The 72,089-nt window shown below is 36.4% G+C and overlaps 3 protein-coding genes across 3 annotated transcripts; 2 read left to right on the top strand and 1 right to left on the bottom strand.

Moving 5' to 3' along the window:
• Positions 1 to 45,360: 45,360 nt before the first annotated feature.
• On the bottom strand, positions 45,361 to 52,080 carry LOC134797181 (inositol-tetrakisphosphate 1-kinase-like). The gene is made up of 5 exons (XM_063769437.1): positions 51,800 to 52,080; positions 50,860 to 50,958; positions 49,611 to 49,708; positions 48,937 to 49,236; positions 45,361 to 47,937 (listed from the first exon to the last, which is right to left on the bottom strand). Exons 1-5 carry the CDS (start codon positions 51,920 to 51,922, stop codon positions 47,463 to 47,465), a joined length of 1,095 nt encoding a protein of 364 aa, XP_063625507.1. The 5' UTR covers positions 51,923 to 52,080; the 3' UTR covers positions 45,361 to 47,462.
• A 597-nt stretch (positions 52,081 to 52,677) lies between these two features.
• LOC134796895 (uncharacterized) lies at positions 52,678 to 54,229 on the top strand. Its single transcript, XM_063769098.1, has 4 exons — positions 52,678 to 52,879; positions 53,132 to 53,397; positions 53,590 to 53,721; positions 53,808 to 54,229. The coding sequence occupies exons 1-4, from the start codon at positions 52,753 to 52,755 to the stop codon at positions 54,225 to 54,227; spliced, it is 945 nt and encodes a 314-aa protein (XP_063625168.1). The 5' UTR covers positions 52,678 to 52,752; the 3' UTR covers positions 54,228 to 54,229.
• Positions 54,230 to 59,881: 5,652 nt separating this feature from the next.
• LOC134796950 (CLK4-associating serine/arginine rich protein) lies at positions 59,882 to 71,430 on the top strand. The gene is made up of 16 exons (XM_063769144.1): positions 59,882 to 60,121; positions 60,463 to 60,560; positions 61,191 to 61,369; positions 61,783 to 61,950; positions 62,077 to 62,186; positions 62,683 to 62,855; positions 63,343 to 63,512; positions 64,269 to 64,362; positions 64,607 to 64,867; positions 65,242 to 65,283; positions 66,115 to 66,240; positions 66,919 to 66,979; positions 68,311 to 68,383; positions 69,530 to 69,635; positions 70,652 to 70,729; positions 70,881 to 71,430. The coding sequence occupies exons 1-16, from the start codon at positions 60,023 to 60,025 to the stop codon at positions 71,428 to 71,430; spliced, it is 2,388 nt and encodes a 795-aa protein (XP_063625214.1). The 5' UTR covers positions 59,882 to 60,022.
• The last annotated feature ends 659 nt before the right edge of the window (positions 71,431 to 72,089 follow it).

Raw genomic sequence — 72,089 nt, 5'->3', positions numbered from 1 at the left:
ATTTCACCATTTTATTGCCGCGAACAGTTTGTTACGGGCGCGCGTGCCACCAAATTGATTTGCCGCATCGGCACGTCCACGGCAAACTGCCGACTGCCGACGCCGTGCATACTCGTAGGGCTGACGGGTCACGTGAAGGCACAGAGGGTCTACCGAGAACATCGAAAATATAAATTTCGTTATATCTGCCTCTATAACGCTCAAATGGGCATCGAAATTTCGATATTTGATGTTCGCGGTAAGCCCCTAGGGAACAGGGAACAGTGGAAACGAAAGGAACCGTCTGACTCGTACCATATTTTAAAATCTCCGTACCATGTCTCGAGCCTCCGTATAATGTAAGAAAAGAATATTTTAATTTCTCATGCTCTGAAAGAGGGTCATTGTTGTTTTAAAAGGTGTGCAGAAAATGATACGTTTCTGCACTAGAGCATTTTAAGTTCCAAGTACGATTTTTGTTTTACGATAAGCAATTGAAGTTTGGGTATAAATGGATTTGTTATACAATTTCCATTCTGGTATTTGATTCCCCATTCCATAAATAACGATACTTTTGCCTAAATTGTTAATTGAAAGTACCCTCTAAAAATACTATAATAGTACATTTCGATGCTAGTGCGGAAGTACGTACGTTTTTTAATACAATTGCGAAAAAATAAGTAAAACATTGTTAATCGTACACTAAACAAAAGTGGTAACAGTGACAGCTCGCTTAGACGTCGTCTTTAAGTATATTATATCTATGGCCGTTTGGCAGCTATTCCGTTCCATTCAGACAATATTAAAAATAAACGTGTTATAATGATGAAGAGGTAAGTATTAAAATATGAAATATGTATATTTTTCACATTCTTACATTAACAGTAGGTTTTTATGCTGATTACGACGTTTAAAGGAAACTAATATTAACACTCATCAATGAGTAGTCGTGAATTGGAACAAGAATAAATTTAAAAAAATTGGAAAAGTAAAAAGCACTAGTTCGAGATAACCAACTTTCCGCACGCTAAACAGCTACGTAAAGTAGCACTTTTTGAGCAACTGTATTAAAAAAAATTATACTTAGTCATGTTTTTAAAAAAACATGCATTTTACTCTCCTCATATTCGAAATGAAAAGTAGAGTGTTTAACTCGGGTGAAAGGCATCATTTCAGCCTCGGACTATTGGCGCTCTCACTGCATTCGTGCACCAAACTACCTCGGCAGAAATGCATGCGGCAGAGTGCCTTTCATCCCTTGGTTAACAATCTACTATTTCAATGATAGTTACCTATACTTTGATTACTGTAATTTTGTTAACCGGGTGAAATAACTACTATGTTGGCGTGACTTTGTCAGGTGTATAGCGTATTCATATGCATAACCAGTTTTCAAAAAGGCGATGCAAAAATTATATCATTTCATTATAGTTACAATGAAAAATACAATTCTTTAACTAGATAGTTCATAAGTTTCTATTCAGGTACGCCCGTACGTACGTAGCACTGCAGAAATATTGTCATTTTCCATTTTCTTTCACGATCCTTTTTGTGATCAACGTTTAAGAAGAAGGTTCGTCTTATAGTACGTAATAGTATACTTAGCATATAGATCGGCATAGTGTTTCAATAGGCAATCAATATTCAAGTCTCCCGCTTGAAACTTCGCTCGAGTTCTCGAGTTAGAATTGAGCGTGGCGGTACCTTAAATTGGTATCCGTATCGTTTTCCTTAACTTGGGATTAAGAGTTTTATAACTAACTGTCACCGCAGTAATGTTGCAATGTTCTATTCTGCTGCTAGTCACAAAATATTCTATTAAACTTTTTCTTTTAAGTCGTCGTTCATGGAGCATCGCCCAAGTTTTCAATATCACAGTTCTCGAGTCCTTGACATAAGTATTAGATAGCATTAGGTATAACGCGACCCCTTCTGCGTCGAATTGAAACGAAGCCGTACAAGAAGCCCTCGCATATAATCTCCACGTTGAAGAAGTATTACTGTATCACTTACTAATAAGCTTACATAGTGCTTGGTTACGCTTGGGTTGAGTAAAGAGCTGCACTAAGTTTAACCAAGTAAATATAGCAATGCAAACGTATCTTATTGTTGATATGGAATTTTCTGTAGTACCTATACTTACCTAATTGTTGGTACATATATGAATTAAACTTTCACTTTTATTTTTTATAGATTAGTCAGCTGTCCGTCTCAGCATGTCACAGATACAATAGTAGGTAGGATTTATGAACAAATTAACCTAGTTTATAAAAAAAAAATATTAAATTACTCAGAAATTATTGGAAATGAAGTTTAATTTATTGCTTTTGGCCATTAATGAATAAATATAAATTGTTTAAGTATACATCAGTTAAATGTCCTATCAATACATTTTTGTGTTTTAAGCTTATACTAATAAAATGTACCCAAACTATGTGAAAATTATGATAACATTAGTAGAATAATCAATATAATCATAAGCCTTTACTAAAACAATGTTTACATAAGCACATAAATAAGCTTCGTAATCGCGAAATTAACATAAACCAATGTGTACTAAGTTATGGCTGGCTAATGAGGGTTAGCCTAGAATGCTAATAGTGACTTAGCCTTATGCACGATTAACTCGTGTCTGTTTCTGACTTTTGACGTAGGTAAACTTGCTTTGTAAAGTCGCCGTCGAAAATACCGGAGCGGCCAGCATCGGTATCATGATCGCATTTTTATCACCTGTCACGTCATTCATCACTTTCTCACCTACATATTTGTTTGAACGTGACAGGCGTGGTGACAAATGATAAAGAGCCGACCATATTAGCCCTACATGATGCTCGCAAATATCAGCATGGTTCCATTTTTACCGCCTATCACTTTGCCCGTCACTTTCGCACTTACTTGTTAGAACGTGACAGGTATGGGGACAAGCGATAAAAATGGGACCGCCGCTGAACACGCCTCTATTGTCAAGGCGTTAGTGTGCGTGTTCGGATATTTTTGAGCACCTCGGCCGCTCCGATATATCTGTTGACGACCGTAGATGTATATGTCGCAGTCAAAAGTGTGAACTGGTCAAAAGAACTTGTAGTAGTTTTACCTGAAAATCATTGGTTAATACTCGTAGTAATTGTGACTGTTACTATCAGTCAAAAGTACTCGCAGAGATAGGTAGGTTAGGGTTAATTTTTTTTTGCTACGCCCAATAAACGAAACTGTTCCCAGAGATAGGTAGGTTAGGGTTATTTTTTTTTGCTACGCCCTAAAAACGAAACTGCTGCCAGAAATAGGTATGATTTTCAGGTAAAACTACTTTTGACCAACATGCTCAGTCAAACGCAGTTTTGCCTGTTTTTGGCGGTTAAAAGTTCTTTTGACCAGTTCACACTTTTGACTGCAACATATACACCGTTAAATGACAATTCCATGTACCTAAGTAGATACCTTAGTTGTTAGTTTTAGGTTTTGTGTGAGTATTGTTTTAAAATGACCTGGTAAAGTTAACTAATAAATACTGAGAGTAGATACCTTAATATAAAGATATAAGGACCAACTATGAATACTATGATCAGTTAAGTGATGTTATTAGTACAGTCACCATTCGGGATTGTTATGCCATTTAGGGTTCTTGCTAAATTGGAAATTCTAAACCGTATGTATTGAACAACCAATTTAGCTAGGGCCCTAAATGGTGCAACAATCGTGAAGCGTGATGGTACAATAAGTTGTGAAATTAAATAATATTTAACTATAATATTACGATAGTAACTAATTATGATAATGATAATCACGATACTCAATGTAACTCTTTTTTTATCGAAAGTCTAATAAAATACAGTTTTAGCGAAGTCCAGATAAAGATCAAACGCTCCTATTCTCGGATACCGACAAATTGTTAATGACATTTATATTTACTGTGAGAATGAAACATACGCGAGAAACAATAGGATCGTTGAGAATACCGTTCCGTACTAATCATAGATCGCTTTCCATAGACAACGCATTCTGTTTGAAGCATATCTATAACTACTTATAATTTAATTATTTATTTTCGAGGACTCGAATTATCTAAGCTACATCCACTTTTAAACCCGTAAATAATGTAATATAAAATTTATATGGCCTTATTCATAAACGCGATATTGGTCTGAATTTGCTATGAATCGTCTGTCTTTATCTGTCATTTTGACTTATGTAGTTGTAAGAAAGGGATAAAACATAATTTATGCACAAAAGTTATTAAACTTTATCATAGTCCGCAACTTGAATCGAAGCACTTTTATTACTATAAGAACTTCCAAGAGACAATGACACGAGTCGTCTTTTTATATTAAGTATGTTCCATCTAGTTAGAAGAGATCTGTGCAAATCGCCGAGCAAAGTGAGTGTTATACCCACAACTTATCACTTCGAGCTAGTATTTCATTTACCCGCAAAACGGGAAAACAACCTTAATTCTAGAACATAAAGCTCACAATTAAATTACAATGCAACATAGATACGATGATGTAAAGGTTAGTGAGGATATTAAATGCGGGGCACTTGGTTCAGCAGGGTCAAACTTGCTCAAATAATAGCGCGATGTTATTTCTTTACCTTTGCTTAATCGACTAACAGATTATGGATGGTGTCCATAAGTAAGTATTATAAAACTCCAGGATGAATTGAATGTAAGTATAATCAAGCTATTAGTAAGGTTGCCAAAATACTTTGCCGTCCACTTTTGTGTTGTTTTTAGCTGAGTATGATAGCCAGTTTTTTTCTGACGATCAAGCAAATTTATATGCTTACGCTTGAAATTATGCTGACTTTGAGACACGACACGACCATTTATACTCGTACATGTATAACTAATATTTATTCTTTATTCAATTAGGGTCTTAGGTTAGGATTTTACAATGTGAGTATAAAAGTAAAATATAAAAACACTTACAAAACATAACATAAATATATAAACACATTATAAAAAACCTAACCTAGGGTGCCGCCGGCAGCGGGGCTTGGCCCAAGCTGCCGGTGGTCAGGGCCGCAGAGTGAGGAACCGACGTACTATACGCGCCGTGTCCAAAATTACCGCCTTCTGCATCTGACCCTTGATCCAACCACCCAGCGAGAGTCTCTCTAGGTGTTGGTCGAGACTCTTCGCTATGAGACCGTTCGCTGACACAACTATCGGAACAATGATCGTCGAGTCAACATCCCACATGGCGGTAATCTCGTGAGCTAAGTCTTAACTAATATTTTATTTTTAATTATATAAAAAAATATATAAACCTTGAATAGTTGCTGATTTTGTCACTGAAGTTACAAGCAGCTAGAAAATCCAAACGCTTCGAAAGTATTCGGCAATTTTAACAAGCCATGTCAATAACATGCTGATAGGTACTGCAGATGCAGGCGGTTAAACTAGCATGCGAAAGCGAACCGTTTTCTATAAATCACAACCATTTGAATACATACAGCCTTAAATTTCTTTGCTATATAAGCACTTTTTTCTCAATATTCTTATTTGAAATGATGTGGTTGTGCCTGTGGTACAGTCATCAGCAATAGTATCTTACACAACTAGGGCCGCAAAAATATGTGACACGTTCTTATTTGGAGCGCAATAAGAGCGCGTCATATATTTTTGCGGCCCTAGTTGTGTAAGATATTATTGCAGGTGACTGTACCTTGTGTTGTGTACGGACAAGCCAAATCAGACACATTTTTGTTTTGTTTTAATTAAGTAAATGATAAATTCTAAAACAAACTGTAAGTAAGAAAGTTATGTTATGTTGCAAATGTTAATAGTACCATTATTATCCAATTTCAGCATTAGAAAGCACCACTTAGCATTTATAAGATTGAATAGGCTTATCTTGCGTTCGCATTCAAATAGAATGAAAGGTCACCTGCGTAATCTTGGTATAGGTCTGAAAGCCTTATTGAACAACGGGGTATATAAAACAACCTTTGCCAACTCATTAGGGGAGTAGCTTTTCCGCAAGTCATAGTAGTTTATGTATGTTGTGTTGACGCAACGCAACTGTCACTGTCGCGCTAGTGGGGAAGAGTGATAGAGAGAGATGACTAATATACGATACGCTATAAAGCTTTAATGATTGGCACGTTGGCTACGCGCCCCTGATGTAAAATTGCGAATTTTCCACATTAAAACATTTCGGAAACTTATCATATTTTATATGAAATTTGAAAATAAAATAAAAGTTTCCTTTATTTTCTGTGAAATTTTCATGAAATTTCCGAGAACTTTTCCAACTTCCCATAAACTTTCCGCAACTTGCACATCTGTCTGTACCTGTACTTGACTTAGGTACTTGAGCGACTACCCACTTGCACCATCCCACTAACCCGGGGTTAAGCAGTTAAACCGTTAACCCAGTGTCATATTGTACTGGTAACCTAGGTAACTCCAGGTTTAACCGGTTAACCCCGGGTTAGTGGGATGGTGCATGGGGGCCTAATTATTTTAGCTGCTTCGTTAACTTTCCGGCTATTGTAAATAAAGCGGACATAGAAGATATTCTAGTTGTTTTCCAGTAGAAATCTACTACCAATAAGTCAATGTGCTGCCGTTGATCTCGTATGACACACCAGTGATTACCCATTCAAACGCACTGGCATCAACATCTGTCGCGATCAACAATCGCAATCAATTTGCAATGCTAACCGCTCTGCATAAATCTCGATATATGACCAAGCTATGTGAATATAGTTAGGTATATGCGACAGGGATTTAGGCATAGGCAGTCGTTTTATGCTAGGTTAGAGAGCTATACTTAGGAGCTGTGTTTAGAAGTTTTAGTCCAGCATGAACTGTTTGTTTTCAATATAAGGATTGATTAAAGATCTTTGTTTAAAACGACAAGTATACAAATTTAATGCCTTTTAAAAAGGATTGCCTTTAAGAGGAGTAACTTAAAAACCATTATTACCTACGCCAAAATAAAGTACATAAATCATACACAACTGTAATTATTTTCTTGTGTTATGATCAGTGATCGTACATTTTCCAGCAGTTTTGGTGCAGAAGAGTGGTGTTAACGGAATTGGTATAGATAATTTCAACTGAAATGGTAAATTAAGGTTAATATTAACGTAATAACGCTAATTAATTATTAGGGTTGAAATTATTTATACCAATTCCGTTAACACCACTCCGCTGCACCAAATCGATTCGCGTTGTGTTAACGGAATTGGTATGTATAGATAATTTCAACTGAAATGGTAAATTAAGGTTAATATCAACGTAATTAACGCTAATTAATCATTAGGGTTGAAATTATTTATACCAATTCCGTTAACAACACATCGTTGAAAATGTACGATCCCTGGTTATGATTAATGATATTTCTGCACTCCATTAAAATCTACTGTCACTTTTACAAAATAATTTTCAAATAGAGCCGGAATAACATTTCAAGTAAATGACACAGGTACTCGTGTGCGTCATACAAATGCAATAAGTAGGTACATGTACTTAGGTATTGCAAATATCGTTGCATCTTACATCTATTCTGTGTGCCCAAGCCTCGCATCTTCTAAACAGCCACATTACCACCATTTGCCAGCCTTATCACATCCATATGACTATAATTAAGTAAGCGAGCCAAGTTCCCTACCCATTTTAGGATATACCAATTATATGGGCAGATTTGAAAGTCGATTTCACTACACGCCAACGGCATTGTTTACGGCGTAGTTGATATATGGCCCCTAGATACTTTGTGGGTTCCCATGCTGCATAATGCTCTAAGTTTCTTTGACATACAATATATCGTTAGTCACGCGATTTGGACGGTTTAATATTAAATTCTTGCTATCAGTTATGCACTAAGCCACGAGTAAGGAAAGCGCGGTAAATTCATTAAAATACTTATTATACTCGTAGATACGCCTGTCGGTATATCTAACCATGGTTAGTTACTCCGTGCTGAACAGAATATTTCAATAAAATAATATTCTAATAGACTTTCATATGTTATGTATTAGTACATATTAAGCATTGTTTTATCGGCAATATCAGCAAATTAGTGTCCGTTAGACCGTTATGATATGATATGTCAAGGTTTCTTGCTGGTTTTGAGCAAAATATGATTAATAAGTAAATAGTTATTTATCTCTCTATTAATACCTCCTACATTGTTCATCTTTATCACCTTATTGGTCCGGATCCGGTAAAATTTAAAATTATATTGCAACGTATGACGTAGGGTACGTTGCACTTTAGTTGCACGCAGTTAGCGTTGCAGAAGCGATAGCTTGGTCGAGTTAATACCAAATTTACCACACAACTTTGCAGGCTCTACGTATATCCAAGTAGATGTATAGAATCCTTGGTTTACAACTAAACGAATACAACGAGCCCCGTGCGTGCCCAGGAATAGAATGTCACAACACCTATTGATCAATATTGCATGAGGATCTAATCCTACGGCCGTATTCAGAATCAAAGATTTAATATCAATTTTAGGTAGGTACGTAGCTGGACTTTAGTCATCGATAGTTAGGTATGGGCCAGTAACTAATTCTCAAAACCTTTCTAAACTTTTCAAATACTGAAATCGAAAATGACAGTGTATTAAATATACAATACAAGGTACCCGTAATACACTTTAGATTCACTAACGTAGGTACTAAACTATCGCAAGTATGCGCTATTTTCATGTTACGAATTATTGCATATCTAAGCAAGGTACCTTGTATATATCTTATTTTACCTAAAGACTGTAGGTACACGATATAATCTACATAATTACAAATCGAATTTAACTTTGGTTTTAATTAATATAATATATTTAATACGTAACAATCGATTTGTTCTGAACAAAGGTTTAGGTACAAAATTGATTAAAATAACATGACTTTTTTCAACCAACGATTACCACATGTATTTTGTTGACTAGATTCCCTATTCTTGCCATGTTATAATTTAAAAATGATCTCTGACGCAAGTTAGCGCCACCAATACGTTCAATATAATTTTATTAAGCAAACGCACATTTCAGAATGAGGCTCAGTGTTATCTATGGGCAAGCCATCGGCCACGAGTTTGTAAACGCATCTCTAACCACCCACTGGCCAATTTGAACAGAAATAATTGACTGTCTAGAGGTGGATAATGATGCAGCGTGTGTAAGTTATTGGCTAGGAAACTAATTTATACGGATTTGGATGTCTTTGTCCTCAAGCAACTTACAGAGTTCAATTTAAACCACGTTCAAACGTGACCTAAGAACGTTTTTTTTATAGCCGTTTTAGTCTCACTTCTTGGGGTACTTTTCTTGTAGAGTCTGTGCGGAAAAAGAAGAGCCGTGGAATGTATGGGGCCCAATCTTAGAGCATTTAATAACTGGAGTGGCCATTAAAAGCTTAACTGCAAACTTTATTTGTATGGACTGACATAGTTACAATATCTATTCATTAGAAAATAAACATTCACATTGCTATTTGTACGTTACGTACAAATCATGAAGAAATAGCAATACATTTGACGTCCCCTCCCCCGCAAAAATCGACAGACTGTTTCGTAAAGAAAATGACAGCGATGACATATCCTGTTACTAAATGCTTTAAGGGCCCAATACATTCCACGACTCTTCTCTTTCCGCACAGACTCTATTAACGGTAAGTCACAGTACGTAAATTTACGTAGATTTGCTATTAATGTCCTGCCTATCAATATTTCCGTCAGCTGGTTAAGAGGAAACAATATATATTTGTAAATATGTTCTACAATTTATTGACTCACTAGCATAGAGTTATCACATGGTACAGACATAAATGTTGACGCGCCCACGTTTGCTTAGATTTTAGTAGGAGGTTATTGTTCCGAGCCTACGCTGCGCGTAACGCGAAAGTAGCTTTCCATTCACTAGATATTCCCTTAATATATTTACTTATATTTTCAAATAAATATACTACCTATACCTAGTGGATTTGACGGCCTCCGTAGTCTAGTCGGTAGTGACCAACCCCACTAAGGTGGAGGTCAATTGTCTCATTTTATTTTTTTAATTAATAAGCAGTTTGTATTCAAATATGTAAACAGTACGCTGCGTACCCATCCATAAGCAATAGTTGTTAGTAACTAAAGTAGTACCTAACTACATGTACTCGGAATTTGATAAACCCTGTGATATATCCGAAAACCATAAAAAGGAGTCTGTACATTATGTTATGACTCACGACGCAAACATGCGGAAGTCAAAAATGGTAAGAGTTTCATTCCAAACGCTTACCAAGTAGGTACAGGCTTTTTACATCTTATTAATTTGATTTTGCCACACTCACTAACTCAATAAGCTCGAGCGAGCGAGATATAGTAGGTACCTATAGGTATCAGGTACACTGCATAATAGTTAAGGACCTATTCGGGAAATCTTCGGGCGGCACTTTCTGATATTTCAATTTAGAAAAAAAATACATTATGTCCAGTGAAATACCGCGATTTTACTGTAACATCCGGTATTTTTAATTTTTTGCGCTGCATTTGCAACTACGGTTTCCGATAAATGTCAAATCGATATGAAACCAAGTTAGACTTTGGACTTCTAAAGTTCTAATTTCGAATGCAGCTTTACTTTAATACTGGTTCGTTCGTAAACTAGTCTTGCATCCAATAGGAACTTGCAGCAAGATTTGGTCCAAGTGGTTCTTTGACTCATTAGTCTAACCCACGCGCTTGTGACAATAGTATGAGCACGCTATTGTCTACTGCGTACTTATTTTGTAACAATGTTTGAAACAGGAACAACAAATTCTGGAATATTTAATATAGGAACATATATGAAGAAATATTTTGCAGTACGTACTTCGAAGAATATTGTATTCTACGGTATCTATCTACGATCCTGAATTCTTTAGTCATAAGTGAATGATTTATTTCTTATTTCTTTATTTCAAGGCGAGGTAACAAAATGTAAATTGGATACATGCGTCTTAATATTATGTTAAACTTATAGTACTAAAATTTACATTTCAATAACTACCAAGCACAACATTCATTAGAAATTATAATATTTAATACTTAACAATTAATTTATGAATCCTAAAATTAAGACGAAACAGGAGCTGAGTTTTAAATATTTTAGGTAAATATACCCGTCTCGCTAACGGAAGCAGCACCTAAAAGTAGTGCGATAAGGACAAGGCGAAAAATCCTGCGTAAAAATCTCAAAAATCGAGGTTTCGTACTCCTCTGTTTCCTCCTCCAAAACTTAACCATTCGTAACCAAATTTGGAAATCTAAATGATTATGAAATTATCTGTGTCGGACCGTTTTGCTTTTTTGGCTAATTGATATCAGTTTTGAATGCCACGCCTCTCATTGCGGCATAGTCAATTAGGCCATTTTGGCCATTTTTGAAGGGCTTAAAAAACAAAAATATCAAAAAAAGCAAAACGGTCCGACACAGATATTGACAATATTAATTTGTGTTAAAAAAATCATTGCTCTAGCTTCAAAAACCACGGAGGAAAACGAGGAGTACGTTTGTATAGAGAAATGACCACTCCCGTTGGCTCTTAAGGTGAGATCATGTACTTAACTAGGTATGTGATATTAATTTTATTACACTGTCTAATACCTTCAACGTAAATCTATTACCTTCAACTTAAATGAAAACTGTCTACATCATTACACATCTTGTTGTAAGAAGTGCATATAGTTACGAGCCAGGGGACTAATATGTTGTGAAACATTATTTGAAGCAGCTGGAATTAAAAACTGAGTTGGGTTACGGCATGGTTTAGGGTATACCCAGAATTGTATGTTACTAATAAGGTCAGAATCTATTGTATTGTGAATAATTTTATGTAGTAGTAATAAGACTTAGAAGAGTACGCGTTACTAATACTACCCCAACAAACAAAATATCCTTATAAAATTAAATCTATAAGGGTTAAACACTCATAGTTGTTTTAAAATAGCATTCATTATGTCAAGGTACCTTTTAACGGCTCATTATAAGAAGATTTGGCTAATATTACCTTTATTCTTATAATTTGGCCATGTACACGTTAATAAATCCAATTAATATGGCTACAATAAGGGTTCACTATAATTTTGATACGAGGCATGTCAACCTCTAACGAGAGCGATATTAGTCTTGAATATTCAGGTATAATTATATACCATGTTATAAACGCATTTAACCACCCATGGACAGCCGGGTGAAGTAAAACAACTGCATCACTTTCACCGTTGAACTTCAGAAAAACGATAAAAATAGTGTAGTGCCCTGCAGACCGCGATATTATGTAAAGTTACGTAAATTAGAATACCAGGGCCGTTATTATTTACGCACTATTGCTTGCTTAACTGCTTCCACGAGTCGATTTAAAAGTTACAATATCTGGGTGACTGAGCTTTGCTCTTAAAACGTATAATAACTCAAAAATGCGCGTTTTCCCAGAGATAAGACCTAGCTAGATCGATTTTTCACCCCCGAAAACTCCCATATAGCCAATTTGTATCGAAATCGTTAGAGCCGTTTCCGAGATCCCCGAAATATTTATTGCTCGTTTAAAGATATTAGATTAGATTAACGAGTGCACGCAAATAATCATATTTTCGATTACATATTGATACATCAAAGGCACGTTCACAAATTAGGCTCTTGATAGGAAAGCGATTAGGCGCCTAATTTAATAAGACATTTCGACTAACTTCTTCGCCGACTTCCATTTTTCTTTACCGGTGTTTCAATTATGAGGTTTTTTAATGAATTAAGAATATTAGCTCCGAATTCATGTTTTCAAACTAATTATACCGTTCGCAGATAGAAAATTAAATTGCTGTTTGCCTTTTTTTCAACCTAAAGTGGTACGAATGGATATCTACTATTTACCTATAGTTCGTTTTTTTTAGCATTAGAAAGAACTTGAAAGAAGGTAAGCGATCTTGACATGTCTATTATTGAAAAACGCTTTTGAAAAACAATAACTATTACTTATGAAAGCAGAAGAATATAAATGATCGTATTAGATTCATAATTGTTACATATTTGCCGTAACTTATTTTTAAAATGTGTTTTTCAATTAAAAGACACATCAAGATTGTTTACCTTATTTCTAATGCTAAAAAAAACGAACTATAAGCATTTTGTTTTATTAAAATGCACTTGCAAATGAAGAAATTAGATTGTAAAAGCGTGCATTGCAAAAACAGGAACACACAAGTAATTAAGCATTCAAAACGATCACATAGCAAGATAAACTGCGAACGAACACCAGCTTCTGATTACTACTGCAGGAATAATTTGATAAATGGTTTTGTATTTCTTATCGTAAATTACAAAATTAATATTCATTAATTTGCTGTTAGGTAATTGTACTTTGTGACATTTCTTTGTATGTCTTTCCCATCACGGAACAATGGTATTCCGGACCTTTGCCGAAGCCAACACGTAGAGGCCCTTTTGATACTTTAATGAAATGTAAGGGGTACACCGAGCGGATGCTGCCCTTACCCGTGTCATGGGACGCACGCACATTTCTTTATTATTATTTTTATTGAGAAATAATATGGTACCGTTTGTGCACAAATAAGCATTAGATTAGGGCATAAGGTAAATTAAATAGGTACTACAATATAATAAATAGGCAAATGGCTAAAAATCTAGTAAAACCTGCCTTAAATATACATTTATTTCAAGGTAGTTACCCTACCGCGGTTACCAATACAATTATTTTTCCGCGGGTATACGTACGGTAAAATTTATTGGGAAATAAGGCTTAAACCTTTATGCAGTCCCATGCCCTGCAGAAGTACTTATATATAATATTAATTGTGAGACCTAAATTAACTTGCAGCTTGAGTCGTAAATCATTAAGCCTTCAAGTAACTCAAGCTCACACAGAGTGTTCGCTACCTGTAGTCTGTAGTGATGGGTGTTGTGTTGGAGCATTCTTACTTTATTTATGTGGCCCTCCTTGCCCCACAATAATGATCTTCTTGGTCGTTCTCTCATGACTGAGGATCGTGATCAACAACTATGTTCCTCCATTTAACGCGATCAACGGCTATGTGGGCTGCCCTCTGCATGGAACCACATGCTTGTCTAATGGGATTATCCGACCATCTTGCAGGGGCTCTTCCTCTAGCTTGCCTTCAACATGCCCCAGTATGATGTCACGTTCGAGGCTGTGGTGTGGCGATCGCATTATGTGCTCAAAGAATCTAAGAGCCCACTCCTGGCAGATTGTTGAAAACACAATAATGATGGTGGCACTAAATGTGCACCAGTTTTCATAGTTATAAAGAGATTAAATCAAAGTCAAAGTGCACCAGAGGTGTTGCGCTCATTGGCCCTGTATGTCGCGAGGTGGTTAATGAGACCCGATCCTATCGCGCGCACTTTCACTTCTTTGGCCGGCTGTTTACTAGTAAGGCCTACACTACATCCAGATTACTTCTGAAAAGGGTGTTTGTACCTATGCTAAGAATATTTGCTAGGTTCAAATGCCACGGGTCGGTAACAGGGCGCATATAATTATTAAATATGTATCTGAATTTTGAAAAGGCTTATATTATTTTAGAGTAAGTATGTATTAGTTTTCCGGAATATCTTCTCGCTGTTTTAGCAAAAGTATAATTTTATTGATTTTAAGGAGATTCAATTTAGGTAAATTATACATGACTATTCAAAAATTATTTTACTACTTATTAAATGAGCGATTTCACGGTAAAACGGATATTATTTCGATTAAACCATTAATCAATAGATTGACTCTGGTACTTAGGTACCAGAGATGCAGGTGCATTGCCTATTCCCATCGCCATTCCTGCATGTGTCTTCTGCCAAGGAACGTCAGTTGTTTACCTAGTCTAGACGGTATGCTAATGAGCTCAGGATTCGTCTCTGCGCAAACACGGCTGCAGAAACCGAATGCAATGTACCTTAAGGCCGCTCTACGTTTTCAAGAAATGCTGTCTGGAAAGTGTTGTGTCTTTAGAGTCAGTGCATCGCCATGCACGAATTTTTAAAGTAAGATTTGAAAATGCATAATTATAATCAGAAGATTTATTCTAATAGCAGAGGTTAATTCTTTAGTGCATTATTTAGGATAATTTTGATATTACATACACAATTTTTTGGAACCACCTTCATAAATTATGTAAGATAGGTACAATATGAAAACTTTTGTCTCCTATTAGAGTTGCTAATTTGTTTGTTTCAAGTAATTCAACGTCAAATCAAAAGCATTCACAGGAATTCCCATTATTTCCTCAGCTACCTCGTTAACCTTAACTACAGGGAAATCTATTGCATTGCAACAAAATTTTAAGCAAAATTCAACACACAACGAGACAAAATTGCGAAGGGTGTCGCCGACAGACCAAGCTCACTGAGATACGACTCAGGAATTCAATGGACAGTCTCGTGATTTTGTCTTTCGCTGAAATGTTACTAGGACAAACCTCTTAAAGCGACTAGGAATTAAATCGCCCGACCAACGTTGAAACGTTTCTCCGACGTCTTCAAATTAATGTATTTATTTCAAACAATGTTGTTGGCGTAAAGCAATTTTAAACCAACTCGATTACCGACAGGGATTCATAGCTAGCCTCAGTAGCCTCTAAATAAATTGTTTAAAGGAATCTCCTATTAAACTTCACGAAGGTACCCGAAAGTTTGACGAAAGCCATGAATTGATGGTTTTCTGAAATATATTCGATAAAGTTTTTCGAATAATCATTAATTTAAGGAATGGGATAGTTAACAACGCTCTCAAGTTTAGAAGCTGCAGAAAATCTGTTTAATTATTTCTAATATCTAAGTTAGGCTGACGTAAATTAGAACAGTTAAGGTACAAATCTGAAGCGACGAATGCTGCAATGCTATACAAAATAGACATCAAAGATACATAACTGTCAGTCTCATTTATCATATCGCGTCGATCTGGGACCTGTTTAACGGAAGCTTGTTCCTAATTAACTTTTACGTCTCTTAATAGTAAACAGAGAATTTCCGCTGTATTAGAAGTTAAAAGCTACCATGAAGCAGGCTTTTTCAAAAATGTGTGAATCTAGTCGCATTGTTTTCAATACCCAGCTGGAATAAATGATAATAAATTTGAGCTGTTTGGAGAGTGCACAAGTCGTAGTAAAGTTATCCGGTGCCGTAGAAAGGCCCAGCGCGCGAGTATCGGATCGCATCTGAGAGCAGTCACCTTTTACCCAGTTACCTATAATTTCACGCGATAATCGGCCGCGCCTGCGCGTGCGACTCGCAACTTCCGATCGATCGGCATAAATTTAATTGTCCTATTGCAAATATTAAATATCATAGTTTTTGTTCAACACATGCGTCACATGTGCGTGAACGCATTGAAGACCCGACGCTCCATAGCAGTGCTGAAACATTTTCTTAGGGCATCTCCTGTTACTCAGTGAGCAAAATATCTTTCTAGCTCTGAGCATCAAATTTCGAAAATCGATTTAGCTTTTACGGGACCAATAACAATACAATTATGTAAGGTGGTGGTACTGGTGCTCGAAGCGGTCCCAGTACCTACATGTCATCTTGAAACTTAAGTCATTGTCAATATAGGCGACAGCAGGGTGTCATCTATTGGGCATTAGCATGTCGAGCACTAGTACCACCACCTTATGTAAACCTCGTCAGTTTCACAATAATCAGTTCACATCGACCACATTTATAAATATCATGAAATACTTAAAGTGAAGTTCAAGAAGCCCCGTTCAGAACGGGAGAATCTTGAGAAATATCTGCAATCTACTGGCATTTGCTAAGAAAGTGACGACATTCGGATCAAGTCTAAAACGTGACTTTATATTGATGGATTACAGTTTTATATCGATTTCAAAACTGTGGCCCACGAAATAGCATGAAAGGTGCCTCTGGCCCCAAAACGGTGGATAATTGGATATCTACTGAAGCACACAATGAAAGAAATGATTGTATAATATTAACATAATATTTTGTCACTACTTGCACAAAAAATGGGACTTGCGAACTAAGTAGGTATCTTTTAGGTACTTGTTATAAAATCGGTTTTATGTTGTTGAGCAAAATGTTTTTTTTTATTACCTACTCAAGATCAATTATAATTTATTGAATTACATATTTTAGGAATTCGGCTGATAATTTTTTTCAGTACAGGAAAAGCAAATGCTGGAAAGTGGGCTTCAAGCTCTGGAACATATGAGTGAAAATACAAACGGATATAAAGTTAAAATGGGCTAAGTTAAAAGAGGACAGGAGAGAAAATAGGTTTACTTGACACCTATCACCGTATATTATTGTAGTATTGTTATTCGAACAATCATGGGCCCGTTTCTCAAAAACTTGTAACTTGTAATACAAGTGGAAGTCCCTTTCTAACAAAAGCTGTCAAAAAGTGACATGGGCTTGTATTACAAGTTACAAGCTTTTAAGAAACGGGCCCCAGACCGGCATAGTTAGCGGTAGGTATCACAGTAGACTATACGCCTCCATCTTATTATCATCAGATCATCACCATGTCAACGGCGAAGTACCATGAATTAACTCCTAACTATTTTTACCAAATGAATGAAAATGTGTATTACTAAAAGTGTTAGTTAGGAGTTCATGGTACTTCGCCATCGATGTGCCGAAGATGCCAAAAAATATATAAGGCTTACCAAAGCCAGAGTATGACAATATAATTACGCCGTTAAAGTGTTAATGAGTTTAACGAACGCCTGCAGCGTGCAAGCGCTCCGCCGTAATTTACTTAAGTGAAACTGAATATGGGGTGAGTAGGATTACTTATGTACGCGAAAGGTGTAATCATGTATAGGGCAATCCATTTAAAGCGTTTTGCGTCATTGAACTAAGCTCGACCATGGCTGCAAATCTTTATAAAACCTTCTGGGGGGCGATTTTTGAAATTCGATCGCTCGATTTCGTCACTCGAAAATCGGTGGAAAACGGCGAAATGCTAATTTTTAAATACGAGCGATAGAAATTTGGAATCGAGTGGTATTGACCACACGTTTTCAATTCTATTAGTAGAATTTAAATGCCTAGTAGTGGAGATATTATTGAACGAAATACACGAAATCGAGCGGTCGAATTTCAAAAATCGGCCCCCTGCTTTTTTTATTTAAGTACAAAAAAGTTTTACTGGTCGTTAGTTTGGGGTACCTATGTCAATCATCAAGAGAAAATTGTGTCGTTAAAAGTGCTATATAACTATTCTCTTTAAAAAATATCTGAACAATAGGATTTATGCATAAACTCCATGAATTGCACTTCTGGCGCATTTGTCAACACAGTTAAACGACGCGATTAGTCATACCACAGCATTAAAAGGCGAGAAAATATCTTCAAGTTCTCGACTCAGTCGTCATTGTGCAAAGTTGCACAAAGCTCAGTGCTTTCATGCTGTAGGTACAGAGACGCTCACAATTATGTACACAACTTTTCAACTTATGTCTTTGGAATAAAATGGAAATGTGTGTACAAGTTTATGATTGTAACCCTAGAAGCAAAACGAAGAAAAAATGAAGAATGCCATGAGTTTGAAGGTCTGACTCCGGCAAATTAACGCTGCCAGATGTATGAATTTATTTCAATGAGAGCCTTTGTTTGTGCGCAGCTTAAGGCAGTTAAGGTCCGTCCCCACCGGAACTTGAAATACTTACCTATACATATTTTGAAACGCAAACTCGAGATAAATTAACTTTACCCAGCGGTGTGGTCGATTCCTTGCACAAGGTGGAGTTTTTTTACATAGCCGAGGCCTATCTCTTTTACTTTCTAGCCTGGACCAAGTTGGAGATAAGTAAAGCGTATGAAATGTGTACACGCCTTTCACCCTTTCCCATTCTCATATCTGATATATGTATATGATATATATGATATCAGAACCTAATACACGGATCCATCATTGGCTTTCGCGTTGGCCTGTAAACGTGCAACAAAATTATAACAAATCAATCAATCAAAATTAACAAGTAATTTGTAATCGGATTAGATAACATACTTAGATTTTTTTTTATATGTAGCTACTAACGTCGGTGGAAAAGTCGATCCCCCTAAAGTTAAGACGCGTTCAAGATAATTTAAATACCTTATACTTATTTTCAAAGAACCTCACACTTGATTACCTTGGGAAGGGAGCTCATTTCATTGGTTTCTTCCTATAATGTTAGTGAAATTACTTTTCACTAGATCCAGTACAAGTAGGTCATTTAGTAAGTAGTCTGTTTTCGTGGTTTTTAAATCAATTAAGTATTAGCGAGGAAGCCTTACTAAATGAGAGCGATTTAGGGTTCAAAGGTAAGTTGTGTGCAAAGTCAACACGAGTCTCACGCAGCGCACCGTGAAATTACTGTTTTCATTCGTTAAGCTCTAATTATTATTATGTCGCTTCAATGTTTCGTGAGAAAATACGTAATTTTAACGATATTTTGGTAAATTTCCGTTGAAATTTGGTGGCATATGTACGATTATTCTTAATAAAATGATTTACATATTTTGGAATCAGTCGGAGCGTCAATCATTTTCGAACGGGAGAACGGGCATAACTTAGGGGCCCACAGATTACCAGTTCGCCGGACGAATATCAGCCTGTCAGTTGTTCGGAACTGTCACTTTTTTAACTGACAGGCTGATATCGTCCGGCGAACTGGTAATCTGTGGGCCCCTTTAGGCTGAATTACAGTAAAGTCAATCTTTAAATTGATCCCCCTACGCTGATCGACACAGTTATAGATCAGTTATACTCTAATAAAATTGGTGCCAATCAGTGTGCCAATTTAAGTCAGTTCATAACACGATAATCAATTAAAAAGAACATTCACTTCATTATGATGCTGTCATAATGACTGTTGCCATAAAAGTAACCGCAAAAACAGCAATTAATCATGAAATACCGTAGTGGTAGGTACCCATATTTGGTATGTTTTTTTTTATTATCTCTATTCTCGCAGTAAATCCAGGGCAGACAAATGTGTACATGCTAGCTTGCCAATATTTGAGATATTAATGCCATAAAATAGGTAGGTACCTACTTAAGTTTATTACACAAAATGTACCTCTACCTATTTCTCAAAATTAGATGTTTTAAATTATTAAACTGACAGTGTAACAACCGATGTAATAATTAAGTTTTAGTTCATCGCTTTGTGTTTGTTTTATTACTACGCAGCCATGACAAATTAGACAACAAAGAAACGTATGTCAGCGTAGATTAGCGCTATCATTCAAAGAAGAATAAAAATAAGAGAAATTAATCGCGTCATTTATATCAGTTATATGTCGTAACACACGCGATCACTCACGGGCCAGACTCTGCAATCACCAGAACGTGCTCTTTTCATTGCTGCCAGCCCGGTAGATTAGAAAATTATGGAAAATCGCGTAGAATATCAAAATAAACGCTTTACCTGATTATATCAATCAAGTCTGAAGCTACAGATTATGTAATATAGTAGACACGCCACTTTTAATGTAGGTATTTTAGTCTGTTACAGAATAATTAACCAACGCCGGTATTACCTCTACCCGGGAATATTTATCATACAACGTTTGAAGCAAACAAACTGAACTAAACTGAACGAATTGAACTTAAATCACATGGAAAAATTTGATCACTGGCTACAGCTGGCTACCGTGCTTATTACGCATTGACGACATACCTCCCATTAGCACAGGGGTAGTCGATGCTAGGCCAATGCAGATAAGTAAACTCCCCACCTTTATAGATTTTTTCGCGATTAGTTTCCTTCATGGTAAAATTGGAAACATTTATTTTTAGTGGCGTTTCTGTGTTTATCATGTTATCTGGGTCTAAGCTAAGTTTATGCAGGAATTATAGATCGCCGGGTAAATGATGGTGGCATTAGTACATTTCTTTATGGACTGAAGAAATGCTCGGGAACTGGTCGTGTGTGCATGAATACGTAATCATATAAAACTCTAATGATAAGTTTATGAACAACGCTCCAGACAGCCAGGTGTATCAACTGTGTACCATATGATTGGCCATTACAAAAACAAGTAAATAAAATTGTACGTAAAGTAATAATGAGAAACACGGCTTTAAAGATAAAAAGCTTTGTTTCTCATTTATTTTTTATGTTGTTTACTTGATGTGTTAAAGCTTAATTCAACAATTACATAAATATGGGTACGGTACGAGTCTACCAGTCATCGCTATAGTGCGCAGCTAAAATACACTTAAAAACACTTCCGTTACTTGGTACGTATATGTTGTAGCTTTAAAGTTGTTTCAGAGTTGATTGAACGTATATTTCAAGCCTATAAATAAAATAAAGTAAGAATTTTACGTATTTTAAAGTAAGATGGCGTTAGAACGGAAGCTTCGAATCGTAAGAAATATTAGTAAGCACATAAATGCCAGTTTCGCTGAGAAACTTTCTCTACCTATAGATGAATTTACGCGAACCATCCATTTCCTTCAAACATTGCTCAATCGGACTGAGGTGCAAATACTGTGCCCTCCAAACAGATTACCAAACTACTAGATGGAGCATATAAAGATTGAGCGTTTACATTTAGTCAGAGAGCACCATCGCCTTTATTTGACATATGTCCACGTTTAAAGTCAGACCATGCAAAGTTTTCATGCATATTACTTGATGTAACCATCAAGTAGTACTTATTATTATTTTTTTTTTTTTTATTATTAAATTTCAACTAAGTATCTTGAAAATGTAACATAGAACAATGTAATATTGGGCCAGCGAGATATCAATAGGTTCTAGGGAGTAAATATAGGAAGTACTATTATCATGTAGGATAATAAAATTAAAGGAAAATGAAAATAATATGGTTATTTCTACTTTCTTTTCATCTTTTCCCCCGAACTCTGCAATTGAATAGTGCTACTCTGAAAGTAATATTTTACGGGTGAAAGCGAGCCCTTATATGTATCTTCGTAAAGGTGTACCCTTGTTTTGCCGACAAACTTTTCATCGAATATTATTTCATCGACAACGATTCATCGAAACGTTAGTACTAGTAATATTGTTTGGCGTTATTTTGTTTCATATACTATTTATTTCAATTTTTCTTACTACGTAGAAATACTATTCTACGAATATTACTTGATCGCTAATTCGTTTCAAAAATTATTTTAATTGGCACAACTACTAAACATTGCAATTCATTTGTTCGACGTATTACTTTAATACATTTTTATATGTCGTACTACACATTTATACATTTTTCTGTTGTAAGAATTTTAGATTTAGGTTAGGTTAGAACTGCGACCCCACACCGAAACGAACGGCTATCAAAGTCGGTTTAGGTTAGGTTAGAAGTGCGACACCACACGGAAACGAACGGCTTTCAAAGTAGGTTTAGGTTAGGTTAGAACTGCGACCCCACACAGAAACGAACGGCTTTTAAAGTAGGTTTAGGTTAGGTTAGAATTGCGACCCCACACAGAAACGAACGGCTTTCAAAGTAGGTTTAGGTTAGGTTTATTAGAACTGCGACCCCACACAGAAACGAATGGCTTTTAAAGTAGGTTTATGTTAGGTTAGAATTGCGACCCCACACAGAAACGAATGGCTTTCAAAGTAGGTTTAGGTTAGGTTAAAACTGCGACCCCACACAGAAACGAACGGCTTTTAAAGTAGGTTTAGGTTAGGTTAGAATTGCGACCCCACACAAACGAAAGGCTTTCAAAGTAGGTTTAGGTTAACAGAAACAAACGGCTTTCAAAGTAGGTTTAGGTTAGGTTAGAACTGCGACCCCACACAGAAACGAACGGCTATCAAAGTAGGTTTAGGTTAGGTTAGAACTGCGACCCCACACAGAAACGAACGGCTATCAAAGTAGGTTTAGGTTAGGTTAGAACTGCGACCCCACACAGAAACGAACGGCTTTCAAAGTAGGTTTAGGTTAGGTTAGGACTGCGACCCTGCACATAAATGAACGCCTTAAATTATTGTTATCAACCTATTTATAATTTACCCAAAATGAAAATGGCAGCCTTGTAAAATTATATCTTCAAAATTAGAGCGCAAACTTAAAATTGCCGCTTTCTCAAAATTATGTATGTCCAGAAAAACAATTTTATATCTTAAACTACCCACATACCTATAATCGCACAGAGTGAGCTGACTGACGTGACTGCTTTTAGTTTCGATAACGAAATATTACAGATTGAAATAATTTTACGCGTAATAAATTTTATTAAATACAATCCAAAATGAAATAAGCAAACCCGTAAAGAAATACCACGATATAAACTATATGCAAAATAACTCAAGTACCAATTAAAAGTCCCCGATTTAAATTTACTAGTATCGATTCTTCGACGCAATAACTTGTCGATGAAATGAAAATACTTGAAACGTTGTCTTCGAAATAACATTCGATGAAATGTCTGTCGGCAATTCAAGGGTAAACCCTTCGTAAAGCTTCATAAAGCGCACAGTCTTTTGGTGGTTGTCTATGGCCCTCATACAAGCGGTTCACTTTGTGGTTTTGGTTCGTATTCGTACACGCATTGCGACATGAATGATCGCAATGTATGTAAGCACATGAGCAATACGTCTAATGGTATCTTTCAGCTGAGTCTACATACACGTACTACGTAGGTATGGGTTAGGTTAATGCGACTGTTATTCTTATAAACCCTCTTACTCGTAGGTAATACATGGTCATGGATTAACTGCTCTATTCGAACTTCCAGATACTTCAATTAATAGATCTAGAAACGATATGGATTAGATGTGTCAGTGTCAAATGTGATGTGTTTGTTTGAAGAAACGTCACACTCACATTTGACACTAACATATCTAATCCATATCGTTTCTAGATCTATTAATTGACGTATCTTAAAGTTCGAATCGGGCCGTTAAGGGGCTACCCGAGATTTTCATCGATTTTTGACAAGTTTTGAATCGTAATATCTCCTTTTTTTGCACTACAGATAGAATTATAAGACAAACGGTTATCGGTTTTTCAATCGTTTATCTCCGGTTTTGTCCACCGGATTTTAAAAGAAATGAATACTTATTTTTTTATGAATTTTTTAAACATTGTCTAAAAAAACACTTTTTTCGTATCTAGTTTGCAGTGAAGGATCTTACATGTACGAAATCTACATATTTGGGTTCGTCTTTGACGTCTCGAAAAACGTGTCGAGGGTTTTAATTTTAAACTAATTAACACAAAAGTTATGGCCAGAAAACCAGTTTTTTAGCCTAAAATTGTTCAACTTTGATGCCAAATATCTCGAAGACAATGAACTTTGAAGTAAATATGGGATACTATATTGCTTAAAGCCGTTTCTGTTAATATAATAAGCTACAAAAAACATTAGAAAACTAAGGGATTCAGATCGAAGGTCATTGGCGTGGGGTAGCCCCTTAATATATCGACGATGGAAAGGAGAAATTGGATAAGCGACACGCAGCTAACTTTACAGGGGAGCCAAAAAACGGCAAAACTTTCTAAAAAAAAATCATTCTAATTCCTAATGATGACGTATTTCCTAAATTAAACATTTTATATGGTTATAGTGATGTATTCTACATTATCCTATCATTATTTAACCTTCAAATGAGTTATTTAAGAATTTAGTGTCGCTTAAGCAAAATGGTCGTAAAAATAAATTTAGGTAAATTTATCTTACCGACATATTTCACAAGAAATTAGTCGGGTAAAAAACTCCAAGGTAAATTTGTTGTCAGAATTGATCGAGTAAAAACTATCTTATTGCAAAGTATGCTTATTTTATAGTCAAGCAAAAAAGTATATACGTAAAATTTTCCAAAAAACAAATCAAGATAAATTATCTAACACTTTTTAAGGAGCAATTTCAAACTCGACAAGCTGCTTATGCGACACATTCAACCTATGATACATCAACATTATATGAGTTTTATAGTTATCCTTATCAACCACAAGGAAGATTGTCATACCTACGCATATAAAAAAAAGAACCCTTTAAGGAATTTGTATAGCTTTATTTCAAACAAGAAGTTATGTAACGAGTCTTAAGATAACAAGTGTATCATTTCTATTTGAGATCAAAATTGCTTAAAAGGGTCAACTTAATTATGAGGTACCAGTAAGAATGGGAAATTTATATTTGAAACCAAAATAGGAAATAATATTATCTCGTGTTTTCATACCTTAGATTAATATATTTTTTTCCGTTACTTGGCATTTTCTGATATTATGAAAAATAACAACTAAAAGAAAGTACTTAAGTTAAAAAAAATACTAGGTAGCTTCCAACAAATTTTAGGTAAAATGGAATAAACGACAAAATTTTTATATCTGAAATTAGGTAAATAATGATAAACGCCTATAATTCACATTTGACAGTTAAGTAAATTTATCCATATGATATAGAATGCTATTATTCGGTCAGGTAAAAATAGTTAACCGACAGTAAAAGGTTAGTTACCATAAGGCAAAATTATCCAAGCTAAGGTTAAGCTGAACTGGCAAATAAGTAAAAAACTCTAAGGTTCATTACATCGAATAACTTTTCATCTAATCTACACTTAAAAAAAAAATGTAATATGAACAAAAAATTTAACTGTAGGCTGTACTCCTTATACCTACTGACCAACATTTGTTCAGCGACTTTTAAAAATAACTTGCGGTTTGATTTTTAATACACTTTAAAGTTTATTCTGAGACGCAATGTATAATTGCATATTTTGTTATGTTTAAGGCGTGACAAGCAACGTCAATCACAATGATATGGCGTGGCGATGGCGTCCATTGAAGATAATATTTAGTTTGTATGAAAAATAGGGAGTCTAAATACTTCATAATTTTTAAAAGTTGTTGAACAAAAGTGTCACCGTTTGAGGAGTACGATCTATGTTTTAATTATTTGCTCGTGTTACAGGCCACACCCGGTATAAATAGTTGAATTTTTTAATGTGTAAAGGCTTATACCTAACTCTTATAAGAGCTCTTCTTACAATAGTAGGTAGGTAGTATTACATTTTTAATAATTTAGACGGCTACTTACGTATATTCTTACTTAGATTATCTATTATATACCTTAATTTGAGGAATTATTGCATGTATTCGTGATACACTTACTTACTATTACTATTGCATACACAAGTATAAAATAAAACAGAAAATCATTTTTGGAATAAAACATTTTCATTCATTTCATAAAACGAATCCTTTCTAATAAACGGCCTCAGCATAATTTGGTAAGTAAATAGTTTGCGCGGGTTTATTCAAATTATGTTTTTTTTTATTGTTAATAACATGGAAATATGTGTACCACAATACAAAGATTCGCCAAACTGCAGGGCAGTTTGTTGGCGATGAGATGAGATGTAACAACGTACCTACATAAGTACATACATTATAGGTAGTTATGTTAAACACTAAATACTATATTAAAAAGCCGGCATCATAATCAAAGTACGCACACGGGAAAGTTGTGCCTATATTATATGAAATATGTAGGAAAAGTAGAAGTCCTCGAAACTCGTGCCGTTGTAATCTCAATTCAGTTCTAATGATGGTAGAGTCGTCTTGAAATCTAAAGGTACGAGTAGGCTTAGAGTACGCGTGATTCGCTTTCTCTAGGCCAGGTTAATGATAATTAAACACGTCATTCGTTCTAATAAGACTATTGGCTTTTGAGGGCGCGGTTAGGTTAGATCGTAACTCGTCCTACATTTCGATCGTAAAAGCTGTCGGGAAAGTGTGAGGACAAAAGGCAGGTACTTAAGGAAGATACATACCCCCTAATTCATAAACGCGCGACAAACCTCGATTAGCTAAATAATCGTTTGTCTTTATGTCATTTTGACTTATGTATTTGTAAGAAAGGGATAATAACATAATCTATTGGAAATAAAACGGGGCAATGCTGTAATGCATTATCTGCTTCGCTCTCAGCAAGTTGACTCACAACTGGCAAGAGGTGCTGTTGCTTTTGTGATGTTTAGTTCATTCTGAGGGCCTACCGCGAACCACGTTCGAAGTGTTGCCTCCCTGTCACACTTACGTACAAATTTACAAGTGCGACAGAGAGGCAACACGTCGAACGTGGTTCGCGGTAGGGCCTCTGATACGAGCTGCGCTTTCGTTGATAGTTCCGCTCTCATCGTAAAACCAGTTGGATTGGGTTATTCCCACTAGTTACCACCAAACAGTGGTACTACTGGGAATTCTTTTTCCATCTTTTACCACTGTTAATGTGGTAACTACTGGGAAATAAATCCCAGTAGTTACCCCCAACTCGGTTTGGTTGTAACTACCTACTGGGAATTATTTTTTCCAGTAGTTACCACTGGTAAAAGGTGGGAATTATTTTTTCCAATAATTACCGCTGGTAACAACTTGGTGGTAACTAGTGGGAATAACCCGTTCAATTTAATAATAAAAATTAACAACTAAACGGTCCGATACGAACTTTAAGATACCTACGTCAATTAATAGATCTAGAAACGATATGGATTAGATATGTCAGTGTCAAATGTGACGTTTCTTCAAACAAAAACGTCACTTTTGACACTGACTCATCTAATCCATATCGTTTCTAGATCTATTAATTGACGTATTTTAAAGTTCGAATAGAGCAGTAACCATTGTAACTCATTTAGAACTAGTAGTTCGCCCCGAACTGAGTACTCGCGGTTCGCCAAAAAGCTCAATTGAATGCAGTGCTAGAGTCAGACCAAGAATAGTCTGCAGCGGATTTGATAGCCCAGGCAGTGAGTGTTATTTTAAACGTCAAACTTCTATGAAATTATGACGTATAAATGACACTTGCACTGCGTGGGCTATCAAATCCGCTGCAGACTTTTTTTGGTCCGACTCTACTTAGTCAGCAAAGGATCAAAACCGCGTGCGATTTATTGCAAGGTCTGTGAAGCCCTTAATTGATAAATTTAAGTCACCATAGAGATTTAAATAAACTGTAAGTATCTGTGGTAAGCCGTAATCTTCCTTGTCAAATGTCAAATACTAACCCAAGTAGCATGGAAGTGTCGGCAACATCAATATAGCAGCCAATTAAGAACTTAGAGTGATTTAAGGGACGTATAAGAGTGTCAGAAAAGATTTAAGCTGTATAAAAGGTACTTTACAGACATTATACAGCTCAAGCTGTATAAAATCATTATAAAGGATTCTGCGGAAGCATGGGATGCTTTATCAGAATATAAAAAATCTACTATAAAACTAAAAGTGTTGTGAGAGACTACAAGCTAATTCTATCGTAAAAGCTGTATACAGGCTGTATTGTAGTAACACTTGGCACTTTTAGCTGTACAAAAGTATCTGTCAACTCCGTTTTAAAACATTAAGTGTTATGAAACACTACAAGCTAATTTTATCGTAAAAGCTGTATACAGGCTGTATTGTAGTATCACTTGGCACTTGTAGCTGTACAAATGTATCTGTCAACCCCGTTTTAAAGCTATTTCTTATGGCGTAATCTTACTCTCCTATAAGAATAGTAGTTGTATAACTTCTGTCTGTAAGGGTATTATAAAACCAAATGAATAAATGGCAGCTATAGTACAGCTTTTTTCTGTATTACTGATAGAGTCGCTTATAACAATCTTTTGGCGTAATTTTACACTCGTATAAGTATAGTAGTGTAATGATTTCTGAAAATAAGTGTATTATAAAACTAAAGGAATATATGATAGTTACAGTCTTCTTCTTCCTCGCGTTATCCCGGCATTTCGCCACGCCTCATGAGAGCCTGGGGTCCGCTTGACAACTAATCCCATGATTTGACGTAGGCACTAGTTTTAGTTTTTTAGTTTTTACGAATGTTTTTAATTAATGACAGTTACAGTACAGGTTTTTTATTTGTTATACGGATCTCTAAAGAGAATTATAACTTATGTACGGAGAACCGAAATACAGCCAAACGAATACAAATATTCTATTATAAAGCTGTTTTAATTACAAAAGCTGTAAAAGACACTCTATTTATTACACAGCACAGCTACTAAGATTTCTCCAACTATCCTGTAGGCTGTTTAAAAATTGTCGCCATTTTACAAGAAATAAAAAAACGTATTTGTAAATATAATTAAAGAAATACTTGCAAATATTTAGCAGACTAACGCCGTGTTATGATTACCAGCTAAAATAAATTGTTTAGCCTTAGAATTAATATTTATAAATATTTTTGATACTCTAACCTTAAAAACAAACAGTAACTTTGCCGATTTTTGATATTTTCCTTATGGTTTCTCTTTGTTATTTTGCAGGCGCGTAAATATTAACTATCCTGTAGGCTGTTTAAAAATTGTCGCCATTTTACAAGAAATAAAAAAACGTATTTGTAAATATAATTAAAGAAATACTTGCAAATATTTAGCAGACTAACGCCGTGTTATGATTACCAGCTAAAATAAATTGTTTAGCCTTAGAATTAATATTTATAAATATTTTTGATACTCTAACCTTAAAAACAAACAGTAACTTTGCCGATTTTTGATATTTTCCTTATGGTTTCTCTTTGTTATTTTGCAGGCGCGTAAATATTTTGCCAGAAAAGATACACAGTTTCACAATAAATAATAATCCGCACTTACCAATAATGTAAAATTCCATTCAAGTCCTGTATAATATTTACTTTTAATTTTACCATCCACTATAACACTTTATTGTCGCCATTACTATATTACGAATGAACAAGATTAAGACATTTTAGTTTCTTAAATGATTATTATTCTCTTGTAATTCTTTCTTATAACTCATTTAAAACTTATATTCTTATATCGTACTTATAAGAGATTATCTGTAGTGTTAAGGTTTCCTGTTACACCGAAATATAGCTGTAATGCAGCTATTATGCAGCTTATGTATTGCTTATACAGCTACTCTACAGCTCTAATAACGCCAAAGGCTGTATAATTTGGGCCCTTTTTTTACTTATAAGGGCTGTATAAGCGCTTATACAGCATTTGTACAGCCTAACTGTACAGCTTATAGTATACAAATAAACTTTAATACGGCTTATATACAGCTTGCAATGCTACTTGGGAATATTATGTATTTTTTTTCCTTTTTATCTTGCTGACTATTTTGAAAACTTAAATTAAAAAACAATATTATAAATGTGTAAACCGAGCACTTTCATTTGATACCAAACTCGACCATACTTTCTTGCAAATAAGATGACCAGAATAGCAAGGACCCCTCACAAATAGCTTTTTAGCCTTCTAAGCTCTTCTAGCTCAATAACCACTTGATCGAGCCTGCTCAAAATTTAATTACTAAAATATCAATCAATGAATCAATCAAATGTCCATCAAACTAACCTCTGATAGTTCAGCTTAAAAACATCGAAATGCCGGGACGTGCCCCTAGCCAGCCGTGTGTTCCTAGTTGAATGTAAGATATACGCTCGTTCGATAAGTACCTACCTAAGATAAAACTATGATATAGTTTCAACTTGTTACTATTTTTTTTAGTGTTCCGCGCAAACTGTTCGCGGAACACTTATGGGATCACTTCAGTCTTGTTTAAAGTAGGACGTCTAGATCACACTTTTCATAACGATGAACCGCTCAGTGCTCAATAATAATGCAACATTTGTCTCTTATTAATATCTATAAATCTATAAATCGTTTATCATTATCAAACCGTTTTGCTCTATCAACATATACATCTCATAGGCACGTCTATGAGCATTCCTACTCCACGATTGTATCTCCTCAAGATACCATCAGTCATAGACGCGCAAATTAAACACCTTTGTCATCAGAACTCATCACGTGTCACCAGTAACAAATCGTTGATATCCGACAGTGTTGTCAGGTTTAAATTAAAAAAGGTAGACAACGGTAGTTTTAAAGAGTTCTAAATATTTTTTGTCCTTGGTCCTTGAGGCGTTAATTTGATCCGCAGTGGGTGTTGCTTGGTAGATGATCCTTTATTATAAAAACAAATGTTTAAGTTTGTCGTACAATGAACTTCGGTACGAAATTTTAACTAAGTAATTAAACCTTTTAGCGAACATCTGAATGTGCGCTGACACTACAAACAATTCATAATGCTTAGCGCTTTGATTTGGAATAGTATTCGCATAAAACACACTCCACAATAAGGTTAAATAAATAGTTTATTGCTGGACAATGTAGAAGGTCCCATAGTTTTGGGACTTTTCATGTCTGTATTTCCTTGTTAAAGGTTCATAACCCCATGATTTCCAGATTTTTCAAAGGGTAGATATAGCAATAGCAACACTGATGTCCGAGCCGCGGGCCTTGGCCTGCCGACAACGCGCCGCCTTGACGGCAGACCACTCGGAAACCATGACAATCGTAATTAAATTCTCCATAATAACTGGCGAAAACTGGTTCAAGTCTCAATTTAACTGGTTCATCTGACGAATTGAAAGTGGCTTTATGATTCGTATTTTTATTATTTAGTTTATTTTTACTCGTTTACGAGCAATAGTTTTCTTACGTCTTATTTTCTAGGCCTAGGCCTTGAAATATTATTTTAACGACGAGGCAGTATTTATTAATATATAATTTTGTACGCTTTGGTTGTTTCGTTTCTTCGAGCAACACCGGCTTCCGACACATCGGAAGGGAGGGGCCCAAGCGATATCTCACCGTACAACTCTTTCTGCCATTTTTCGCGGGGGGAAAGGTGCACACAGTCGCACTTCTCACACACTTACATACAAAATCCAATCTGTAATGACGACACAAATACATAGAAAATGACACACGTCAAAGACAAATCTTGCAAACCTCGATCTCTTTTTGTGTACGGACGAGTGACAAGTGTCACAACACGCACACTAACACATTTTCGTTGAAGTATGTTATTGTATTCTGAGAGATGAGAAGTCGGATTTGTCGCTCGACCGATCCGCAATTTGTACTGAGCGAGCAAAATAGATAAATCCAACAATTACATGAGACTAAAATATAATAATTGTGTTTGAATGTAATTAAACGTATGATATGTAAAAAAAAAATATTACATGTGAAATGTAACACTTTCTTTTTGTAAATTTGATGTCCCCGACCTCTTTTTATAACAAAAAACCGAGCAAACAGGCATTTTTGTGCAGCAGTGTTCACGCGCGCGTCTGGACTCGGTCTAGTGAAAAATCCAAGTGCAACTAGTTTTATTACCCGCGCTAGATTAGATTGACGCGCTAATCTTGTACCTCGGCAGAGGGGAAATAGTGCGAATGCCGCCTCCCTTCCGTGTTGCTCGAAGTTTCGTTTCTTAGATTTAATTTAATATGACGCGCCGTCAACATCATGTTTTATGACTGTTTTTTTTTACCAATTAGACAAATCCCTTAATAAAGAAAATCACATACTTATTTACAAACACGAACCCCGAGTACAATACACTCTTTTTTATCTTCGGAAAACTACGTAAATAAAATTATTATGGGTAGGTTACGTGGAGTAACATAACATAACTTTAACTTTGTCAGTATACCTACCACATAAGTAGGTATTTATCTAAATTATGTATATATCTCCTTTTCTTTTTATATATTTAATATGTGTCAGTTAAAGTCAGACTCATTGTTTGACTCGAACAAACTTCGGTGGCCATGTGCGAGGTGGCGCGTGAATATGAAGTTGAAGTGACGTCAATATTTGCCCTCTCGGGTCTAACACTTATTTCAGCACTTAAACGAACCTTACACCTTACTTTGTGTTAAACTTTCAACATAACACAATTACCTACAGTTAAGAAGATTGTTTCTGCGCGTAACTTCAGTTCAATGATCTTAGTTTAAATTTAATTTATGCCTGAGAAAACATGTTGGAATGGAAATCCATTATACCGAGGTGTCAAATTACTAACACAAATACCTATCTGAAAATAGGTAGTCTTATTTAATCTTATTATCTGTCAGTTCAAAACGAAACATAAATAGTAGGTATAGAGAGAATAAAATAAACATGAACATAGTAGGTAAATAAATACCTACTTAAATCGGTAAGTAAAAAATAAACGTTTTATATTGTATTATAAACTAGAATTTACAATTCTTTGTAGCTTTTGTTTACTTTATGTGCCTATTTATTAGAGCAGAGATGTATTTGTACTTTAAAGTTGGCATATGCCATGCCAACCTCTATCTATGATGATAATATGCTCATGAATAGGTATGTAATGTACATAAGTACCTATTCACATATACAATTATTTAGCTAGGTATATACTTATACATATACATCGTAAAAACTCTCATAGATATGTTAATGTTAACTTTTAGCTATTCAACTGTTAGTAACATGGCGAATAATTAGTAGCACACCTACGGATACATAGAAAACGTGTGTTGTAATGTAGATTTGCTAAGTAAACACCAGACGAATAATCGAAGTTCATCGCTCCCGGTACAAAGATGACGGTCTGTTGATTTGAGTGAGAATAAATTTCAGTAGAATACCTATTAATTGGTCCAGTGTGGGGACTATACAAGTACCTACAGTATTAAACACATCGTGTCTTTATTGACATACCTCACACAGTTAACATTTACAATACATGATAGAGGTAACAACAGGCGGTCTTATCGCTTAAAAGTGATCACTTCCAGTCAACCTTTGGTTAAATTACCTGTTATAAGTCTAAAGAGAGTATTTCGTCTACTTACGGCCCGATTCTAACTTTAAGATACGTCAATTAATAGATCTAGAAACGATATGGATATTAATAGATTTATCAGTGTCAAATATGATGTTTATTCAAACAAAAACGTCACTTTTGACACTGACACATCTATAACACTTTAAACTCGCGTTTTGTATACATATTCTTTTCTTTTCTTTTTTTTTTCTTTGTCTAGACCCCGAACATTTTTATAAACGAATTTCGGGTAGTATAGTGGTGTTTTATTAATATCTCCGTTGACATTTGTTGGAACGTCAGTCTTTCCGTGACCACAGCTGGTGCAACTCAGCTGAAACGTCGGAGTTAAAGGTAAAAACAATAAAATTATATCGCGGTAGACCCGTTTGCGTAATTAAATACTGACACATCTAATCCATATCGTTTGTAGATCTATTAATTGACGTATCTGAAAGTTCGGATCGGGCAGTTATAGTTATGTGTCTATATCAAGCATGACATTTGGCATACCTATGTGTCCTATGTACCTATATCTATATCTACTTATAAACATACCTACAACTTAGTTAAATAAAGCTACCTCTATTAAGTTTACATTAATTATCTAAAAGGTTGCCCAGTACTGGTTTTCGTTATCCACCTAGCTACCTGATAACTGCCCATATTAAGCATTAAGTACCTAAGGTCTCTTAAAGTAATTAGTGCTACAAATAAACAGTGTAGGTCCACGAAAATGTTCGGCACTTGTAAGTGCTTGCACTTAAGTGTCATGTAATGAAATAGCTTCTGACACTTAATGAAATATTCTTCTATTTGTACCTACTTACTTTAACAAGTTTCTACGTACAGTCACCTGCAATAATATGTTACTATTCGAAGGCCGCAAAAATATGTGACACGCTCTATGGCTCTACAAATAAGATCGTGTAACGTGTTAGATATTTACGCGGCCTTCGTTCTGTATCATATTATTGCAGGTGACTGTACATACTTGACATATTATTCGACTACTGTAAGTGAAATAAATCTAAGACATCTCTTCGGGGACCATTAACCTACCCCAGACTAGATTAATCGGCATGCCACTTTGAAACCAAAGTGCGTAGGTTCGTTCACCCACGCAATTATGTTACTCCAAGTAGAAAGCCACATATTAGGTAGGTAGAAATTGCAAGGGAAGACAGATTAGACATTGTGATCGCTAAAGTCTGTCTAAATTTACTTTATAGGTCCTGCCGCGAAAAACGAGGGTCGATATTTCTCGCGGTATGCCCTCTGAACACACTTCACACTCACAGCGACAACGTCGTGAGGTTACGCTAATATAAACGTCACTTTTTCTAAAAGGTTGCCCAAGGAATTTGACGTTTCTGATGGCGCTTTCACACTCTGTCGCTGCCAATTCAGTGCAAAGTTTTAGAGTTAGCTTACAAGGAAAAGACACGTGAAGTGCTAAAACCAATAGGAAATACTTAATATCATAATGCGCGTCATATTTTCATAGGGCCAATTGCACCACTAACCCGGGGTTTACTGTTTAACACATTCATTGCCAAAGTGCAAAGTGCTACGGGTTACGCTCGTAGCGCGTAGCCACGTTTTCGCCGTATGTAGCGCCTAGTCGCTACGAACAGTGTACCCGACCGTCGGGTTCTTGGCCCTGAATGTGTTAAACCTGGAGTTACCATGGTTACCAGTACAATTAGACACTGGGTTAATGGTTTAACTGGTTAACCCCGGATTAGTGGAATGGTGCAAGTGGCCCTTAAGAATTTTGCTTGGAGGTGCTTCCCAAATCAGAGCAGAATTAGCGTAGGCCTTAGATGGACTGTAGAGTGCTAAAACGATTTGTAAATATCATAATACGTGTAGTATAAGCCCTGTATAAGTCGGATAATGAAAACAAACACCGACAAAGAAATGAGGACGGCCCAAGATAGGCTCCGGAGTGGCGTGTCATCCGTATACACTAGTGTTGGTAATGCCTCGAGTCTTTTGAGGCTTCACTCTTAAGTACCTACTCTTGTCAAATTAAGGCGAACTCTTGAGTTATTTTGAACTTGTGAGAAATGTAAACTTTTATTTTAATCAAGACATTTTGTTTTGTTTCATATACCTTACCTAATAGTTTAAATAGGAGACATCCAAGGTGCGTAAGTTGAAACAGACTCTTATTTGGTTTTCTTTTATTTGGATAAAAATCAAACCTTCAGAATTAATGACGAATACTTTTTTTATATGTTAGAGTATTTGCGGAAAGAGTAGAGTCGTGGAATGTATAGGAACCAATACATTCCACAACACTTCTCTTTCCGCAAATACTCTACCTAATAGAATCCTTTTTTCAAAAATATTCTTAAATGACTCTACTCGTAACTCAAAAGGCTTGAAATTCAGAACAAGTCTCGTAAAGTTCTCCAAATGAAGACTCACAAGACTCGACTTCTAACAACACTATTCCTACACGCACTTGCCCAGAAAAAGTATAGAAAAAAGTACTGCGCGGAACGCGTCCAAGCCTATTAGAGCAGCGGCGAACCGACAACCAAACTAGTTTAACTGTACAGTTACACGATTCGATTCTGCGACGATACGTAGTCGAAGGTCGCAAGAACTCGGGCATGGATGATTGGGGATTCGTTCCGCGGTCGCGGATGCCGCGGATGCCCGAAACGCTCCGGAAATTGAGTTGAGTGTAGAGATTTGAGAGCTTGTTAGATGGCCTAGGAATGTTTGAAGCTGGAATCAATGAGGGTTTCTGATCATATTTTCTTATTAAGTATTTAAAATTGATTTCAGATGGTTCAAATTACTACTAGCCTGCCTACCGACCTAGAGGTCTGATTCAAGGAACAAGCAAGAATTGCTTTGACTTCAAGAATCGTAGACCGACTACGAGCCTTGAAATTAGGAGAGAGGTGAATGAAACCACACATGGAGTTAGTTAACCACAAACATAGATAGGTAGTTTGGATATAAGAATTCTAAATTTAAAAAAACACGCTGTACGATCCATCTAGTTGAACACTTGAAAAATTACACGACTGTTGTTGTGTGTGATCTTCACATATCTCAGCCGTGTAATATCTATATAAGTACACTAAGGTGCATTGAGGTAACTTGGAAAACGGGGTAATTTTAAACACGAATCGGGGTACAATAACAAATATCTGCTCGAAGTTACCAAATGCATCTTATATAGGTGGTATCTACTTACTGGTTTCTATTTGACCAACAGCGATAAAACAGAACTGCAAATGTGGCGAACGAGTATCGCCTATACTCGTTCGCCTGCTGTCAAATTATATGACTTACAAGGTAAGGATTGCTACCGCGGAACCAAAGCATTCTAACAGTTCTAACGTGTCGGCACAGCGGTAATTTGTCATAGATATTTCGGGTATAATAGCAGTCAATGGCTTTACAATGCTTACTGTGGAGTTATTATATGACGCAGCCGTTCGACCAAGGTTGGTTCCAATCGCAAATCGAGTACGGGCGAGTTGATCGCTCAGGCAGGGAAACCGGGGGCCGTAGTCAAGGTATGGCTGGGCCATCGTGTAGAGAAGCCATAAGGGACAATCTTACACAGATCAACCTACATCTACCTAAATAGAAGCGATATGCACTTGTCTACGAATGTCGTCAAAATGAGCAACTTGGCGATAATGTTACGACGATAAATAGGTACCACGATACCCTAGTTATATGTACCTACTTATGTGGCACCTATACCAATTACCAACACAAATACCTATTACGAAAATAGAAAAAGTTGACATAAATCTTGACACAATTAGAAAATTAAAATGTCATAAATATATGTAGATTTAAAAGGTGAAATAAAATATGTAGTTATAATGGAACACAATAAAATTAAATAGAACAGCGGGTGTTCTGATAATGATCTTATTTTACATATTCTTCATTCTCACATTTATTCATATTTTAATTACACAAACGGGTCTACCGCGATATAATTTCATTGTTTTTACCTTTAATTCCGACGTTTCAGCTGAGTTGCACCAGCTGTGGTCACGGAAAGACTGACGTCCCAACAAATGTCAACGGAGATATTAATAAAACACCACTAAACTACCCGAAATTAGTTTATAAAAATGTTCGGGGTAGACAAAGAAATTGCAGCTCACATTTATTGTTTAAAAATATGGTTGTTATCAATAAATACATTCATTAGGATAGGTAGTTTTTAGTAAAGTTAATAAATAACCTAACCTGAATATTTTGTAGTTGACATTATCTATTGTTTGTTAGTGTAGTGTTATTAAAATAAACTATTGTTACCTCTGCTTAGTCATCCGAATTTGAACACGCCTCCTATTTTAGTTCACAACACAAACCACTCACAGCACTGCGTGTGTACCTAATTAATAAATCGACTGTCCGATTAATCCGATCATCATTAGCCGCTAAATTGACGGATCGGGCACTCGCACAATACACGAACACAATCTAAGCAGATTATTATCTTCAAAACTTTACAAACACTGTTATTTTCACATGTAAAACACAGATCACGTAAAACACTCCCAGAAACACACAGTTCCTAATAATTCCAATTTTGAAATAAAGCGCGGTTTCGTTTCGCGCGAAAACGAGTGTCCGACGCTGCGCGAGCGACGCGCGTGCTGCGCTCTCATATGCCGACAGCTGACTGAATCGCAATTCAAAACAACGCTACAAATTACGAGCCTCCAATTTTTCGCTAACAAACTTTATATCATACACGCACCGCCTAACGGTTTTCTAAAGAATGTCTGTCAGTTCGATCTAGAAACACTTCCTGTGATGCTGGGATTCTACAGCGGATGCGTACCGTACCGTAATGGATAATAAATAGTAGATTCACGTCTTGCAACTAGCTGCGACTTTACTCTCACAACTGTGTCGAATTAACAATTAGGTACATCAAGTTTTTATTCATTGTAACGTTAACTGAAAACTACCGTTATCTGAGAGTTATGTAGGATTACGTCAAATAAAACACAGGCGCTTGTTGGAAATGAATATTTTATGTAAAACGGAATGAATAATTGATAAATAACAGAAGATTGACCACGGCACGGTCCACTCCGGACCGGAGAGGCTATAGAAATAAGTAAAATCATTATATTTAATTAATATTAGCAAGAGCTACAGAAGATGCTAACTATACTCTGTATCTTTAGGTATTTAAATAAAAGTAAACAAAATCTACCCTCAAATGGCTCCTTAAGCTAGTTGAGGGTAGATGAAAACATTATATACATGATCAAATAATGTAGGTTAAAGTCAGGTCGTTCAGTGACAGGTCCAGGCGGTTTTGTATTTGGTTGGTTAACCAATAAATGTTATAACTACCTGAAAATGTGCAAATTGTTTGTTTACTTTTATTTAAAATGGACGTGGAACCAGTAATGGGACAAAAAACCACAATTCCTCTAAAATAAGTATCTAAAAGTAGTTTATAAACACTGGATATATTTTTATCATAAATAAGAGTCCTAGAGCTGTTTATGTTTGAATTTTTATTAAATTCGGTTATTTTTAGGGTTCCGTACCCAAAGGGTAAAACGGGACCCTATTACTAAGACTTCGCTGTCCGTCCGTCCGTCCGTCCGTCCGTCCGTCTGTCACCAGGCTGTATCTCACGAACCGTGATAGCTAGACAGTTGAAATTTTCACAGATGATGTATTTCTGTTGCCGCTATAACAACAAATACTAAAAACAGAATAAAATAAAGATTTAAATGGGGCTCCCATACAACAAACGTGATTTTTGACCAAAGTTAAGCAACGTCGGGAGTGGTCAGTACTTGGATGGGTGACCGTTTTTTTTTTTTTTTGCATTATGGTACGGAACCCTTCGTGCGCGAGTCCGACTCGCACTTGCCCGGTTTTTATTTAAGAAATGTGCGTCAACCCAAAAGTTGTCGTGCCACTGAAAAAAAATATCACTATGAATTCTTAATAACTTCGCTAAGAGAGGTGAGTTAATTTATTAAATTTTAATTAATTAATACTTGATGAAAACTAGAATGTGTTTTGTTAATTGCATTTACCATGAGGTATAAGGTATACAACACACTACGTTGTGACTCCACAGATGTAAAAAAAATACATAGTGGTATTTGGCGGTTGGCCCAATCCCATTATAGGAGCTGTAAAACCTCCTATGATGGGAGAATTGACATAATAATGCTTGCCATGCCATAATTTCATGTTTAAACAATACAGAAGTAAAATGTAGTTACGAAATGTGTCAACCAGGAGGTATTCTCGGACAACGGATAAATTAATATCGTTTTTTTAAACTTTTATATAGTAGTATACCCTATAATGGACACGGAACCAGTAATGGGACAAAAAAACACAATTCCTCTAAAATAAGCATATAAAAGTAGTTTATAAACACTGGATATATTTTTATCATAAATAAGAGTCCTAGAGCTGATTATGTTTGAATTTTTATTAAATTCGGTTATTTTTTAAGAAATGTGCGTCAACCCAAAAGTTGTCGTGCCACTGAAAAAAAATATCACTAAAAATTCTTAACAACTTCGCTAAGAGAGGTGAGTTAATTTATTAAATTTTAATTAATTAATACTTGATGAAAACTAGAATGTGTTTTGTTAATTGCATTTACCATGAGATAAGGTATACAACACACTATGTTGTGACTCCACAGATGTAAAAAAATAGTGGTATTTGGCCCAATCCCATTATAGGAGCTGTAAAACTGCATACCTCCTATGATGGGACAATTGACATAATGATGCTTGCCATGCCATAATTTCATGTTTAAACAATACAGAAGTAAAATGTAGTTACGAAATATGTCAACCAGGAGGTATTCTCGGACTTAGGATAAATTAATATCGTTTTTCCAAACTTTTATTTAACTTGCCTTGTTAGTTAGTGTGGGTCAAATCTTGGTAGCTGAATTTGACCCACTTTTCGATTTCCGTTTCAGTTGAAATTTTGTGTAAGTACGTAATTAAGTATGCAAATCGGATGATAATGCAATATTATGATAACATGGACTTGATCTGATGATGGAGACAGGAGGTGGCCATGGGAACTTTATCGCAATAAACCCTAACTAATTGTGTTTGGGTATATTAGAATTGTCTCGATGAATCTAATACAATAATAATTGGCTGTGGAAAGAAAAATACATTCAGCGATAAAAGCTTATACCAAAAATTTATTTTTTTGCCATAACTTATTCCCCATTTCAAAATTTTATACTGATAGAGCAATGTCCATTATAGGGGGCCCATTACTGGATCCACGTCCATTACCGGGGGCCCATTACTGGAGCTTTGGTGTCCATGACTGGAGAAAAAAAGCATAGTTTTAATTTGTTAATTATGTGGAAACTCATTGCAGTATCTTTGATACAACACGCCTAAAACATGAAAGGCGGATAGGACTTTCATCTTTTAACACGCTAAGCGGAAGACCATTTACATGTACAAGGGAAATATCATAAATACTCCAAATTTCCTCTTAAATGTCCCATGACTGGTGCTGTTACTATATAACTTGCCCTGTTAGTTAGTGTGGGTCAAATCTTGGTAGCTGAATTTGAGCCACTTTTCGATTTCCGATTCAGTTGAAATTTTGTGTAAGTACGTAATTAAGTATGCAAATCGGATGATAATGCAATATTATGATAACATTGACCTGATCTGATGATGGAGACAGGAGGTGGCCATGGGAACTTTATCGCAATAAACCCTAACCAATTGTGTTTGGGTATATTAGGATTGTCTCGATGGATCTAATACAATAATAATTGGCTGTGGAAAAAAAATACATTCAGCGATAAAAGCTTATACCAAAAATTGATTTTTTTGCCATAACTTATACCCCATTTCAATATTTTATACTGATAGAGCAATGTCCATTATAGGGGGCCCATTACTGGATCCACGTCCATTACCGGGGGCCCATTACTGGAGCTTTGGTGTCCATGACTGGAGAAAAAAAAACATAGTTTTAATTCGTTAAGTATGTGGAAACTCATTGCACTATCTTTGATACAACACGCCTAAAACATGAAAGACGGATAGGACTTTCATCTTTTAACACGCTAAGCGGTCTACTATTTACATGTTTAAGGGAAATATCATAAATACTCCAAATTTCCTCTTAAATGTCCCATGACTGGTGCTGTTATAAGAGTGTGTCACATATTTTTGCGGCCTTCGAAGAGTAACATATTATTGCTGGTGACTGTACATCCAGAAACAAATGACGCTAAACGTGTACCTACATTCAATGTCAGTTCGCCCTTTTGCTTCTGACTCTACCCACATAAGTCGAGTAGGGTAAATATAATCTAAAAGTGGAACCTTGAGCGTTGCTAGAGTAACACATTTTTTTTCACCACACCAACACGAGGATAATACCTATTAATTTTAAAATATAACGAATCAAACGCAATAGGACGCTTTTAAACCCTTTGGCCACGGAACTTCGATGAAATGGATCAATTTTTTATTTATTTTAGGTAGGTATTAATTAAAGTTAAAATTGGTTTAACAAGATGTAATGTGTTTTTTACTATATAATCAGGGAGGTGCTTTCGTTGTAAAACTTGTAAATTTAATATTAAACTCTATGAACCATGAAAGATTAATGACCAGTCTTTATAAATCAGGTTGGATTACCTACGACCGCACCGCAAATCGGCCCTGAATTGCCATCTTAGGTTGCAAACTGGTACATACACGACATTGAAGTCGCCAGGTGCCTTTGGGACACATTCGTTGCTTGCCAGTTGACATTGGATTGGACAAACAACAAGTAATATTATAGGTATTTGCGCGGAAAAAGTGCAACTTTAGGTCACAGTGCGCTTCAAATTTGTCGTGGTCGTGCGGTCAGATTTGATCAAGCACGTCGTATCGTATAGTGGAATAACCCAAAATATATGGCTATACCTATATACTATAGTAAATCGATTTTATAGTTTTAAAGGCGAATTTTCTTCTAATGTGTTTGCGAATGTGATGTCGTCCTCACTAGGTTAGTATATTGTAGCGAAAGTACCTTGAACCGATTTAGATGAAATTCGGTATGAATACTATGGATATAGTATAAGTAGTTTGAAGCCCGACGAAGGACATACAATACGATAGTTTTTAGGGTTCCGTACCCAAAGGGTAAAAACGGGACCCTATTACTAAGACTCGACACTGTCAGTCTGTCCGTCTGCCTGTCACCAGGCTGTATCTCATGAACAGTGATAGCTAGACAGTTGAAATTTTCACAGATGATGTATTTCTGTTGCCACTATAACAACAAATACTAAAAAGTACGGAACCCTTGGTGGGCGAGTCGGACTCGCACTTGTCATCAATACTTACATAGAGGGCGGTTTTGATACGGGTTACAAGTAGAAATTAAGCTCGAGTAACTATAGGCAAAGCTATAGGTATGACCTTTTTATTTCTGGAAACAACAAGTTTTGTTTTCTGTTTATGTGCGTGTACTTTAATTAAATTTAAAGTTTTTTCTTTAGGAATAAATATGTATGAAAAGCGAAAGAAAATGTTTGCAGAGTAATTTTTTCTTATATTTTCATTAATATCTTGTTAAATATAGACTCGAGTACACCATACATACAGTCACCCGCAATATTTTGCACAGCGCAGCACCCAAAAAATACACACTTTATGGCTCAGCAAATAGATTTTGTTAGATATTTTTGCACGCTTCGTTGTGCAAGATATTATTGCAGGTAGGTAATTAATACATGTACACGATTGATTTAAAAACATTAGGTACACTATAGTTTTAAATCTAGATAGACACTAATAAATATAATAACAGTCGCGGGTGTCATAAACATCCAAAAACAAGCCGAAGCCAATTTGACTATTATTTTCTTCGGGATACATCCAAGTGCCATGTTGGCTCAAAATAGGCAAGCGTGTGTGAACTGAATTATATGGACGCCGCGCCACTGCTATGATAATTCATACCTAATTTAAGTAATATAATGTATTTACTTAAAAAAACACGTATTCTGTAAACTTGGACACCTACGTTTTGCAACGAAGAAAATATTTTATCACAGTTTAGTATCTATGAAGTGATGTATTATAATAGTGATAGGTACATGTATACTTATAACACGTTCCCTGTGCATGCATCATATGTGTAGCATTTTAGGGTACATATGATACGTGCATGCACTAATGATGCACAACCCCATATAAACGTAAGCATTGCCAAAATTTACACGTGTGAGCTAGGTCTTTTTTATTCGCATGCACATACTGGCTGTGAACCTTTTGATGCAAATAAAAAAGACCTAGCTCACACGTGTAAATTTTGGCAATGCTTTAAGTTTATATGGGGTCGTGCATCATTAGTGGTGCATGCACGTATCATATGCACCCTAAAATGCTACACATATGATGCATGCACAGGGAACGTGATAAAATAGTCTGTAGCCTGCGTTCAACTTGGTTACTATACTTAATTAGGAATTGCATCTGTCCACTGACGTTTTTAACATACCTAACAGTCACAACACCATATTTGAAAAAGAGCGAATAGGAACCCTACCTGAACCTAACATTTATTGGTGATGTTGACACTGCGGGTAGGTATATTCGCGACTACTAGATAATGGTTAATACCTACAGTACATAACACATATTTAGTAGGTATCTACCAGTTTTCTTACATTAATAATTATTAACCATAATTAATGATAGACCGCAATAGATGGATCAAAGAAATATAAAAAAATGTCTGCTGGTCTGTAAAGGAGACAGTCACTAACCTTATCTATTTTTAATATTATAATATTAAAAACATTCAAGGAATCGTTTCAATGCCTATACATATGCCTACACATACATACTACGCTTATTAACTAAACGTAAGTGTAAGGCCTGAGTGGACGCTCGAGTTGAGTGTGCAGCGGGGCGGGGCGTGCGGCGTGCATGTTAAACAAATCCAAACATATAAAAGCGGCCTTAGTGCACGCTGCTCAAATCACTTGTGAGCCCGACGCCACGCTGCACGCCCCGCCGAACGCTCCGATTCGAGCGTCTACTCAGGCCTTACACTAAGAGGACGCTCGGAGCGGAGCGTTCAGCGGGGCGTGCAGCGTGGCGTCGGGCTCACAAGTGATTTGAGCAGCGTGCACTAAGGCCGCTCCTATACGTTTTCATTTGTTTAACATGAACGCCGCACGCCCCGCCCCGCTGCACGCCCAACTCGAGCGTCCACTCAGGCCTTACACTAAGCTATTATATACTGTTACTCACATATAAACAAGTCAACATGTTTTTCAATTTTATCGGCAGTTTCCAGTAAATACTGTTAGGAATTACGGTTTACCACTAGGAATACAATAATACAAGGCCTTCTGCGAACATCGATAGTCGAAATTTCGATATCGGCTCGATAACGAACTTTTGATGTTCGCAATGAGCCCTCATGTACTATACAGGAAAGGATAAAATAAAATTTTAAGTAGCTAGTCCAGCAAGCCGAGCTCCTCAAGGAATCCTATAAGGGGCTGTCCATAAATTACGTCATCGATTTTTGACCACCCCCCCCCCCTATAATCATCCAAAAATCATGCTTCAAATGACCCCATTTCCTCCTACTTCATGCTACCGTCATCCGATGTCCAGACCCCCCCCCCCTAATTTGAAATGACGTAATTTATGAATAGCCCCTAAGGTGTATTTCATCGCCGCAATGCCATTCCTAGCCTATCTAAGATTCATTCTTATTCTATCATAATAAATTATGAATATTATGATCCGCCACTCTACCGTTAGTAAATAATAATTTACTGTTTCAGATCAAAGATATTTCATTTTATGAAATATTTACATTTTCAGTCTTTAATAGTTACACAATAAATTAGTGAAATCAAATTTCAACTAGTGGAAGCGTGCTGGGCCCATAACCTGGTGAATTTAGGGCGTAAATGGAAACGATTGAATATGAATCAATGAAGATATATATGGGAAAAGCATTGATACATTTTTTCTGTTGGAAGCCTGAAGGAAAAATGATAATATCGGCAAGGCAACTAAAGCTATTACTATTACCTGCCAACTTTATTTTTATTACTTTGACTTCCGACTGTTACAGTCAATTAAATTACATAAAAATAAACGTAGGTACCTATTTACGTTCTAATACGAATTTTGCTAAACAATTACAAAAAATAAATACAAACAACATGCGACATGACATTACATTGGCACCTTATGACTTCATAGACCGCGGGCCAGGAGCAAATATCGTCAGTCATCGCCTCCCGCTTGATACTTTGTCAGATGATAGTTTAGATGCTATCATGAATTAAAAAAATAGTCAGCCGGTTGTATCGCGGTGGAAAGACCGTCAGTTCATCATGTCCGCAAATCCATAAGGCGTTTATTGAAATGCCTGATGAAATCCTACATGCAAAGTTTCATGATTTAGTTATTACTATAATAAAAAAGTACAGCGCTTATTTTCTACATGTTTATGCAAGTAGCTGACGGTCTTTCCACCGCTATACATCCGGCTGACGGTTGTTTTTATTTATAATAACATCTAAACTATCTTCTGATAAAGTATGAAACGGGAGACGATGACAAAATTTATTTATTTTTTTTACATGTTTCGGTGGCTGCCATTCCTCAACCCACCAACGGAGCGCCAGCTGACGTCCATGAGGGATCATCATACATAGCCGTTAACCAATATACGAGTCATCGACCGGGAGGCGATTGGTCATGGAAATCTGTTCGTGGCTCGCGGTCCATCACACATAAGTTAGGTATTTTCATTATTTTATAAATACCAACACGGACAACTAAATATTACATTCACACATCCAACTTGACATCTGGTTATAAATAAATGCCTTGCATTGTATAAAACAAAATATACATAATAATTTAATTATAATTAATCATCATCATCTTCTTAGCCCAATTATTGGTGCATGTTCTTTTCTTATGTACATATTCGTCACCTACAAATATACATAATACTTGCTGGTTTTGACACATTACAATACTAAATCCATAGTAAAGTTTATGTAGCTTGAAGCCAAATTTATATAATTAAATGTTTTGTTTAGTCTTATAGTTTTATTATAAAATAGATACACCGACTATGATCGTTTCTACTTTCGGACTGACATGGTTTTATTTTGATTTACTTAAACCATAACACAAATGAGTTATCAAAATATGTGGTCAAAATTACGGTAATGAAATATTTGGGTGGATCAAATATTTCTTGTTATTCTGTTCCGCCCGCCAGGAGGCAAAAGTAGCAGTTAGAAGAATTATTGAACCTTGTTCTACAAACATGCTTAGTAGATGACTCATTATGGAAAGAGCTTAGATATAACTACGAGTATAATATAAACGTATTTTTTTTTATTTAAATACCTACTAAATAACTTGGTTTTTAGAGTGACACAGAAGACCGCAACCATGGCAACGAGTGACATAAAAAAATTTGATTCACCCACTTAAGGTGCAGGGGGCCAAGTTCGACTGCAGGGAATTTCAACTAATCTAAATATCTTCCATGTTTTAGATTATTAACTAGAGTCACACACAACACATCTTTTTCGATATCTGGACATATATGGCACTCTAGTTAATAATGTAAAACATGTAAGATATTTCGATTAGTTGAAATTTACCCGCAGTCGAAATTGTCCCCCTGCACCTTATATAAAACTATGTAATTCCCACACTAGAAGAGGTTACTCCTGGCGAAATTAAACTTATTAATGTTTCTAATAAGATGTTTAGTGGAGAGCACAATTTGATTAACAGAAAACTAAGAATAATTATTACAATATAAACCTTTTATCTTTGACAATAGGATCATTTGAACGGATTATTCCGTTTAGACTGTCACCTCAAATAATGTTCAGTGAAACTAATTTACATTCATACCAGTAACTCCAAGCTTGTTGGCAGTAAATGCAACATTTATCAACCCATTTAACCTATGGCTGATGTAATCTTGACACAACTCACTATCCCCATTCACTGTATTGGTCCTGCACACCGTTTCATCAATGCAGTCCATAAGATTTTCAAAGAAATTTGGAAAGTTATCATAACTAGGATACACATTGATGTCTATAACCGCATGATGTCCCGTCACATTATCTATGACGACATCAAATCCCGCTAATAGCAGTCCGATCCTTTTCCTTAATGCACGAATTATTATTTTTATCTTGTCTTCATTTAAAGCCATTTGTAGATCGGCCTCGTCGTGAGGATCCAATATGGATAGAGTGGATTGACTATCTGCTTTGCACACTTCTCCTGTGCTGTAGAATATTGGTTCTAGGTCTTTTGATGCGTAGAAGTTTTTAAGGCTTGGTCTTTCGCATATGTGATATCTGAAATTTACAAAAAAAAATAGTAAAATTGTTTGTACCTTAATTATAAAGTCGTTGCTCATATTCGTGCGTGATTTTCATTAAAGTTTATTTTGTATCTACAGTGGAAACTGGATAAGTGGAACCTGGGTTAGTGGAAAACCTCTTTAAGTGGACCCAAGTTCTCGGTTCCAGTCCCTTGGCAACGAATTACCTCTATAAGTGGAATTTGGGACCTCTATAAGCGGAATCCATTTTTTCGAAAATTTCTTATTTTTACCTCTGTAACTGGAAGCAGCCGTCTCCGAAACCTCTATGAGTGGAATAGCTCGGCGTTATAAAATTTGTATTTTTAATAAACCGTCACAAGGAGGGTAGTTTGTTTCGTTAACATTATGGTTCGTGTTTTAACTACGTATTTTGTATGAGATCACACATCGTTCAGTTTTTTTTGCATTAAAGTACAATCGGTACATTGATTTATTTAACCATACTGGTTTCTCTTGCATAAATAAATATTAGGAGTGATTTTGTTTTTGTAATTTTGAAAATTGTATACGAGTAGGTACTGTGGATTATTTACAGTATTGCTTTTTTTAAAGTCAGGATTACATACCTATTTTTGTTAATACATACATATCTACATACATATTTAATAAAAGATGATTATTTCAGTCTTGATCATACCATACGTGACCTCTATAAGCGACATTACTAGCATCCACAACCTCTGTTAGCGAGAGCCTCTGTAAGTGAGAAAATGTTTTATTTGAACCTGGTTTAGAGGAAAACTGGATAAATGGAAAACCTGGATAAGCGGAACTAAACAGCCGGTCCCTTGCGATTCCACTTATCCAGTTTCCACTGTAAATAACTCTTACAAGAAACCTTGAATCTTTGGCGCTGAAAACCGGCAAAGCCTTAAACTTAAAGCAAATGTCTATTTTATGTTAATATCGCCTCCCACTTCATCAAATTTGTTCTTATCTAATTGGTACATAAACATAAGAGATTACTTACCTATTTCCAATAAGAAATATTTTATGTAGAACTGCGTTATGATTGACAAAACTTTGTACCACACAGGGTGGTCGGCAGACATTCAAATCCCTCTCATTAAAGACCAGAATCATTTCGTGAGCCGACTTGGACCCATGAGCTATAGTAGGTTTACATATAATCGGGAATGTTACTCCTCTCTGTCTCATTATTTCTAAATTGGTTTTTATATTAGAAGTTGTAAACTCTGCGAATGTTGGTGTAAAAATTCCTTGTCTAATAAATGTAGGTTCATCTTGTAATATTGAATAATAATTGTATCTGAAATAGAGTTTGTGTGGTTAGAAATCGTGAAAAGACAAAGAATAATACAAAATACAAATGAATATAACAATGATTGAAAATTCACAAAAATGAATTGTTTAAAATTTGTTGTAAAAATATCAACCTTAATGTCTATGCAAGTAGAATCAAATTGCAATGAAGATTAAAACAATGCGAAATTACTGACAGTGAAATAGTGTCATTCCCATATAAAAGGGGCCTTATTGGAACAGCGATTAACACCAATATCTACTCACGGTGCTACAGTACCAGTACATAGGTACCTACGAAGCCCGAATGCCCCGTAGCGCGTTCCACAAGCCCCTTTTACTTGAAAATACCATAATTATGATTTTTAATGTGTCACTCACCTGTTCAATAGAATTCTGACGTTGTCTAATGGATCGATAACCGTAATACTTGGATGATTTGATAAATACTGTTCTACATTGCTAATGATCAGTGATGCCTAAAAGTAAAAAGAGGTTGCAGTTATTATAAAAATGTTAGTTTAAGTATGTAAAAGTTAACAACAAGATACTTATTGGATTTAAAGCGGCACGAGATGACCAATTGCGATTATCAATTTTAAATGATTGACAATGGGCAATTGACCAATGAGCGTTTACAACACCTATACGCTGTACCATGAGTCACTAACAGTCATGACAGTGTCAACTCTGACATATACGCTAACGTGTACGTAATTTACTTTCTATACATCTTGCTCGCACTAATATGTCAGTACGAGCGAGATGCATAGAAAGTAAGTTACGTTCACGCTCACGCCAGCGTTTATGCCAGTGTCAAACTGATGGTGGCCGTAATTCTTATTAACAATATCATTCGCTCGATAATTATAGTTAGGTAGGTACGTATTGATGGCGATTGACTGAAATTTCTATTGACGCTCATTGACAAGCAACAAACACCATTAAAGCCGTCTGAGCGTTTCGTTTTGTCATTGGAAATTTACTTCTTATTGTTGCGTATTTGTCTACCTACAGTCGTACCAGGCACCTACTTCAATTGAAATTTTCATTGCTGTCATTCATGTAATTAAAATTAACTTCGTCACATTGACAATCGCAATGACCGTCTCGAGGCCGCTGAACTCGCATGTACATTTTTTAAATCAAGGAATGACTAAATCATATAACTTTTTCAAATGCTGTTGATATTAATTCACTAAAGTTAGCATGTATGTACTGTACAGGTTATGGGCCCAGTTTACGCACTAATCCCGTAAATATCCGGCCTTTGTTCGTTATGTGCATATGATAGAATGTTACACACACCATAAGAAGCATCATGTCGTTAATTTTCGCTTTGGTGAATCTATCGTTATGTTGTTATAATTTTAAATGTCTTTAAAGTAAAGTATTTTTTATGAAGTGTTAAAGTATTTTTTATAGATTTAGGTTTTATTTAATTTATTTTCTGTCCCTAAATGCTAAAAACGTAGGTAGAACGAATGTGCGCAATTTTGAAACGGACGAAAACTATGCTACAACCAAAAAATTTGTCCTCAGTATATTAGGTATAGTAACATTCGGAAACAGAAAAGTCCACATTTTTTTAGTGTGTGACCTCAGTTTATATAAAATCTATTGTCTCTACCTTAGGGTCCCCCAGATCAGCTGCAGCTATGATATCAGTCAGTTTGTGGAGGAACACATCAAACTGGCCCTGTTCTTCCAATGGCCTTTCCAAATCCACCTGGAAAAAATGCATTTCTACTGTTATTTAAATTTCAAATTATGTTTTAGACTTGGAATGGCCAATATCCATAAAAGATGACAGCCCATTTAACAACATTAAGAGATAATTTAATATTTAATTCAAAGTCTTATGTTATGTGTATGACTAATGTTAGTGCCCATTGCAAGGGGGCCAGAGGGCCTGCCTCCAACATTGAAAAATCGAAAATCGTTATCTGCCTCACTATCACTCTTACATATTCAAGCAACAGAGAGGCAGACAATGTTTTTTTATGTTGGTGATAGACCCCATCTATGCCAACATGAGGAAACTTAGACAAATATTATCAATGTTATTTGGCAGTTTAAGCACATTTAAAGGTCACTTTTAACAAGTTCCACTTGGAATTTTCCTTATAGTAATCCTTGGGGCCTCTTAAGAATCACCAAGTGGTCATAAATGACTCGTCTTGGCAAGCCCCGATGGTTATGATTTTACGGGGATTTAACAGCATAGTTGGGGAAAAACACTAGTTTTTTAAACATTTATGGTGCAATTTGTGTATTGTAACAAGGAATTGTTTAGTAGACAAAACAGTTTGCTGAAATCTTTATATTTGAAGGGGTCTAAACTCTGAAACATCCCTACATAATGTATAAATGTTTGAAAAACTAGTGTTTTTCAAACTGGAGTTTGAAAAAAAAACATGGTAAGTAAATACATTTCTTAACTTGTAAACTATTTAAAAAAATTAAAATGTGTGCCCTCCTAAGAAAGATAGCTGCAAATATTTTTATAAAGTAATTCTATAACATATATGTATAAATAAATAAAACTTGTTGATAAAATTAATACATACCTTTACAAGTTTGTAGCCATGTGAGTTAGCTGCACTAATTAACTCCTTCCAGTTTAATTTCTGACTTTTCTTATCTGACATCCATACTCCAATAGTTTTAGTAATTGGCTTACAAACGTTCATAATGGCGGTTTGGACGAGACTGTCTAGTTAGCACAGTAAACAATGATTCATTTCAACGTTGCACAATGTAATGGAATTAATTCATCAGAGGTTGAATCAGGTATAACAACTATTCACAAGAGCTAGTTCCTTTGTTAACTTTTCCAATTAGCTGAATCATAGAAAAACTAAAATTCTTGGTCCAGTGATTTCCTTGAAGTACCACTCCAAGGCTTAAGACCAAAAGCAGGAGGCAGTATAATCATTTGAAATTGTTACTCTACTTCTATGTCCGACGGGCTTACTTGTGTTGTTATTTATTTGATGTCTGATATATCCATAGTCACACTTAATAAATTCACGAAGTAATTAATTCACGATAAATGAATAAAACCACTTTACACAAACAACATGGTTCAACAGAAGGAAATCGAGAATATAGTAGCAAAGTAGTGAACGCGAAGCGATACTTTTGTTTTGACAGGCGTGTCGAGAATCGAGAAGTGCGGCGGCGTGTGTTGTGTCAGCGTGTAGAACGCGCTGCGCGCTGAAAAAGTAATAAGTAAAGATGAGTAAAGACATGACCCTTTGGATTTATGCTTAATGTGAATAATGTGAACTTCGAAAGAACTGGTTATGATGATTATATACGCACCGTGCCAAAATAAACTATTCGTACTTTGTGTCAAAAGCATAATATATGAAAGTTTCTGAACGTATTCAGGGCGTGAATGTGACAAGACATTGACATTTCGAAGTTAGGTTAGAAGTAGAACGGTTCGAATAAAATATTGTTTGCTTTTATCATTTTCATAAAAGGCTTTGTTATTATTATTGTTACTAAGTAAACCATGTTCGACGAGGAAAAAGAGATTATAAGTAATGCTCAGAGTCGCATTTTAGACTTATTTGCCGAGCTAGATGACAAAGAATTGAAGAGTGTGGAACAGTGGTTAGGTAGTAAAAAGTATAGAAAAGGTATAGTAACTTTTATTTATAGTAATTATTAGTTCTCTAATTCTATATAATAGTGTAAGTACACGAATGAATATCTGTTGAGTAGTTTTAAAGCTAACATAATCCCTTTCTAGTTAAATTACAAATTAAACATTTCCTTTGTTTTAAAGGTTATCCGGTACCAGCCCTGAATATTTCCATGAAGCCATTATCATTATTATTCTGACATCCTCATACCCTGATAGACAAATAATGAGTGCATCCATTTTTCAGACTTAGAAAATAAGAAATCAATTATAAGGTCTGACAAGTTACTACAAAAGATAGGAGATACTATAAAGAAATTGGTACCATTTGAAGCGGAGTTGCCATCAGAAAACATAATGTTGCCAACTGTTGGAGATCAAGCAGATTGCAACCGAGTGAACACTCGTCATGTGGACGAGTTCCTTTATGATGAAGATCAAGTTGAACAGCTTGTTAAAGAGGGAAAATTGTCTAGACATTACTGCCTAGACTGCAATTCACGAAATATTAAAGTAAGATTAGTTTTATTGAAACTTATCAAGTAATATATTGTTTTTAGTAGGTTTATTTAAATTTTTTTTTTTTTTCATTTCCTTCATTTGAATATGATTTTACTTATATTAACAAAGTGCACCCTGTTCCGTTGGCTGGTGTTGCTCTTGTGTACACATAGTTGTTTATTAAAATATATCTTTATTTTGCAGGAGCTAAACCTTATTTCACATTCTATGTCAAGAGTACAACTTCAGTATATATTTAAAGTTCTGCTTCCAAAGGATCTGGAGGATAAACAGATATTGGATGTGGGTTCCAGATTTGGTGGAATTTTGTATGCTGTAAGTTATCTTATTTTTATGTCTTCATTGTTAAGTTCAAAAATATTAAATTGGATGAAATTTTACTATATTTTTTTTCTTTTTAGGCATATTATTTTACAAATGCATTAAACATCATTGGCATAGAAATGAATAAAGAATGTTGTGAAATACAAGAAAAGGTAATAGAACAATTTGGAATGGATAAAAACCGAATAAGAATTGTCCTCTCTGATGTAACTGATAAAGCAGACCTAATCAAGAAATCTAATATTTGCATCATGAATTGTTTTGATTTTTTTGTGCCTATGGAGGAACACAAAAAATTGTGGTACTTTTTCAAAAAACATTTGACAAAGGGAAGTTATGTTGTTTTGAACAGAAGTATTGCAGATACATTAACTGCACTGGACATGTTTGAGGAATTTATAGATTGGCTAAGTATTTGTAGACCATTTCAATTAGAAAATGAGATGTTCTTTGATGTAGAAGATTTACATGAGATATTTCTGTACACTGTTAATTAAATGTACATAATAAATTATAATAAAATATATATTTTTATTTATTTCCTTGCCACATCTGCACTTGCCACGGGCACTTACACTAGTGTACATTTGAACTTTTTAGAATAGAATAGAATAGAGAGCGATCTTCTCCGAGTTTCTCTTCCCGTCTTTCCCGCTTCCCGAAAATCTCGAAATTGACAGTTGTAATAATAAGTGCTGCCATGTCCAAAATAATCGTTGTATTTTAAAGTTAAACGAAAACGAAGGCACTAAACAAACTTTAACGGCCGTAACACTATCGCACCGCACCGCGACCTTGGTGCGATAGTGTGTTACGGCCTTTAAAGTTTGTTTTCGTCATGAATCTAGTATTAAAACTGGATCTGGCATGAGGGTGGGGAGAAGTGACCGAACAGGATAGTCTTATGTATCTTTCAGTAGGAGTAGCAGCGAAAGAGCTATTATTGTTTGTCCTTGTCGCAGTCTCACATTTTATTTGTTCCCCACCGTTTTTTTTAGTATGGATTATGGCGGGCAACAAATGAATTCGACCAATCACAATATTCACAATGTCGCATTTGCGTATGTACGCTGTATGTACGATCCTACCTTCTATGGTTTTCGTTAACTTTAAAATACAACGATTATTTTGGACATGGCAGCACTATTTAATATTATTTTTGGCAAATGCGCAAATTACATACAATACGGAACAGTGTTGCCAACTTGGCATAAATGATGCCAGATTTGGCATATTTTCACTAGCTTTGGCACCAAAATTTTTCATTTAGCATCTGGCATATTTTTTAGCATAATTTAGTCTAAGCCAAGTTTGCACCAACATGGCAGCAACAATATGCGACATTGCCTTATGTGGTTCATATTTTCATATGAATTTTGACTTTTGTGGGCGAATGGACGTTGACGGACTATATAATATATTTAGTATAATTTTTTTTAATGGCAAATAAATTCAGTTAAATTGACCTCTGATTTTTTCATGGATTTACATATAGATAGTCAAGCAAATCTTGTCAGTAGAAAAAGGCGCGAAATTTAAATTTTCTATGGGACGATATCCTTTCGCGCCTACAAATTTGCCGCATTTTCTACTGACAAGATCTGCTTGACCCAGTATATTTGGGTTCCGTTTTGCAGATTTGATTAGACAATTTAATCAGGTTGGGCGAAAATTGTCCCATCTGGGCCCAGTTTTATAAAGTTACAAGTTACAAGTTTACAGGCGTTTACTGGCAACACTTGCTCCGTTTTTTACAATTTGCGTTTTATAAAAGTACTGTGTTACAATTTTACAGGTTACAGGTACAAGTGCCTGTAGCTCAACCATAGACGAAAATATGGGAGTTTAATAGTTTTAAACTCATAATCGAACAAGCGTTTTATAAAAATATTGTAAATTACAAGTGTAGATTGGTACACTTGTAACAAAAACTGACATACGTCTTGAGTCCTGTAATTCTTAATTTTTAATTAAAATTATTCGTTTTCTGAGCGATTTTAAACTTTACTCTTTATTGTTAGGCACCAACGCCAACGATTTTGCCAGGGCATGCATATTTTTCCATGCACTGACCTCATCAGTTTTTGTTAATGTATCTGAAGTATGTAGTAAATAGGAAATAAAGTGACAATATGTTTAATATTGATTTTATTGATATATCGTTTTATTTTATCTACTAGGAAACGGAAAAGGATTGGTGCCGATATTTGTCGTTGATTTATTAGCATTCGTCTCTTTATTTAAGTATAGTGCATTCACATTATGGTAAAGTGTACTATTCATAATTTTCGATACACAGCGTACTTATGTTTGAGCCGCTACCGAAGCGATACATTTTATAATGTAATGTGAAACAGTATTTATTTACTTATTAGGTAAATATTTCATGAAATCTAACTTAATCTGAATCTGAAAACGGCCCGAAAAGTATATCCTTGGCATCGAACACCGCTCTCAACCACTCGATTTTTCATTTTAATTTCTGGGCATTTTTCCAATAATTAATATTTTACAGCAAACACTAACACAGCTTACACAGCATTTAGTAGAGCACAGAGTATCTATGACAGACGTTTTTTTAAATAGTGATGTCCTTCACACCTGTAGATTTCACATGTAATCGAGATTGACCGTGGTTCTTTACAACTGTAATTATCTATGTGCATTTATAAAACACCTGTAGCCGTTCACAGTGCATTACAGGTGCCTGTAGCCTGTACTCTTGTAACCTGTAACTTGTAACTTTATAAAACTGGGCCCTGGACTGACCTTCACTGATCTTGCTGATACTCTCTGTTTTGCTATTTTGCTGGGATGGGACAACAGTCGGCGTTTTAGTCCTAGCAGAGGGCCTACCACGAACGTCGATAACGAAAATTTCGAGCAACTACCTCTTTTACTCCAATTAATGCGTAATTAGATTGACAGATATAGTTGCTGGAAATTTGAATTTTCGATGTTCGCGGTTATACGCCTGAAACGGAGTCAATAATAAGGCTGACCACAGACGCACAGAATTTTCGGTATGAAATGACAGGTGCAAACGAGACATGTATAGTTATGTGTATAGCGACGTCCCGTTCACACCTGGGCCCAGTTTTATAAAGTTACAAGTTACAAGTGTACAGGCGTTTACTGGCAACACTTGCTCCGTTTTTTACAATTTGCGTTTTATAAAAGTACTGTGTTACAATGGGGTTGGCCGGTGGAAGTTTTTAGCAGATGGCGCCATCATAGCTTGCCCCGTCAATCCCTAGAATTGTGTCAAATTTTTGTTTTTTTAATACCCTGTATGCCAGCTCTTTAAGCCAAATCTCATAGAAAAAGGGGCAAGCTATGATGGCGCCATCTAGGCAAACCTTTGACAGTTGCCAACCCCATTTTACAGGTTACAGGTACAAGTGCCTGTAGCTCAACCATAGACGAAAATATGGGAGTTTAATAGTTTTAAATTCATAATCGAACAAGTGTTTTATAAAAATATTGTAAATTACAAGTGTAGATTGGTACACTTAACGTAACAAAAACTGACATACGTCTTGAGTCCTGTAATTCTTAAGTTTTAATTAAAATTATTCGTTTTCTGAGCGATTTTAAACTTTACTCTTTATTGTTAGGCACCAACGCGAACGATTTTGCCAGGGCATGCATATACCATAATGTGAATTGTGAATGCACTATACTTAATATAGTGCATTCACAATTCACATTATGGTAAAGTGTACTATTCATAATTTTCGATACACAGCGTACTTATCTTTGAGCCGCTACCGAAACGATACATTTTATAATGTAATGTGAAACAGTATTTATTTACTTATTAGGTAAATATTTCATGAAATCTAACTTAATCTGAATCTGAAAACGGCCCGAAAAGTATATCCTTGGCATCGAACACCGCCCTCAACCACTCGATTTTTCCTCAATTTCTGGGCATTTTTCCAATAATTAATATTTTACAACAAACAATAACACAGCATTTAGTAGAGCGTGAGTAGAGCACAGAGTATCTATGACAGACGTTTTTTTTAAAATAGTGATGTCCTTCACACCTGTAGATTTCACATGTAATCGAGATTGACCGTGGTTCTTTACAACTGTAATTATCTATGTGTATTTATAAAACACCTGTAGCCGTTCACAGTGCATTACAGGTGCCTATAGCCTGTACTCTTGTAACCTGTAACTTGTAACTTTATAAAACTGGGCCCTGACCGTCCGGAAATCGAATGAAAATTCCGTGCGCCTGCAGCCAGCCTATATTGCCAAACAACAGTAGACTCGTAACCGTCGTAACTATATTCTGTCAAGCCATTTCCGTTAGTAAACAAAAGCGGCAAATTTAAAAAAAAAGTAGGCGCGAAAGATTATCATACCATAGAAAATTTGAATTTTTTACTGACAAAGTACGGTGTTTATTACTGAATATTTTTAGACACCATATATTATTTTAAGTGTCTTTTTTCAAGGGCTACAAATATCTTCTTCTTCTTAGTCGATACACTCTTGCCAGAGTGGTCGTGGTCATCATTGTGAATCTCGATGAGTGATGATCTTGCTAATACGGCGCCATTCGTCGCGGACTGCAGCTTTCCGGGTACATTCGTAAACCGAGCACTTAGTTGCGGCCTTGATCTGGTCTGTCCATCTCATTGGTGATCTACCACGTGGCCTGGTGCCTTCGACCTTTCCCTGCACTACGAGACGCTCTATGGAGTCATTACCACGACGAGAAACATGGCCGAAGAAAGTCAGAATGCGTGACTCCACTGTGGTTGATAGGCGCTGTCTGATGCCGAATATAATGACCACCAAAAAATACTTTGGTACCCTAAATAAAAAAATTATGCTTACCAAAAAAAATTACTGAACACCAAAAAAATAAGGCCTAAAAATACAAAAGTACCACCGTTTTAATTACGACTGCACTTCAAATTGTATTCAAATACCAAATATATTGAATGATCACCAAAAATCATGAATGATCACCAAATCTTGAAGACCAAATTAATGCGATATTTTCACCTAAATAACCCACAATGAATACCAAAAAATGTATACATACTACCAAATAAAGTAAACTGATGCCAAAATTACTAGCCCCTCCCGCTCAACCCCCCGTAACCCGCACCGAATACCCACCTAACCTAACCTACTTTTCTAGTGGCATTTCGTTATGCTACTAGAAAAGTAAGTTAAACTGCTATCAGTTACGTGGGTTAGGTTAGGTTAGCACTGCGACCGTTACAGAAACGAAATGGTACTAAAAAGTAGGTTAGGTTAGGTTTGAACTGCGACCTTTACAGAAACGAAATGCTACTATAAAAGTGGGTTAGGTTAGGTTAGAACTGCAATCCTCACAGAACCGAAATGCTACTAGAAAAGTGGGTTAGGTTAGGTTTCAACTGCGACCCATACAGAAACGAAATGCTACTAGAAAAGTGGGTTAAGTTTGCTATCCTATTAAAGCAAATGACTCCAAAATAATCATTCTTCCAGAAACAAAATGCTACTAGAAAAGTGGGTTAGGTTAGGTTTGAACTGCGACCCTTACAGAACCAAACTGCTATCAGAAAAGTGGGTTAGGTTAGGTTTGAACTGCGACCCTTGCAGAAAAGAAATACTACTAGAAAAAGGTGACGAAGTGGATTAATTAATTTAATAGGATAACGATATATTAAATATTTGTACATTTTGAATTAAAATGTGGTTACAATTTTGGTGGTCATTTACTATTTTTGGGTTTACAATGATTATTTTGGAGTCATTTGCTTTAATAGGATAGCAAGATTGAAAAATTTGGTTATCATTTCACATTAAAATGGGGTTTGAAATTTGGTAATCATTTACTATTTTTGGGTTAATAATGATTAGTTTGGTGTCATTTCCTTTAAAAGGATAGTCAAATGTAATATAATTGGTAATCATTTCACATTATAATGGTGTGATAATTTTGGTGATCATTCATTATTTTAGGGTGGTAAAATATTTTTTTTTTGGTATTAAATTTTACTAAATCTGGTGATCAGTTAAATAGCAGCCTTTTTCAAGTGACATTTCAGCATATTTCAAAAAACTTTGGCATAATCTAGACATTAGTCTAGCATTTTTCAAAATCCGAGTTGGCAACCCTGATACGGAAAAAAAAAACAAAATGGCGTTACCCATCGGTGCTGTCAGGATAGGCCAAATTTCTCTTTAAACTTTAAAGTCTTTAAACGGAGTAAAGTCATACATTAGTTTAGTTATGTTATAGTCTATATTGATGTGATTTTTTTTAAAAATTGCCAAAATGTGGCACGAGGCTAGAAAGCAGGAGAAGATGATCCGGGGGATGATAGTGGACTACAGAAGGCGAGCCGAGCGTCGAAAAGATTTCTACGAGAAGATTGTATGTTTTTTGATTATCCTTTTATTTAAACGTACATTTTAATGCGATATACATGATCTGGTGCTAATTTCTGAACTGCTTAATTGTATTGTTCCTCGATTTTTCATTTAAACTCACTTCCCGAGATCTAAGTAAGTATCTATAGTTGTATATGCTTTTCGATTACAACGTAAGTAGGTATGTGTCAATAAGGATAACGCTTAATGCACCTGTTATTATGCGTACATGCACCTTAACGCATTCACCGCCAGGGGTCGTGGCCTAGGAACAAACTCGTATGAAGGTGAACGCACATATGCGTCGGGGGCAGTGAATGTGTTAAGCTTTGGTACTTGTTACAGAAAGCTGAGCCAACACAATTTTTACAACTACATGGCAGGCCATGTAAGATACACTTGGACCCAGCTATAGCTGCCGCAGGAGAGGGACCGGCTATAATGTAAGAATTACTGCTCTTTGTTAGGGTTCCGTAACCAAAGGGTAAAAACGGGACCCTATTACTAAGAATTCACTGTCTGTCTGTCTGTCACCAGGCTGTATTTCATGAACCATGACAGCTAGACAGTTGAAATTTTCACAGATGATGTATTTCTGTTGCCGCTATAATAGAATAAAATAAATATTTAAGTGGAGCTCCCATACAACAAACGTGATTCTTTTGCCGTTTTTTGCGTAATGGTACGGAACCCTTCGTGCGCCAGTCCAACTCGCACTTGCTTTAACATCCCCCTAGGCTAGTTGGTAGTGACACTAGTGACCCTGTCTACAAAGTAGGAGGTCCTGGGTATGAATCCTGGTAAGGGCATTTGTTTGCATGTTCATCAATAATATTTGTTCTTGAGTTATAAGGTTTTATGTATCTAAGGATTGAATTGAAAAAGAAAGCTTTGCTTAGTTTGGGGCTATATAGGTTGATCGGTGTAAGATTCTCCCTAGATATATTAATTTATTGCTCTAGGATACATTAACTGTTATACTTACTGGTACAGATCTAGGATATTCCTACATCTTACAAACAATATACTGATTTTAAATGTTATTAATATTCATAATGTTGGCAATATTTCAGGATGCCTTGGCAAGGTGATACAAGCAACATGATTGACAGATTTGATGTCAGAGCACATTTAGATTTTATTCCGGAAGTGAAAAATCCTTTTGTTGCCCCTGAAGATTTGAGCCAAGAAGAGAGGCAATGTAACTATGAAAGTTACAGGATTCTGGCACAGAATGCGTTTCTTGGAATAAGTAAGTAAATTCTAAATTATTATTGTCTTAGCATATTAGAAAATCAAATAGGGATTATCATCTCAAACAATCTAATCTCTGCGGCCCTGACCACCAGTAGCTTCAGCCCTGCCTGCTTCTGGCTGCACCCTAGGTTAGGTTTTTTATAATGTGATCATATGATTTTGTATTGTTTTGTAAGTGTTTTTTATATTTTACTTTTACATTCATATTATAAAGAACCTAAACTGTAAGACCTACAATGAATAAAGGAAATAATAATCAGAATTAAATTCATTAAACCTGGTCTAAAGTTTGTAAACTACATTATATTATACATTGTATAAACACATGTTAAATCATTAATCTATATTGATTTCACATATATTCATGTGTGTTTCATGTCTAAACAAATTGATTTACTTTATTTTCAGGTGAAGAAAAATTCCTTCAACAATTAGCAATTGAGGAACAATTTGGTGTAACTATTGAAGAGAAGGAGATGCAGAAAGAGAGGTTAAATGAAAAGAAAGGGATGGGTGCTGCTATAGGATACAATTATAATGACCCCGGAGCACAACCGTCTTGCTCCAACCCTACTGGTAGATTCAACTTTACAATAAATACATATAAAACTCAATCTGCTGTGACGCTTGCAGACAATAATGGGACATCATATAAACTAGTTTTGTTCAGGCAATGTTGATGCCTTTAGTGTTAACTTACAGGCCCTGACGTTAAAAAAACAGAACAGCCGGAGGATTCCGATGATGACTCTGATCTGGAAATCATTGATGTGGATCTGAGTATTGATGTCAACAAGATGGAGGCTTCCCAGGTGAGTTTATGTCAGGGTATTAAATAATGCTTATCCAGTGGTGTAACTATAGTTTGTTCACATTAAGGCAGTAAAATCATCATTGTCTGACGTCCTTACCAAATATCAAATCAAGTTCTCAGTAACAAGTTGAAGCCATACTTTCTAATTATCTATATAGGGTGGAAAGGTGGTCAAAATGCCATGGCCCATTGCCCCCGAGAGGGGTAGTTTGACTGAGAGGCTGTGAGCACAGGACCACATTGCCATGGGCCTCAGTTGATATATGTACGCCACTGTCCTTATCTAATTGAATACATAGTAAATTAATTCAAATACTTTGTCTTCGTAATAGCCACCTGCTTAAAACATTTTATCAACTAGAAACCTAGGTCTTAGCAATAATGATAGGAGAATAGCATGGCATTTCCATATCTGATGAAATTTTGTACTTACATTTTCTAATTTAATTTCAATAGTATTATAGCCAAACTAAACAATACTTCTCCGAGTACAGGCTCATGAGTTGAACAGCGTGGGTCCGCTATTCGGCATGGCGGGCTGCGACCTTTTCTCGTTCCTCACGGGAGACGCTGATGACGCTGAGCATCAGAAGCAGCTGCTGCGGGAGGAAAAGGAGAAAGCCATGTTCTCGGGACGGAAGAGTCGGAAGGAGAGAAGGGCTCATCGGTGAGTTATCTTCATATTACGGGGCTGCCATCTATCTGGATTTTCCAGGATTTGTTATAGTTGTCTGTCCAGGACCCGTCAGGAAAGGGGGATTTTTAGTGTTCCGTACTAAACTTTGTTCACGGAACACTTATTTAAAGAAAATTTATTGGAAAATATATTATGTGCCAGGGAAATGTGATATTACTAAAAGATTTGGAGGTCTAGCGTTAGCAACTTAGTTAACCGTACAGGACAGCACTGATATCACAGAACTACTTTTACTTTATAATATTTATTATGTATATTTAACGCGATCGCGGTCGCAAGTCGCAACCGCAAGGCCGTATGGGACCTACTTTCATGTCTTTTACATAGGTTTAAATGTTAAATTTTTTTTCTGTTTTATCCAGAGTTTTTTTGGCCAGTGTTGATCATCGTTGATTTTTTCATTGTGGTTGACATCTGTATATACAATTTTACATAGGTATTTATTTTTTGTTTTCAGGGATAAGAAGCTGCAGCACCGCGTGGTGAGTCCGCCTGCGTATGCAGCCCCACGTGCTAACTCGGAGACGGCGAGGTCGGTGAGCCGCTCCGCCAGCCGCAGCCCCGAGCCCGCGCCGCAGATACAGTTCATCACCTCCTTCGGCCAGGACGACGACGAGGTCAAACCCCGTGAGTCCAACTGTGACACCGACACCATCATCTTTCTAACGTTATTGCGGCTCTTTTCTCATGGTTCGGTACATCAGCTAGTCTAGTTGGCGTCCACTAGCTATAGTTGGCGTAAAACTTACCTTGAAATATAGGAAAACCGGCCAAGTGCGAGTCGGACTCGCACACGAAGGGTTCCGTACCATTATCTATAAAAACGGTCACCCATCCAAGTACTGACCCCGCCCGACGTTGCTTAACTTCGGTCAAAAATCACGATTGTTGTATGGGAGCCCCACTTAAATCTTTATTTTATTTTGTTTTTAGTATTTGTTGTTATAGCGGCAACAGAAATATATCATCTGTAAAAATTTCAGCTGTCTAGCTATCACAGATCACGAGATACAGCCTGGTGACAGACGGACGTACGGACAGACGGACAGCGGAGTCTTAGTAATAGGGTCTGTTTTACCCTTTGGGTATGGAACCCTAAAAACTAGCCCTTTCTGGAAATGTCCAGCTTCCTCACTATGTTTTTCTTCACCAAATCTCTCAGTAACATAAACATAATCCAAGAATTTAACCATATTCACTGATTTTCTTCTATTTTTACCTGGCTGTATGACAGCAAACCAAAGTTTATTGACACATTCAACATACATTACTTCAGAAAGCAGACTTTCCAAAGAATTTTTGTATAGAAAAGATTTCCAACTCGATCATAAGTACCATAATTGTTAATTAGAAAACAACTTCAATTTTATTTTCTTATTCCAGCACCTCCAATTAAACCTCTGTATGCTGACAAATTGAAACAAAACCTGAAACCGGAGATTCTGTATTCAGATGTTGCAAGAAAACCACCGGCAAGGTTAGTGAATCCGTTGTAAATAGAACAATAGACACACGCAGGATCGCTCAAGACGAAACGGAGACAGCGAGCCGATTTAGCACACATTCTCAGTTGCTGGGTAGTGTGTCACGCGTAGACACGGGAAATCGGCGAATTTTGAAATCACTTTTACCTCTTCCTATCTTTAGAAGGAAAAAGAATAAGGAACCTGAATTTTTAATATGTTTATTATGAATTTTACTGACCATTTAATTCGTTTCAGGTCACCGCCACAATACAATGATTACCAAGGCCCGCGGCCGCTCATGGGCCCGCACCGGCCCCGCTCCCGCTCACGCTCGCGCTCCTACTCGCGCTCCGTGTCCCGCTCGAGGTCGAGGTCGCGGTCACGGTCGATATCGAGGTCGAGGTCGAGGTCCCGCTACTCGTCGTCCAGGTCGCGCTCGTACAGCCCCCAGCGGCGGTCGAGGTCGACCTCGAGACCGCGCCAGTACAGGAACAGACGATCTAGAAGCCCGCCCAAGTTTGTATTACTTACACCTTATTTACCTAGGGGATCTGTGACGCGACCTTCTTGTATGGGGTTTGGCTTACTTTGGGTTACTTTTCACGTTAGTTTGTAAGGCCCACTTGCACTATTCACTGACCCAAGGTTAACCGGCTAATCCAGTTACCGTGGTTAACAGTACAATTTGACACTGGGTTAACTGCTTATCCCCGAGTTAGTGGAATGGTGCAAGTTACCCTAAGTAAATTGATATTATATTAAGACGGTTGACCGAATATAATTAGTAGCAATTACAGATGTTTTTTCCAATAAATGTCAATTTAAATTCTATATTATAGCATGACTAATTTGAGATTTATATGCAACTTATGTTATTGTATTTTTCACAGTTACGGTAAACGTAATCGCTCGAGGTCCATGTCTTACGAAAGGTAAGCTAGTTGCATTTATTATATTTTAAAAGGATAGTATTCTACTATCGCGTACGTATTATCTTATTACAGATTTCTAGGTAAGTTCTTCTAGGTATGTAAAACAATAAAAAAATGTCACAACACTCATTTAAATATTTCATTTTTCAGTAATAGAAGAAGAATAGCAGGATCTGATTGTATTTGTAACTTCTAAACCTGTCGTTCTTACAGTCGTACACCTTTAGTTTGTTTTTAGCTTTCGAAGGGGTTATTAAATAGTATAATATATGTAATGGGTCTATAGCAGATCAGGTTTTTTACCATGTTCAATGTATGGTCATGCCATCACGGACTACAAAGCTGTAAGGTTTACAATTCAGATTGGGACTGTTAAGTGTCAATGTCAAAAAGCCTGTTGTAGACTATGACGTAAACGTAAAAGGTTATTTGAGACTTTGGTCTGAGAAATAATTTACCTACCTAATACTGATTGACATTCATAAATGGTGTTCATACCAGTGAATATGTGAGGGCATGGCAGTTCCCCTATTAACCCTTTTCCAGGCATACGGATTTATCGACCGCATACGCGCCACTAGAATTTCAACTTTAGCATTCCGATTTAAGATTCAAATTAGATTGCACTTTCGGGAAATTTGACTTGTCTTCAAATGAATCATCAAAGCTAGTAGATTGTAGATTGTAGATTGGTGCGGCCTGGAAAAGGGACAGAGAGACAAAACAGATGGCTTTTCTCTGCCTACCTTTCCTCGAAACATCCTTCGAGCCCTCAGTTTCAGTTTGAATATTACTGGAGAACTCAAATTTTTATTTGTTTTTGTGTTTCAGCAACGAGAAGGGCGGTGCGAAGGCGGCGGTGCCGCGGTACTACGGGCGCCGCAAAGAGGACAAGTCCTCCAGCGAGCTCTCGCTAGACTCGGACTCCAGCGACACGCCCGACGACGGGAAACGCACGTGAGTAACGTACCCATACACACTGTTAACTGATAGTAAACCTTATTGCCAAGTCATAAGATCTATCGATGATCAGGTAAATGTGATGAGGTACTAACATGAAGTTGCCATATGAAAAAAATACAGAGAACAGTCTGGTTCTGTGTTGGAGATGGAGACACAGCTCCAGTGTCGAATGGCGAGAAGCGCTCGTAGTGTAAAATTAGGAGGAAATACATCGTATCGGATTTCTAAAACTGGTCGATGTAACAAGTTTAGTATCACGACATCCCTAAGTAGATGATATTTTTTCTTTTTTTTAGCTAAGATGTCAATCACATCGGTAATTTTGTATACATTTTGTAAAATGAGGTAAATATGACTTGCAAGGGTATTTTGTTATATAAAATATACAATCTAAAGTAACGGATGTCGAAGTTCATAAGTTAGTTCTTGAGAACATATGTGATGTTCCACGCCTGAAGGGTCCTTATGGACATGGAGCATAAGGACCCATTAGGCATGGAATGCCACATACATCGTGGAAAATGTAAAATTTTTGAGAACACACATAACTATAGAATTTTAGCTAATGCAGTAAAAAAAAAGCTAGATCTATTTCGAACGTAAAACAATAATTTTAGTACCATTTCAATCAATATATTTTTAATTTAAGCCTTACCATATCTTTTCTTTCAGGTCGGCGGTTAAATCCAACACAAACCAGAATCAGTTACGATTAACTGGATCCAGCTCCAAAGTCAGTAAGAATCATTTTGCTTTTGAATTTGTACGCTTTCACATTAGAACAGTTGACTTACAGACCAGTAGTAACCCGACAATCTTTTGTTGCTTAGTTTCTTAGAACTTGATAATGAAAAGTCTCTAGTTGCAATTTGACTGAGCCTTAAGCCGGACTCACACGCGCAATCGCGATGGAAATGGGTCGAACATGCCGCTTCGCATCATGCAGTCTGGCTTTACAGGCTCAAGCCGTCAAGGGTGGTATTCCACCTGTCCAATGTGTATTTTGTTTTTGTCTCACATTTTGCGAGAGTGAGAGGCAATGACATTGGACAGATGGAATACCACCCTAAGGGCTCCGTCACACAGGCGCGTTTTGCGGGCGGCGCGTGGGCGGGACGCGCCGCTTTTACATATTATACGCTCACGCCCCGCCCGGAAAACGCGCCTTTGTGGCGGAACCTTAAGGCATAAGTCAACATTCTTACAAGTAATTGTGGTTGCGGTTTTATTAAGTCTTGAAGGCTGAAGCTACAAGGCTTGGCCAAACTCTAACTCGGACATATGAAATTTAATTATGCACAAACTGGAACTGCTTTGACCAGAATATTTTACCATTAACCACTGAAATCTGACTCAAACCTTTTTAATACAAGTTGTTTTAATAATCTGGATAGGCACTAATTAACTGTGGTTGATGTAATTTGGTCCTATCTAATTTGCCTCCAATTTCTCTAAAAGTCTGCACAGTAAGAAGAAAGGTATCATATTTGTTGCTTTCTCTTGTTTTAAAATGAAAATTCAAACTTTTCCTCTTGCTCAGTGAAATACATAATAACACCTGGGGCCTTACCATGATGTCCTTATTGCGATTCTGTTTAGGACCTAAACTGAATTGCTAAAGGACGGAGCTATATAAGTCGCATAGCTCCGTCCCTTAGCAATTCAGTTTAAGTCCTAAACAGAATCGCAATAAGGACATCATGGTAAGGCCCCTGTACTATGTGATTTGGTAGGCAAACAAATTGTGTCTCCTGGATGGGTGTTCATTAAAACAGTCTATGTTGTTTGGTCACAGGTCTAAATTAATTTCAAGTTCTAAATTGGAAGTATATTAATTATACATATTATATGTGTAATGCAATGAAGTCAATTACAGTCATTCCTAATTCTTATTGACTCTACTTGTTTAAAATAACCTTTCCTTTCAGTTGAAAACCCCAAAAACATACTATCATATTACAAAACCATGTTGACAACTGTGCTGTACTTATTAATAGAACCAGGTTCAGTAAAGTGCTTGGTTCTGTGTCCCTTACCACCTATTGACATTTTGTTATTTTACAGGGCTCATCGCGGCAAACTAATTCGCTCAAGGAAAAGCTCAAAAAGAAGATGCAGGCCCAGTTATCAAGGCAACGTGAGTTTTATATGTTTTGAATATTGAAAGCATTTTTCTGAATTTATTTATTAGAAAAATAATAGATTGCATTTTATTCTAGCGAGTTATTTGTATTTGAGTCGTAAAGTTTGCTTTCGCTCGTGTTTTACTATATCGATACTTGAGTTGTTTACTTTTCCCATTTGTGTAAAATCTATCCATTAAATGACTGATAACAGTATTAAATCATTAACATTATGTAATCTGGTGGCAAAAAACAGTTACACTATTGTTTTGTGAAATTGGTAAAATTTGTCTTTCAATAACAGATATTTCACTTCATTATTTGTTGGTAGTTCACAAAACTATATTGTGTAATTGTTCTCATTGTTAAGAGGCATGCATCAACACCAATAATCTGCTAGCATTTTTTTAGGTTGCGTGAATCAAGTTATTTTGCTGCTGTAGAAGTTTTTTTTAATTATTTACATTAATCAGTTACTATAATCAGTTATTTTTCAGATTAAAAATGTTATAACCTCAAAAGTAGTGGTAACTTTTTTCCTCCAATATTAAACCTGAGTAACTATGCACTGAATTATAGTGTCGTTTACATATTATTGTATTGCAACATTAGATATGGTAGAAACCCTAGCATTTCGGAAGAAAAAAATAATTACCACTACTATTGAGGTTAGAAAAATGCTAGTCTTAAAAAAATACGGGGTATAGATAGGGAGTTGTGTATAGTTCGTAGTTTCCTAATAGAGCCCGACGCTAATCCTATTGTCTATTGTTAAGTAAAACCGGCGAGTCGAACGCTACAGATCCAGTCTAAAATGTGTCATCGAGATGCGTAACAAAGGCGCGTTATCGGAGAGCGCACCTACACTGGTTTTTTGAGCGTTGGCCTAGCCCGCGCTCAGGTGCCAAATAGAATTAGTAAGACCCTTTTTTGCAGGTAAGTAACACGTGCGGTTTTACTTAACAATAGACAATAGGATTAGCGTCGGGCTCTATTACGAAACTACGAACTATACACACTACTACTAGATTCTAAATTTCTCGAATCTATCTCTATCTATTTCAAAATTAGGCGGAGCTATTTTATTTTCGAACCCTATTAATAATGAAGGAAGTTTATTATGAAATCAGTAACATAATGTAATATTTTGTATGGTGCAGTGCGGGCAGACAAGCGGGCTGAGGCGGAGCGGCTGGAGCGCGAGTCGCGGCGGCAGGCGCGGCGCGACGAGGAGATGCGCGAGCTCGCCATCAAGCTGCGGCGCAAGTCTGTCTCCATCGTTTACGCTATGTCATTCATTCATTCATATACTATCCCCCTTATTCATAAATGTTTACTAAAGTTAACAAGCCGATAATAACCGTTTGTCCCTTTCGATCATACCAATATTTTATTTTTATTTTACTTTATTAGGTACACTAAACAGACATCGTACAATATCATGGGTAATACATTTGCACATTATGGTTTAAATCTAGCACGAGATCCAAAACAAGTGTACACAGCATGTTTTACAATTGAGCGGAAATATTACAAACTAATTAACACCATATTATAGCTACAGTGAAAAATATCAGAGAAGAAATAATTATCTAAACATTACAATATAACGAGTAACGAACTTTACATTATAAAGACTATTAAACATCACTAAAACAAACTTAGAGGATTAAGGCAGATGTCATCAGTTAAGTGGGAGAAGAGGAGAAGAGGACGCCAGCCAAGCACTTCCTAAACCTAGCGATGTGAGGGTCAAAAATATCAATATCAGTGCCCCTACCGCGATGATCACCGGCTATTAAATCGTTTATATGTCGGAAAGGGACGATTATTATCGGCTTGTCAACTTTACAAACGTTTATGAATAAGGGGGTTTATGTTTACCCATTCATATACTATATGTTTACCTCGTGGTGACGAGAAACATGATGCCCTGCGACTTACCATTCAGTAATCGCGGGAAACTACTTTGTTTTTATTTTCCTTTTCTTTATTGATATCAAATATATACAAAGTAATCAATTAACTGAAGTATTTGACGCTGTACGGCCTCGGAAACGTTTGCGATAATTACTACAAATAGTATGATAACTAGGTACAATAAGTACAACATCTTACTCTATTTAGATTGTTGTGCATAATTCTAATCCATAATGATAATTTGTACAAAACCAATTATATACTCATAACGTCGAAGAATCAACTACTTGGAAAAGAGTACTTTACGTCAGTTACGTTGTTACGTTAATAATGCATTCTTATTCTTTGTTTTCTGTTCACAGGCAACGTGAAATGCGGCATCAACAGAACAGAAGGTCTAGCGACGATGACTCGGATGCAAGTCACAGTGGTTCGTCAAGGTATACATTTTACTCAAAAAAAGTTAACACGTAACTAGAACATTAGCACATTGTATAATTAAAGTGTTGGCTAAAACGTTGTATTGAATGTCTAACTTGCAAAGTGCGAATTTAAACTATTTTGTGTGTAACAACAGCTTTTTCTACACAGAGACTCGCCTACGCAGGAAAAGAAGAAAGACGAGGGTAGTCTCTCGAAAAGCCCCTCGCCGACGCCAAAGAAGATACCGGTGTGGGAAACTAACAGGGACGCCCCCCGAGTCCCCCCCGACTACAGAAACAGGTACGACGCCGGGGAGAGCTCGCAGGACCCCCCGGACGCCAGGAGATACGAGACCGAGAGCTTCGACCGGCCGCCCCCGCCCTACCCGCCGCCGAGATACCCCGGCCGGGACTACCGGGGCCGCGGCCCCGACAACCGACCGGAGCACAACGCGTACGAGCAACAACAGAGTAGATGGGATCAGAACAGCTACCCTATGGCGCGGAGACGGCCGTACGGGCCCCGCGGCGGCGGCGGGTACCTCGGGGGCGGGGGCGGCGGCGGCGGCGGGCGCGGCGACCCCCCGCCCCCGCCCCCCGCCTGGCGCACGCGCCCGCCGCCGCCCCGCGCCCCGCCGCCGCCGCCGCTTCCACCCGATCACGACCGAGACGCTCCCAGCAGTTACAACAGGACCAAAGTCAAGCTTGTCGACTATTAGGCTTTCCCGAGGTTGGAAATTTGATGCCAAATTAGATTATTATGATGTCGTTCAAATTCATATCACTGTAGGGATATTATGTGCATTTTCTACACGGACCCGTTAAATTTCGATGAGGCTTCTCGAGATATTGTCCATATTTAAACATTTCGACCCCATCTGGGTTATTCCCACTAGTTACCACCGAGTTCTTACCGGTATAACCCCCATCTCTTTCGTGGACACATTTATGACGAATCTGTTGTAGATTTGCATGACCTTTTCGAATATTTGGTACAATTATCGTATTTCCACCTAATGAGTTAAAAAGTCGTCGACATGTATTGCCACTTCCGCGAAAATAATTCCGAACCAAATTAATGTATGATCGTGGTTCTGTCACCTAGCTAGAAGTTAAATAACCTCCGTATATCGATCGATTCATCCATGTACGATAGAAATTGAACCTTAAATTTAATTGAGAAAACCATGGGCGCTTTTCCATTTTCGACGTTGTAACTATGTTACTTTACACAACATAACCACTTTACAAAATATTATGTGTTCAAATTTTTTAAAGTTTACTGCACTTGTCAAAGTATAACACATATGTTCACGAATAAAAAGAGTATACAATTATTATTTAGTTATTGTAATTATCTAATTATAATTAACGAAAG

The sequence above is a fragment of the Cydia splendana genome, chromosome 14 (genome assembly GCF_910591565.1).
Source record: "Cydia splendana chromosome 14, ilCydSple1.2, whole genome shotgun sequence".
In the NCBI taxonomy this organism is placed as follows: domain Eukaryota; kingdom Metazoa; phylum Arthropoda; class Insecta; order Lepidoptera; family Tortricidae; genus Cydia; species Cydia splendana.
This window is presented reverse-complemented; position numbering and strand designations above follow the sequence as displayed.

Excerpts from the sequence above, each read along its gene's own strand:
- LOC134797181 (XM_063769437.1), bottom strand. The coding sequence starts at position 51,922 with ATGAACGTTTGTAAGCCAATTACTAAAACTATTGGAGTATGGATGTCA. Across the intron at positions 49,709-50,859 it reads CTGATCTGGGGGACCCTAAG|GCATCACTGATCATTAGCAA; the intron begins GTAGAGACAATA and ends TTTTACTTTTAG. Across the intron at positions 47,938-48,936 it reads ATATTTCTTATTGGAAATAG|ATATCACATATGCGAAAGAC; the intron begins GTAAGTAATCTC and ends TGTAAATTTCAG.
- LOC134796895 (XM_063769098.1), top strand. The coding sequence starts at position 52,753 with ATGTTCGACGAGGAAAAAGAGATTATAAGTAATGCTCAGAGTCGCATT. Across the intron at positions 52,880-53,131 it reads TAGTAAAAAGTATAGAAAAG|ACTTAGAAAATAAGAAATCA; the intron begins GTATAGTAACTT and ends TCCATTTTTCAG. Across the intron at positions 53,398-53,589 it reads GCAATTCACGAAATATTAAA|GAGCTAAACCTTATTTCACA; the intron begins GTAAGATTAGTT and ends TTTATTTTGCAG.
- LOC134796950 (XM_063769144.1), top strand. The coding sequence starts at position 60,023 with ATGTGGCACGAGGCTAGAAAGCAGGAGAAGATGATCCGGGGGATGATA. Across the intron at positions 64,363-64,606 it reads GCAAGAAAACCACCGGCAAG|GTCACCGCCACAATACAATG; the intron begins GTTAGTGAATCC and ends AATTCGTTTCAG. Across the intron at positions 69,636-70,651 it reads GCCATCAAGCTGCGGCGCAA|GCAACGTGAAATGCGGCATC; the intron begins GTCTGTCTCCAT and ends TTCTGTTCACAG.